The 64,036-nt window shown below is 42.9% G+C and overlaps 9 protein-coding genes and 2 long non-coding RNA genes across 12 annotated transcripts; 5 read left to right on the forward strand and 6 right to left on the reverse strand.

Moving 5' to 3' along the window:
• Window positions 1-1,100: 1,100 nt before the first annotated feature.
• On the reverse strand, window positions 1,101-2,355 carry H1-1 (H1.1 linker histone, cluster member). The gene has a single exon (XM_027948190.2). It carries the CDS (start codon window positions 2,320-2,322, stop codon window positions 1,666-1,668), a length of 657 nt encoding a protein of 218 aa, XP_027803991.2. The 5' UTR covers window positions 2,323-2,355; the 3' UTR covers window positions 1,101-1,665.
• Window positions 2,356-4,816: 2,461 nt separating this feature from the next.
• LOC139706289 (histone H3.1) lies at window positions 4,817-5,493 on the forward strand. Its single transcript, XM_071613985.1, has one exon. The coding sequence runs from the start codon at window positions 4,817-4,819 to the stop codon at window positions 5,225-5,227; it is 411 nt and encodes a 136-aa protein (XP_071470086.1). The 3' UTR covers window positions 5,228-5,493.
• Window positions 5,494-6,072: 579 nt separating this feature from the next.
• H4c1 (H4 clustered histone 1) lies at window positions 6,073-6,429 on the forward strand. Its single transcript, XM_027948175.2, has one exon. It carries the CDS (start codon window positions 6,085-6,087, stop codon window positions 6,394-6,396), a length of 312 nt encoding a protein of 103 aa, XP_027803976.2. The 5' UTR covers window positions 6,073-6,084; the 3' UTR covers window positions 6,397-6,429.
• Window positions 6,430-12,010: 5,581 nt separating this feature from the next.
• LOC114102748 (histone H4) lies at window positions 12,011-13,704 on the reverse strand. The gene has a single exon (XM_071613986.1). It carries the CDS (start codon window positions 13,635-13,637, stop codon window positions 13,326-13,328), a length of 312 nt encoding a protein of 103 aa, XP_071470087.1. The 5' UTR covers window positions 13,638-13,704; the 3' UTR covers window positions 12,011-13,325.
• A 2,906-nt stretch (window positions 13,705-16,610) lies between these two features.
• Window positions 16,611-17,085, reverse strand: LOC114102737 (histone H3). The gene has a single exon (XM_027948248.2). The coding sequence runs from the start codon at window positions 17,068-17,070 to the stop codon at window positions 16,660-16,662; it is 411 nt and encodes a 136-aa protein (XP_027804049.1). The 5' UTR covers window positions 17,071-17,085; the 3' UTR covers window positions 16,611-16,659.
• An 871-nt stretch (window positions 17,086-17,956) lies between these two features.
• H2ac4 (H2A clustered histone 4) lies at window positions 17,957-18,489 on the reverse strand. The gene has a single exon (XM_027948250.2). It carries the CDS (start codon window positions 18,458-18,460, stop codon window positions 18,068-18,070), a length of 393 nt encoding a protein of 130 aa, XP_027804051.1. The 5' UTR covers window positions 18,461-18,489; the 3' UTR covers window positions 17,957-18,067.
• Window positions 18,490-21,182: 2,693 nt separating this feature from the next.
• Window positions 21,183-25,630, reverse strand: LOC114102733 (histone H2B type 1-B). 2 transcript variants are annotated; one of them, XM_027948243.2, is made up of 2 exons: window positions 25,185-25,630; window positions 21,183-21,504 (listed from the first exon to the last, which is right to left on the reverse strand). In XM_027948243.2, exons 1-2 carry the CDS (start codon window positions 25,559-25,561, stop codon window positions 21,399-21,401), a joined length of 483 nt encoding a protein of 160 aa, XP_027804044.1. In that variant the 5' UTR covers window positions 25,562-25,630; the 3' UTR covers window positions 21,183-21,398. The 2 variants fall into 2 exon arrangements, with proteins under 2 accessions (XP_027804044.1, XP_027804045.1); XM_027948244.2 differs by lacking the exon at window positions 21,183-21,504 and adding an exon at window positions 24,015-24,083.
• A 1,322-nt stretch (window positions 25,631-26,952) lies between these two features.
• On the forward strand, window positions 26,953-27,392 carry LOC139706290 (histone H3-like). Its single transcript, XM_071613988.1, has one exon. It carries the CDS (start codon window positions 26,956-26,958, stop codon window positions 27,364-27,366), a length of 411 nt encoding a protein of 136 aa, XP_071470089.1. The 5' UTR covers window positions 26,953-26,955; the 3' UTR covers window positions 27,367-27,392.
• A 4,796-nt stretch (window positions 27,393-32,188) lies between these two features.
• On the reverse strand, window positions 32,189-33,699 carry H1-2 (H1.2 linker histone, cluster member). Its single transcript, XM_027948237.2, has one exon. The coding sequence runs from the start codon at window positions 33,667-33,669 to the stop codon at window positions 33,031-33,033; it is 639 nt and encodes a 212-aa protein (XP_027804038.1). The 5' UTR covers window positions 33,670-33,699; the 3' UTR covers window positions 32,189-33,030.
• Window positions 33,700-35,746: 2,047 nt separating this feature from the next.
• On the forward strand, window positions 35,747-37,928 carry LOC139706291 (uncharacterized). The gene is made up of 3 exons (XR_011707898.1): window positions 35,747-35,929; window positions 36,391-36,620; window positions 36,706-37,928. It is a non-coding gene; the product is annotated as an uncharacterized lncRNA (long non-coding RNA).
• A 15,300-nt stretch (window positions 37,929-53,228) lies between these two features.
• On the forward strand, window positions 53,229-60,512 carry LOC114102732 (uncharacterized). Its single transcript, XR_011707798.1, has 4 exons — window positions 53,229-55,418; window positions 55,673-55,948; window positions 58,977-59,246; window positions 59,404-60,512. It is a non-coding gene; the product is annotated as an uncharacterized lncRNA (long non-coding RNA).
• The last annotated feature ends 3,524 nt before the right edge of the window (window positions 60,513-64,036 follow it).

Below are 64,036 nucleotides of genomic sequence, written 5' to 3' on the forward strand. Positions count from 1 at the left end.
ACCAGTGCACACTTAATTTTCTCTTATAGAGAGAAAAACATCTCACTCTTCTAGTTAAGACTTTCAGCCACATCAAGTTTGAGGGCCTAGCATTTATGAAAGCATTAAACAAATTGAAATCCTACCAACCCATAAAGAAAATGTAGCAACCATTCATTATTGTTTTAAAGTAAAATAAGACTGGAAGGAAAGCAAAGATAATGCAGATACCAAAAATTGATATTAAATGTCATCTTTTTTTTTGGGGGGGGAGGTGGGTACCGGGGATGGAACTCAGGGGCATTCAACCACTGAGCCATATCCCCAGCCCTACTTTGTATTTTACTTAGAGACAGGGTTTTACTGAGTTCCTTAGCACTTTGCCATTGCTGAGGCTGTCTTGGAACTTGCAATCCTCCTGCCTCAGCCTCCCGACCAGCTGGGATTACAAGTGTGTGCCACTGTGCCTGGCATTAATAAATATCATCTTAAAGGACACTTAATATCATGTTAACTAATATTATGTTAATTAAAACCAAGAACTAAAAATTTAAAATGCCTTCAAAAATTATTATTCTGCTTTACTTTGGAGATTTGTAGCAAAGGTTGTAAAAAATAAATTTCATGATGTTCATGTTGAGGAAAACAAAATGGATAGATTTATTTTGTTATTAACTATAAGACATCCATAGGGGTTTTATTTTGAAGAGAAAAGAAAAAAAGTAGAATTTCAGAAATTGGTAAGAGCTGGATACAAGATATCAGCACACTTTTTCCCTCCCAGCAGTGAGATCTAAGAAAGCAAGAACTCTTATTCACATTAAAACAACAACAAAAAAACCTATAAATGAATTAGGAATAAAATTAAGACAAGTACACGGAGTTCAGGAGGAAAAAAACAACAACAACAAATCCTATTATATAAATAACAAATTATAAATAAGATGTTTTATTTCAGTTTATTGGGAAAATGGATGAAGTATTTAATAAATGGGTTTGGAACAGCTGCCCATCCTTCTGGGAGAATGTTACTCAGATTCTGTGTTCATAATATAAATTCTAGCTGGATTAGACAATTTATCTTTAAGATAAAACAAACAACAAAAGAAACTTTATAAAGAAAATGTAGTAGTAGTGTAGTAGTGTACAATTTCTTAACCCAAACTGGAAACTTTTAAGTCATAAGACAAATTTATTATTAAAACAATATTTAAAAAACCCCACATACCCAATACAAGCTTTTGCATACAAATGGGAAGTACATCACAGGAAATAAAAACACAGGTAATGAGTGTTTTCACTGTTGTGACCAAAACAGATGAACAAAAAAACACAACTTGGAAAGTCTCTTTGGAGCTCAGTTTGAGTCTCAGTCCATAGACGGAGGGCTCCACTCCTTGGTAAGGCTAGACTGAACGTGAGGGTGAAGACCTTCTCCCAAACATATACTCACCCACTTCCAGCCACACCCTGCCTACAGCTAATCCCTATAAGGGGCTTCACGAATCAATTATGCTAAAACCCTCATAACCCAACCAGCTTAATTCCAAAACTTCTCTTCATGTTTCCAATGTGACAAGTTAGATTGGTGTCAACTAAGGAAACTGTATCAAGCTCTTTTCCTGAATCACGTAGGTGGCTCTTAAAAGAGCCGTTGGGTCACTGGAAAGTTTCCAGCCAGGATTTTCACTTTTTCTTGGGGGCTGCCTTCTTGGGCTTGGCAGCAGTCTTTGGCTTGGTCACCTTCGCCTTGGTCGCCTTGGGCTTCACCGCCTTGGCCTTAGCAGGGCTTCTGGCTACCTTCTTTGGCTTCACGACCTTAGGCTTCTTAGGGCTCTTAGACGACTTCTTCGCCATTGCGGGCTTTTTTGCCTTCTTCGGAGTCTTGACATTCTTCTTCACCGCGGCCCCTGCGGGCTTTTTGGGCTTCTTTGAAGAGCCCGCGGACTTGGCCTTAGCTGCCAATTTTGTGGTGCTGGGCTTGGCTTCCCCGGAGGCCGCCTTCTTGTTGAGCTTGAAGGAGCCGGAGGCGCCGGTGCCCTTGGTCTGCACCAGGGTGCCCTTGCTCACCAGGCTCTTGAGGCCCAGCTTGATGCGGCTGTTGTTCTTCTCCACGTCGTAGCCGGCGGCCGCCAGCGCCTTCTTGAGCGCAGCCAGGGACACGCCGCTGCGCTCCTTGGAGGAGGACACCGCCTGGACGATAAGCTCGGACACTGAGGGGCCTGCAGGCTTCTTCTTGGCGGCGGCCGCCGTCTTGGCGGGCTTCTTTGCCTTCTTGCCAGCGGAAGGCTTCTCGGGGGCGGCCGCCGTAGCGGCTTGGGCGGCCGGCGCCGTCTCGGACATGGCGACTGCTACTAAAGAAGTGAACTGGCTAGACTTGGCGGAGCGGGAGGCCCGCCGCGGACCCGCGCGGCGTATTTATAGAGCGGGGCTGCGCCGTGATTGGTGCACGCAGGTGCCCGCCCCTCGCACCTAGCGCCGCGCGCAGCGGAGGGCCTCGCCCGTCCGGGGGCGCTGGACTTCCCTCTGCGCTCTAAAGCATCCTTAGAGCCGCCCCTGAGGCTTGGTGCGATGGACGCTGTAGGCCGAGCAGGGTGGGGCAGTACTGTCTACTAACACCAAACGGTGTAACCTCCCTCTCGAAAAGCAGCCCCTATTGTGGGAGAGGGGTGCCCTTTCTAAGTGAGACAATCAAAAAAATCCAAGGGGCGTCCCTTGAAACTGCTAGAAGGTGCTCTGTCCCTAATGCTCGCTTCTCACTTTTTAAACTATGTAAAGGATCGTGTATTGGATGGTGGGGGAGCTAGAGGAAGGCGAGGCCTTGCCTCAGGTTTAGGACCGGTTTTCATCCGTGCGGTCTGGTTTCTTAGCAACGGAGAAAAGCTGTCTGGTGCACACCTTGCACATATTTTGGTCAAAGAACAGGTCGTGGGAAACTATAGAATTCACTAAACCCAGTTACCATACTCCGTGTGTGGGGAACCGTCTGAAAACAGTTTCTTCAATCGCAACTTACTCCTGCGGTCCGGCGCGCTTCTCTGGTTCTGGGTGCCCTTTCATCCTCAAACCCGAGGTCTACAACCTCCATCCACTGGCAGCCCAGAACCGCCCATCCGCCCTAGCAACGCAGACTTGGGCTCTCGAAGGAGCCTAGGAGCCTAGGAGAGGCAATCATTAAACGCTGGAAGGACTAAGCGGTTCCCTGAAAGGCATTGTATCAAGAAGTTAGGTCCCCTTTGTGTGAAAACAAGAGGGCACGCCCCTGACGTAAGATTTCAAGGCAATTTCCCTTTAATTTGTGTTTGACAGTACATTAACTTCAAAAGCAACTGCATGATAAAACGATTTAACATTAAGAACTAATGGCTATAAACTAAAGGAAGAATGAAATATTGTTAAACTGTCATCCTTTTCTACAACACTGCCCTGGGTAATGGCCCAAGGACTCCGGGGAACAAGGCAGTGACTTCTCATTCCCGCGTGCATCCTTGCAGTTTTCAAACAAGTCCGCACTGGCCTATGACTCCTGAGATTTCCCTACTATCTTTTAGAGCACGAGATAATGTAATCGTCCCAGACTCCTATTGTGCCCATCTTCTTTACTGCCTCGAATTTTATTAAGAAGCTGTTTCCAAATACATTAAGTGATTTCTAAGAATTTGGAAGATCAACTGGAAACGGAAGTAAGTATCTTACTTTGAAAGGGATAGTAAATTACACAGTGCACGTTCACAAGAAAGACTTAATTTTTTTTTTTGTTAAGGAAACTTTGAAAAACATAAACCTTTCTTAGTGTAATAAACAAAGCATGTAATAAAATGAAGCTTTTAAAACGGAAAGACTACAAATTCTCAGAGGCATAATTGGTTTCTACACTGCTTTCTCATTCAAATAATGGTTTGTCTTTGTTTCCACTGTGTTAAAAAGTGCGGCTTCAGATTAAGTGGCACCCCTCCACACAAATGAAGGATGCTAGATGTGCTTTCTAAATGGCTACCAGAAAAAAATAGAATAAACCAATGAAAAGATAGAAGCTTCTGTTAAAACAATATCCAACATTTTAATGTTTGAGGCACAATTTGCAAGGTTAAATTATGCTCTTTGCAGTGTGGACTCCAGTTTCTCTTAGTCGAGGTCCACCGCCTGCTTCACGAGGGGCCACGACTTCAAGCTGGGTGGGCTGGCGCGCTACTGTACGTGGCGGCAGCGCTGGAGTGGCAGCCACCGCCATTTCTCACCTGGCAAAGCGCTAAGTATAGAATTCAGGAAAACATTGACCACCTGACAAAAAGGACTCCTATTACAGACTCGTTTGGGAGAAATAATATTATTTACTTTACGAGATTATGCTTTTGCAGGTTTCAACGAAGGTCGTTAGTCAACTAAAACATTACTAAAGGAGTCGCTTTTTCAGACACTAACCATGAATCGGGTACTCGGCATGATACGTCAAGAACGTTTCCGGGGAGCGGGTTAGCAATGTTCACTTAATCGTAACACTCCCCGGGAACTGAGGGTTAAACAGATTGGAGAACTACTGTAGCATGAAAATCAGGGTCTAATTTATAGATAAAAGTACGCTTTGAGATTATAAGGATCAGATATGAAAGACGAAGAAAGTTAAAAAAAGAAAAAAAAACTGAAAAGAACAGAGGGTATAACCGAGTAGCCAATGAAACTGCATTTTTTGGACAATTTCACAATAAACCAATCAGAGCCTGCTACGTAGAGCAAAACATTTTTAATCATCCAATCGCTGCACTTTACATACTATAAATATTAGTAATGCAGCTGACCGACATTTCCCTTGCTGTTGGGTAGCTTCAGTTTTACTGAAATGGCTCGTACTAAGCAAACGGCCCGTAAGTCCACTGGCGGCAAGGCCCCGCGCAAGCAGCTGGCCACCAAGGCCGCTCGCAAGAGCGCCCCGGCCACCGGCGGCGTCAAGAAGCCTCACCGCTACCGGCCCGGCACCGTGGCGCTGCGCGAGATCCGCCGCTACCAGAAGTCCACCGAGCTGCTGATCCGCAAGCTGCCGTTCCAGCGCCTGGTGCGCGAGATCGCGCAGGACTTCAAGACCGACCTGCGCTTCCAGAGCTCGGCCGTCATGGCGCTGCAGGAGGCCTGCGAGGCCTACCTGGTGGGTCTGTTCGAGGACACCAACCTGTGCGCCATCCACGCCAAGCGCGTCACCATCATGCCCAAGGACATCCAGCTGGCCCGCCGCATCCGCGGGGAAAGGGCGTAGTTAGGTTTCCAGTTTCATTTTTGCCAAAGGCTCTTTTCAGAGCCACCCACATTCTCAAATAAGGCAGCTGTGAAAACACTTAAGAAGGCCAATCACTTAATGACATTGCACTTCACCACTTGTTACATGCCATGGGGTGTTCGAGGAACATCAGTAATACACTTCAAAGGCTAGAACGACCGAGTTTAAGCACCACAGGAATCACATCCCAATCCTAAATTTAAAAAGAAATTTGTTGTTTAGCTCAAATAAATCACCATGAGGAAGACTGATAGAAACAAGGCGAATTAGTGGGTTAATTCCCTGATGGGATTAACTGCGTGGCAACTGTAGGGAGTGGCCAGAAGAGATGGGCTTTGGGATATATCATGCGAGCCACTTGCCTTCACCACACTCTTCTGCCTCATCTTAAGCCCCAAGGAATGCAGCTGGCTGTCTAAGGACTGAGACCTCTGAAACTATGAGCCATCTAAATAAACCTTTCCTCCCATAAGAAAAAAAAAAAAAAATATGGACAGACTCCAGACCCACAAGCCCCATTTTTTTCACCACATAAAGACATTTAGAATTTCTCACTTAAAATGTTTTTGCAGTAAATGAATTTACATTTAAATGCTAAATTAGTTCCGGAAAGAATAAAGAAAGCAAAGACCAGTGGTAGAGCTGCCTTGGCGCCTGCCGCTTCCCGGGGACTAGGAGGAGGGCTTAGGGGCGGGGACTGTAGACGTCACGTTTCCCGCCCGCGCGCTTTCCATTCTTTACATTTGCTAGGGGCTGAGAGGAGGGGCGAGGTAGGTATATAAGGGTCGGCTCTGCGCGGCTTCCTCACTTGGTGTTGGGTTTGATCTTCGGTAACCATGTCTGGCAGGGGCAAGGGCGGAAAGGGCCTGGGCAAAGGCGGCGCCAAGCGCCACCGCAAAGTCCTGCGGGACAACATCCAGGGCATCACCAAGCCCGCCATCCGCCGCCTGGCCCGCCGTGGCGGCGTCAAGCGCATCTCCGGGCTCATCTACGAGGAGACCCGCGGCGTGCTCAAGGTGTTCCTGGAGAACGTGATCCGCGACGCCGTCACCTACACGGAGCACGCCAAGCGCAAGACGGTCACGGCCATGGACGTGGTCTACGCGCTCAAGCGCCAGGGCCGCACCCTCTACGGCTTCGGCGGCTAAGATGCCTGGTTTTCACCGTCGCTGACATTACTCCATCAAAGGCCCTTTTCAGGGCCGCCCAACCACTCAAAGAAAGAGCTGTCGGACCGCATGGTAGCATAGCCGGAGAGACGCGAATTTAAGACTTGTATCCACTTAGTCGCGCCTGTTTGCTAGGTGAGTAGGGCCCACTTAAGGAAAGTGAACGAAAAAGAAATAAGTATTGTGTAAGGAACTTGCATCAGTTTCCTACGAACAAAGAGAATCATTACCCTATCAGGAAGCCTATCCGTGGGTATCAGCCAATCAGAACTGATGACCTAATGTATCTGAGAGCCAGAGAAGGGGGATGGGTAGGCTGCTGCTAGGTTTGTGACACTGAAAAGCCGTTTTAGAGCATTTTCTTGTGCATTGAAACTAGATGGAGAGACCACGATCTGGGTTTGGGGAGAAAAGATTCCCCTCTGTATTAACACAAACCTTTTCAATTACCCATACTTTTTCTCCATTAGAGAAGAATGAAAATTAGGGTGTCCTAAAATTTGTCATGATGGTTGAGCTGACTACACTTAAGATTCAGGAGTTGCAACAAGGTGGGAGAATTGACGGTATAGACAATGTAAACTATCAATAGAGACAGTTTCCATTTTTCAGCATGTGTATACTTATATATAGACCTAGTCTATAGATCTAGATGTATATATAGACCTAGTCTATAGATCTAGATGTATATTTGCGGTGTGTGTGTGTGTGTGTGTGTGTGTGTGTGTGTGTTTGTGTAGCAGAGGCAGGCAGCGTGGGAGGCAGCAGGTGAGGTTGGTCAGGACAGATGCTGCTGGTCTGTGAACGTATGCCAGATTGAGATGTATGGACTTTGTGGTCAGTCATTATGGCCACAGTTTTCAAGGGTGTTTCTGATGCAGCTGTGTTCATATAACATCAGGTTTCAGGATCCAGCTAGAATAGGGATGTGGACTGACTTGATATTCGCTAATAGGAAGCCTCTTATTCTCATCTGAAGAGACAATTGCTTCTCTCACTTAGTTCCTTTTGGTATCATTTTTGTAGGGGGTGACTTCAGGCAAGGCTGAATGTCTCCTTGATATTGGGGTCCCGTTTTCTACCGGATATTTTTTTTTTTGGGGGGGGGGGGGGAATGATGAAAGTACCTAGCTTGGCTTAACTAAACACAGACAATGGAGAGAATTCATAGCTACATCCCGAAGGGTTTCAGGAATTGAGTCAGGAGAAAATACCAGCCTGGTTGGGAAGGTGGTCATTTTATGTCCTTTTTTGCTGGTGTCCTTTAAGAGACACTCAATGTCCTCATGCAATGTGCCTGTGACAATTAAGATCATCAGTGAGCAAATTAAATTTTACTCTCCTAATGACTAGCCAGTGGAAAAAGACATGTAGTTAACAGGTGGCCTATATGGAAGAAGTGGTAGCTTCTCTTCTGGTCTGTCTGGCCTTTTTTGTTTGCTCGACTTGCTAATAGGGACATACTCATGTAGTCATAACCACCTCTGCTGTGAGTAGAAACCTCTGAGCCTTCCTCAGTCCTTTCATGCAATTCTTGCTGAATTTACAGTCCCTGCCTCATCCCTCAAATCCAGACAAACTGCCATGCTGACTGGAGAATCACACTGGTGGGTCTGGTGGAGGCCTGGGGACTCCTGTGGAAGATTCATGAATACGTTCACTTAAAAACCCTCAGAAACTACATGCCAGACCTTAGCCCTGTTCTAGGTGCTAGGGATACTTCAGGAACAAAACAATGTTTCACTCTCAAGACATTATAGTCTAGTTGGGGGAAGACAGACAATAAAGAAAAAAGATTATATGTATTATTACAGAGAAAATAGCATGCACACAATCTCACACATACACATGCTAGTTTACAAATGAGCAGGAATATATATACATATATATATATATATATATATATATATATATATATATATATATATTTTTTTTTTTTTTTTTTTTTTTACAAAGAGTGAGTGGTCAAGGGAGATTTCTTTTATAAGGAGGGTAATTTGAGCAGAGGCCTGAATGAAATGAGGACTCAAGACTTGCAGATATTAAGATAAAACAGCTCCAGGGAGGGGAAAAAAAAAATGAAAGTGTAAAGACTCTGACTCTGGGAACCTCTTGTCCATTTCAAATACAATGAGATCAACTGGAAAAAAAAAAAAAAAAATGTGATGCAGAATGAGGTCAGTGGATAGCCAGGATTCAGATTTGGTTGGTGTTAGGGTAGCTGGTACAAATATTCGCCAGAGACACAAGCAAATGTTTACCAGCAAAGAATATCTGTCAAGCTGCCCTTCTGCAAGGCACAGCAGCCTGCTGAAAAAAGTAGTTAATTATATAGTCATATACAATGGAGTAGTTAAAAAATAACCCATCTGGTCCTATATGATTGTTACTTGATGTCATTGTTGAGGTTTCATGCCGGGGTCCTGCCCTAGCGGGGTCCAGGGAGTCCTGAAGGATGAGTGGCCTCCGCGAAAAGATGAGACAGGAGTCGTTTCCTTGGAGCAATCTCCAGAGAGAGAGCTCTAATGCAGCTTTCTCTGGGTCATCTTTTATTACAATTTTTCTCATCATTATAGATTCAGAATACGTCATTGATTACACAATTTCAAAACTTTGCCAAGACATAACGTTTCCTTAACCATAATTAGGGGTATAGAAAAATGTAACATCAGTTTACATTTTTACAGGATGTGACTTTTTAGTTATCAATCATTAATAAAATGTGTCACTAGTTTACATTTTTTCAGATTTTCCCAAGATGTACAATTTTCTTATTAACTAATGCAAAACTATGTAACCAGACTCTAAGTCTCCTAACCTATCATTAACCTTTAAGTTTAAAGTATACCTGCACTTTTATTTCTAATCTAAAATTCCCATCTAAAAAAGTCCCCTTAAATCTTATACTTAAAATATCCTAAAGTTCATAAGCCATTCTTAAAACATATCAGAAACCCATACAGCTAAAAACTTAAGAATTCTAAACCCAAGAATCTAAATCGAATAATACTTCTAACATTATTCTAAAAATATGTCTTATAAAGCTACTTTAATTAATTCCTAAATTTATTCTCATAAAACTGGTTGAGCTGCTTTCTCAAAGAGTTTCTTTGTTTCTCAGTCAAGGTGCACTAGTTCTTATGTCTTTATAATCTTTCTCAATAAAAAGTAAGTTCTAAACATCAGTCCACTTTCTGCCAATATTAAGTATGCTCATCATAAATCCCTATGTGTAGTAAAAGAGGGTTTATACAAATGAAAAGAATGTATCCTTATATGTCTTAACTTTCGTAAGTGTATAACATAACTTTCCTTAAACAAGAATGAAACTACATATGGTGGGTTTTGTACAATAAGCATAATGATTAGGTTTTCTAAAAGGCCAAAAATATGAGCTTGGGTTCTAGTTGATATAAACAATGTGGTGCCTAAAATTCTCCTGACCTTTCAGAGAATGATTGTTGTCCATTATCAGTTTTGTCTTCAATGTGCTGAGATAGTAGAGCAGCTTTCTAGTTGTCCTTGATAAGTTGAGGGGTAGTAGAAGAGCCTTCAAGGCATGAACTACCTGTTATGTCTGGCCATCTGAAATTCAATTTGGTTTGGCATTTAACATACTCATGCCACCTGTCAGGAACATGAGCATGTGCTGGGAGCCATTAGCCAAGTAGGTATGACAATTTCCTTGCCAGCGTACCCCATGTTGCTTAGTGGAAGGACTCGTGGAAATAGGACATTTTGCAGTGACATTGCATGTAGGTGACCTTGCTCAAGGACCAGGGCGGATCCGGGTTTAGGGTGTTCCCGGTTTAGGTTCCAGGTTTAAGGTTTAAGGTTATTCCTGCTGGGAATAGGGCGTATCCTGCTGCCTGAGTTCCCCTTGAGTTCTCACGGGATTCAGACAGTATTTTTTGGGAGAGAGAAGCCCAGTGGATGTGGATTTGGGCAGAGAACGTGGATTTCCCCAGAACGTGATTGTAGACGGCTGGTGTGAGTTCAGGAATAAAGAGTTGCTGTTTGAATCTACAAGCTGTGTGGTGGCTCGTGATTGTGTGCCCAGCCAGACTGTGGCAAGCGTGAGAATGAAAAGTCCCAATTATATAAAAAGGGTCTCATGGTTTCAGTTTCCCACCAACCAACATAGCTTTGCCAGCATTCATCCTCACTGTGACCCTGTCAAGACAGTGAGAGAGAGGCTTTGCCAGCACTTATTTTCACTGTGACCTTGTCAAGTCAGTGAGAGGGGATCACCTTCACCAGTTTCAGTAAAATTAGGGACTCTTTCTGCCTAAAAGGAAGGTCATGCTGGGTGGGCAGGTGCTGATTTTCAAAATGGAGTTACTTTGGCCCAAGGATCTTACAGTAAGTCCTGTTAGGTGGGTTGACCACATCCTGGTTTGGTTAGTACTTTCCAGATTTTATCACTGAAAGTTCTATATCCTGAGTAACCCCCTCAAACTCAGGCAAACTGGCATGACTTTCACCCTACTTGAAGACTGTGTGATAAGGATACTTGCTTTTATATGAAAAGGATTAAAAGCCGCTGGAGTGTTCTAATTAGAAGATACATAGACAGAATATCTTGTAAAACAATCATCTTGCTTCTGGATAGAGAAAAACAAAAACCCAAAAACTCCAAGGGAGAGGGGTCAAGAGCCAAAGCAAAAAGCCTAGTTAGAGGTTACTGTGTAACCTCAGTAGGGGAGGCTCCCACAGTGGGATCTGTCTCTGTTTAGTCTTGTAAAGCAAAAAACAAACAAACAAAACAAAACAAACAAACAAAAAAACCAAACCAAACCAAACAAAAACAAGAAAACACCTATGTGTCCAAAGAACTGAGAAGCAGAAACCTTGCTCAGAAATCAACTTCGCAAATTATTAGGGCTTGATGGGTTATAGACACGGGCTAAGAGTAATGAGAGATGGGCTAATAGGAAGGAGGATCAGCCATGTGTTTTCTTGGAATAGACAAAGATTTCCCAGAACTGGGGCACTACTGCTATTCATTCCCTTTAACAATGTGGTGTTCTTGCCATGGCAGCAGGTAGGTGTGTCAGTTAGCATGGAGATTATACTGAAGTCTGAGTTCTATTAGAGGTCTATTCAAGCAGCTAGTTTGGTGCTTTCATCCTTGAAGGAGAAAGAGACTCAGCAAGCTGACCCTGCATATGTTTCTGGACAAGATGTTTCTCCAATGATGAGCATGTCTACATGCAGAGCTGAGTAGAAATCTGACCCAAAGGTTAAGGCAGCAAAGGAGACAGACAATCTGAAGGCAGAGATGCCAAGCCATTCACCCTGTTCCAGTCCCCCTCTGGACATTTGCAGGTCCAAGAGTCTATTGAGGAATGGCACTTATAGTGAACATGAAACTATTTCACAAAACAGAATATTCAAGAGGTGAAACTGAATTCTATTGCCAAGAACCATGAAGAGGTCCAAGGACTGAGCCAAAGTACACACTTGTAGGACAACTTCCCTCTTTAGTGGAGCTGCACTGTGATTCATTTGAGAGAGAGAGACATCATATGCTATTTATCAGGTTCCTTTTGATGAAATTTTGGCACTTATATTCATTCACTGCTGCACTAAATTGGTTTGGATTTTTATTTTAAGCCAGTCTCACCATTTAAAGTCTTGCCTCAGTCTCCAAGGGAAATTAGTTCCAGGACTCCCCCAATCCCCATACCAAAATCTGCAGATGCTGAAGTCCTTTAAGTACAATGACACTGTAGTATTTCCCTACAAACTTCATGCATCCTCCTAAACAGTTCAAATCATCTCTAAATGGTCTGTAATACTCAACACAATGCAAAAGTTTTGTAAATAGTTGTTACAGTGTATTATTTAGGGAATAATGACAAGAGAAAAAGCCCCCACATGTTCAATACTTTTTTTTTTTTTTCCCCATCCACTGTTGATTGAGTCCAGGTTTGTAACCTATGAATATGGAGGGCAAACTGTACTTTGATGATGTCTAAATTTTAATCTTCAGCCCAGACATGGCACTTAACTCCTCAATCTCACTTATTTGACACTCTATTCATGATCAGACCTATTTTCAAAGTAACCACACATTTTTTAAAATTTATTTTTGAAGTCATCATCAATACATTTCTCAAGTGTTTAATCAAACACTGCAAACCCAGTTGGATTTTCTAACTTGGGCATCTAACACAACCTTGTTGTGCTGTCTGAAATTTTCCTGAATAAAAATCAACTAGTTAAGTTTGTAATTTATAACACGAACTGGAATGAGCTAGAAAGAGCACCAGTGATCTGTGCATTCTCAGAGGGAGCTTCCTACCCTCTCAGTTGCTTCAAGGTTAGGCCCTGCCACAGGCTGGGCCCTGAAGCTGACAAAAGAATTAAATACCACGTGGAACACTCCTTAAGTTTAGCAGGAGAAAATCTGCAAACTCTGGTCAGGCGGACGGCTCAGGAATCCCAGCCGTGCCTGGAAATGAGCAGTGTCGGTGTCAAGGCATCTTCAAACCTTGGACCACAGGCCCTGGGTGATTATCAGCACAACGGAAGCCGGAAGCCAGACGGATTGCGCAGGGAGGGAGGACTTGACCAGGGGGAGGGGAGGGTGGAGGCAAGTGTCCTCTGCACTCCCAAAACAGAGCCTCCGCCATAGCACGCAGTTCAGAGAATGCGGATTCTCCATCAGCAAAGTGAGGTAGAGGGTCTGTTCTACAAAGCAGTGGGAATGTCATTGGAACTTTATCTCCCTACTTCCCAAAGACTGACTCCAACTCCAAGTAGGCAAAACAAGGACACTCCGATAGGCACTGCACACAACGACAGAGAAAGGAAGCCAATACTGCAGCTCTCTTCACGAGTTAGTGGGCGGCCCTAAAAAGGGCCTTTGGTAAAGAGGACAAGGGTCGGAGAGAGCAGAACCCTCAGCCGCCGAAGCCGTAGAGCGTGCGGCCCTGGCGCTTGAGCGCGTAGACCACGTCCATGGCCGTGACCGTCTTGCGCTTGGCGTGCTCCGTGTAGGTGACGGCGTCGCGGATCACGTTCTCCAGGAACACCTTGAGCACGCCGCGGGTCTCCTCGTAGATGAGCCCGGAGATGCGCTTGACGCCGCCACGGCGGGCCAGGCGGCGGATGGCGGGCTTGGTGATGCCCTGGATGTTGTCGCGCAGCACCTTGCGGTGGCGCTTGGCGCCGCCTTTACCTAGGCTTTTGCCCCCTTTCCCGCGGCCAGACATAGCTAAGGTTTCAAGACTAGAACCTTAGAAGAGCGAAGCTGCTCACTAAGGCACGTACTTGCACCACGGCTAATTATACTCCGCCATCGGACCTCGTTGAGAACTGTAAGCGGGAAGCGACGAGGAGGCACGGCTGAACCTTCGCTCCGCCCCTCACTGGGCAGTGACCCGAGGACCCGGAGAACTGGATACTTCCACTTTTGAATCTGTTGCCTTGTTCCCTGTGGTTGACTATGTGATCTCTGAAGCTGTCGCTTTGCCTAAGAATTTCAATAAGGGCTCATGTTTTAATAACAAAGCTCTTGAAAGACCTAAAAATATCATATTGATAATTTAGATAAAAGTTCTTTTTAAAAAAGCTAAAGAAAATCATCCTGATCTTTATTTTGTTTCAAAAATGCGGAAGTTGAAACCCCATGAAAGATGTCCTCCCTAAAATTTAACAAAAAGCACCATTCTTGGGCTGGGGTTGTGGCTCAGTGGCAGAGAGCGCTTGCCTCACACATGTGGGGCACTGGATTCGAACCTCACCACCACATAAAAATAAATAAAGATATTAAAAATAAAGAAACTACCATTCCTATCACGGATAGGAACTAAGGCTAAGGATATTCTGTACAAATAAATCCTGTTGTAACTCTTTGTCTTTTCTCTGCCCAATATAATGCCATACCTCAAACACCTTTGCTTTCTAACATTCAGTATATAAGTAATTGACTAACTGCTTTTTGTCATCATCTCCTTGTAAGGGTTCTTATACCACATGAAACTTGTGTCAAATAAATTTTTAAATAAGTCTCCTGTTAACTATGTAAATTTCCACTATGCTGGTTGAACCAGGATCCTAAGATATACAGTTTTGCGACCCTTTCAAGACATTCTTTTTCATTAATAGGGAATGTTTGTATGTGGCCCTGTAATTTTGCTCCCCCTCCTTCATTTGTAAAACAAGTAAAGATAACCGTTCATGGAAATTTTGTGAGAATTTGAATTAGCAAACATGAGTAAAATGTTAGAACAGAGACTGTTCCAAAGAAATGCTGCATAAATGTGGTTAATTCTAGCATGTTTTACTTTGAAAATGTGCTTGAATTGTGATATTGATTTATGCTCCTCAATTTCAGTGTCTTACTACCAGTACAATATCACAGCAGACATTTATGTATTAATGAAGATTTTTTTTAAAAAAATCACAGCGTGTAATAAAAGATATTGCAAATTCTTGTTTTTTAAAAATTACATATATGTGTGTGTGTGAAAAAAAAAAATATATATATATATATATTTGGGGGAGGGGGTCTAGGTGTAGTAAGAATCATACCCTTTGGACTTTCCCACAACTGAGTCTGGAATGCAATTCAAATCTCCAGATCACCATAGGCTTCTCCCAATTGTGTTAATTTTCCCTTAAAATGTGCATTAAGCAGAATAAGTTAGACACTTTCATTGTAGAAACTGAAAGGCCTGCTTCTGAATTTTCATCTGACCAATACAGCCTGAACTTCTTTTTCTTCTTGAGGATCCTGGACCTTTCACAAAAGAATCCCAAATCGGGCTGAGGTTGTGGTTCAGTGGTAGAGCACTTACCTAGCATACACTAGGCACTGGGTTGGATCCTCAACACCACATAAATGTAAAATAAAGATATTGTGTCCAGCTAAAACTTAAGAATAAACATTAAAAAAAAAAAAAAAAAAAGCCTCCCTAATCAAAACAGATACCAACAGCATTTACTGTGAACTTTGGTGTAACATCACTCTTTGGTGCTTGGAGAAGAAAAACCATGTTTAGCTGAAGACCTTGAAAGAACAAACACCTAATGTGTATTCTCTGTACAGTTAGAGGGAGAAAAGACTGGACAGGATCCCCATTGAGGTTTTCCAGCTGAACCTGAAATTTTGGCATGAAACAATTTATCAAGACAAAAGCACACAAATGTATTTCATATAAGTTTTATGAGACAGGTTAGCCTCTAAGTTGAAGAGAGATGTAATAGTGTCTGAACAATGTGATGCGGCTTATGGAAAGTGGGAATTATTTTAATTATATCTGTTTATATGGAATCATCTCAGCTATGACTCCTTACTGAAGAATATTTCTTTTCTCTTGGTACAGGCACAGCATCAGCATTTTTCACAATGAAATAATTTTGGTTTTAGGAAACAGAGGGGAAATTAGAATGCCCTTCTTCATCTTCTACTTTTAAAGACCTTGGGCTCAAAATAGTCATTATGCAAAAGTAGCCAGTCCATGGGGAAATAAATGCCATTTCTGCCAAAACTAAAAACCCCCATTTGCTCTCCAGCCCTCCCAGATCATTTCCCTAATACATAGCAGTAAGTGCTTAACCCAATATTAAATGGTGGCACTAGTCTTTATTAAAATGTTCAGTTGTTCAGTAATTTTTTCCCTTGCATATGAACTTCTTCCATTATTTAATTTGTAAATATGTGCTCTAATTTTATTTCTAAGCTGAGATCAATGCAATTTAGTAATGCCAAATAGAAAAGGATTTAAGCAAGCTAAAGCTTGCATTATTTCAAATCTTTAAAAATCAAAGGGCATAATGGAAACCAATTCACCACTTGGGGAAATTGCTATATGCCTGAAAATGCTCGTATCAGAATGATTATCAGGTTACCTCCATTTATGATAATTAGGAAACTAAGTGGTCTTAGATGACATCATAAGTTGGGAGCAAGCCCCACCCAAATGCATGTGCAAGAGGCTGGCATCAAGTCTTCCAACTATGAGATTGACATGCGCAAATTCGAAAATTATGCTAAGTTTTTCGCTGAAGACTATGTAGCACTGCAGAAGATGTCAAGTAAATTAAGACTGAAAGCAGAAGCAATTTTTCCCCCATATGGAAGTATGGGGGATAAAGGGATAATGGTTAATAGCCAAGTTAGATACAGTTAACTGCCGTTCTTAAGTGTTCACAGCTGCTTTCCGTGTAACACTTAGGTGGCTCTGAAAAGAGCCTTTGGGTCATTTACACTAGGCCGAAATTGGGTTGCTTTTATGCCCTCTCTCCCCGGATGCGGCGGGCCAGCTGGATGTCCTTGGGCATGATGGTGACGCGCTTGGCGTGGATGGCGCACAGGTTGGTGTCCTCGAACAGACCCACCAGGTAGGCCTCGCTGGCCTCCTGCAGCGCCATGACGGCCGAGCTCTGGAAGCGCAGGTCGGTCTTGAAGTCCTGGGCGATCTCGCGCACCAGGCGCTGGAACGGCAGCTTGCGGATCAGCAGCTCGGTGGACTTCTGGTAGCGGCGGATCTCGCGCAGCGCCACGGTGCCGGGCCGGTAGCGGTGAGGCTTCTTGACGCCGCCGGTGGCCGGGGCGCTCTTGCGAGCGGCCTTGGTGGCCAGCTGCTTGCGCGGGGCCTTGCCGCCGGTGGACTTACGCGCTGTCTGCTTGGTGCGAGCCATGCGGAAAGCCGAAGGAACGTCTTCACAGACTACTGTGAGTGTTAAAAGCCACCCTTCCTTTTATACAATCAGATTACTGACTATTGGGCCCAAGAAATTCAAAAGTACCCGCGCTTTTCCTGGATTGGTTCATCTCCTTGCTGAGGTCTCCGGATAAAGAGCTGCCTACAGGCTGATGCACAAATCCGACACCCTGCTCTTTCCGGTAGCTATTTTCACATTCTTTTATTTTTCTTTTTTGAGTCTGTGTCGGTTGTAAACGAAAGTATTACACCACAATGTCTGAAGAGACAACCACACAGATCTACACGGGAATACCCAATAGATGCTGGCAAAAAAAAAAAAAATAAAAAACCCTATTAAAATATCTTGGAAGCCATTTAGGGAAACTTGGTGGGTGGGTTTCATTTGAAATGAAATTTTACCTGGGCATGGCACTAGTAGGGTGGACATTGTAAAAATTATGGCTTTGTAGGATGAATTGCTCGCTAAGTTCATTTTGCTCTTCATTGCTGTATTTGGGTATTGATTTACACTGATAGAACCCAGTACCTTGAGCATGTTAGGGAAGTGTGCACTGAGCTATATCCAACTGTTTTTGTACTCAGGATTGACCCGTGGGGTGTTTTATGTAGAGCAACATTCCCATTTGTTGAGGTCTCACTTGATTAGTTATGCAACTTGCCATATACAGCGGCTTATGTGAAATAGGAGGGATTCATCGTTTCCTTCTCCCCACAGTATTCAACAACTTTCGTTTCTGCAAAAGGTTAGTAATCCCGCAGCACTACGTTTTGCTGTGTAGCCTTTCTCCCCACCTGTGATAATTATTGAGTAACTATTAGGGGCAACCAGTCTTCTTTTTAAGGCTTAACTCTAAGCATAACAGCTCATTTCACAGAAATAGTGGGTGGCTCTTAAAAGAGCCTTTTGTTTATAACCTTGATAATTTTTCCGGCTCATGGAAAACTGAAAGAGGCCAGTAGTTATCAACGCCTTATTTTCCCTTGGCCTTGTGGTGGCTCTCGGTCTTCTTGGGCAGTAGCACCGCCTGGATGTTGGGCAGGACACCACCCTGAGCGATGGTCACTCGGCCCAGCAGCTTGTTGAGCTCCTCGTCGTTGCGGATGGCCAGCTGCAGGTGGCGCGGGATGATGCGCGTCTTCTTGTTGTCGCGGGCCGCGTTGCCAGCCAGCTCCAGGATCTCGGCCGTCAGGTACTCGAGCACAGCGGCCAGGTAGACCGGCGCGCCGGCCCCGACCCGCTCCGAGTAGTTGCCTTTGCGCAGCAGCCGATGCACACGTCCCACCGGGAACTGGAGACCGGCCCGAGAGGAGCGAGTCTTGGCCTTGGCCCGAGCTTTGCCGCCCTGCTTACCGCGTCCAGACATTTTAGTTTGGTTTAAGAAGACAAAAAGGTTCTACAGAAAACGTAGGTAAAATGCCATGAAGGCCTGGAAATGAGACATATTTATACTGATTGGAGGTAGGCTGTGCGGAGCTCTCCTATTGGCTAATGGGAAATACCCAATGGGCAAACAGAATTTGAATCCTTCATTTGCATACAGCTCTTCCATCTACTGTAAGGTTTGTGTTTTATCCAATCACCAATCGTACATGATGAGCCTTACTTCAAAACCAATAATAATTGCATCAATTCAATTTTTTTTCTTTTTTTTAAACCAACTGTGGGCTGGAGTCTTTCCGCTCATTGTTGACTTTGGGCCACTCGTTCCTTTCCGGAATTGAGATTTATAATTTTCCAAAGGAATGGGTTCAGAATCTTTCCCAGAAGGCCATGAAAATGTACTTCTTAACTTCACAACGGAAAAGAGGGAGGAAGGGAACAAATGATTCTTCATCACAGCCCACCTCTAATTTCACGACTTGAACAACGAAAATAGGGCAAGGACTGCATTCTGGATGCTGGAGAACTGATAGATTTTTATTTATTTCCCTTGCCCAGGGTAATACTGACTATCACCTCCAGACTGGGAAAAAAAAAAAAAAAAAACTTTTGCATGATTCTCCACTACCATTCCTAACCTTCCTGCCCTTGAAATTTTCTCCTTTGATTACAAACAGAATTCTGCTTATTTCTGAAACCTCTCCACCAATCTCTACCCCCTTGAATTTATAAAGTTGATAATTTACCAACTAAAATTTTAGTTGAGAGGGAATACTTTCCCACCACTCTGAGGGTTTGACAATCAGTCTGTGAAATAAATAGACAAGAGCATATTAACAGGAGAAAAGGGTATGTGGATTATACAAGAAAGAAAATGAATACTCAAAAGCCCAGTGAGCTCTAGAAGCTGCTATACTCTTCAAGGGGGCATGGTACCTGGGGGAAACTGATTTTGAAGAAAGAGATAGGGGTCCTCAGGATACAAGATAGTCTGCTTGGCACTGTATTGACCTCCAGTCTCTTCTATGATATATGTCATCTTCCCTGTTTGATAAGATTCCTAAAGGAAATTTATGACATCCTCTTTAGGCAGGTAAAGTGATTCCATGGAAAAACTGGGTTTGCTCTTCAACAAGTGCCCTCAGTTGGCCATAATCAACTTGCACAAGTGGAATGCTTAAGGATATTATTTCCTGAATCCTTTCATAACGTTGAAGCTCATAAATAAATATGAGGAGTCTCTAGGTTGTTCTAAGAAATGAGAAAATACACACTATCTAGCACAGAAATACTCAAGTGAGATTATATAAAATGAAACACTATTATAAATATGACTACGATTCATTAATTGTTAGTAAGCTCTCATGTCAAGGAACATAAAAATCAAAAAGAGATAGCTAGGAGATAAAGTACTGTTTTCCATTTTATGTCACATTAGACAGGAACAGATGGCACCCAGTTGGAGGGGGATCATTACTTCTGAAGGCTCAGATCCAAAGATCTACTCATACTCAAAGAAGAACATATGAACAAGGACTTGGGTGTGAGAAATCTGCAGCCTGGGGATGTTGCTTAGTGTTAGAGAATTTCCTAGCATCATGTGTGAACCCCTGGGTTCCATCCCCAGCACCAATTTAAAAAAGAAAAAGAAAGAGAGAAAGAAAAGAAGAGAGAGAGAAACTAACTTCCATGAACACATAATCCTTGGGAGACAAGAGATGGCAGGTTCATGACCAGTCTGGGCAATTTAGAGAGACCCTATCTCAAAAAAAAAAAAAAAAAAAAAAAATAAGGGTTAGGTTTTAGTTCAAAGGTAGAATACACCCAGGTTGATTACCCAATACCTAGAAGGGGGGAAGGAAAGTACAGAAAAATAAATTCTGATCTATTCTTAAGTCACATTTGTAACTGAACAATGATTTTTGATCCAGGGAAACTGGCAGGAGAGTAAAGGTGCTCATTTTCTCTTAGCAGTTTGTCTTCTCTCAAATCTTCTGATATATGACTTTCAATTATAGTCAGAGTTCTATTATTTTTAATGACTGTCTTCACTTTCAACACCACCAAATATATATTTAAGACATTTTCCTAAAAGGTTGACAGTCTTTTGAGAAGTGAGGACACACACACACACACACACACACAGATAGATAGATATATATATATATATATATATATATACATATATATATATATATATATATATATATCTATATCAATAAGCAGTGTATCATTTGCATACAAAATGAAGATTTGAGGGACATTTAAGAATACAAGAAGAAGACTGATCACCGTAAATTATAAAAATCAATAAAGTTTATGAAAGAGGCATGTGTTCAGCATTTATTCCACATACATCTAATAGGACCTGCTAAATGCCAGTGACCGTTCTAGGTGCCTGAAACATGGTGGACAAAGCTGAGAGCAATCTGGGCCCTCTGGGTACTAATTTTCTTGTTCAGAAAGCTCACAAAAAGATAAAAGGTGTACATGGTACAATGTAGAGTTTTTTGTAATGAGTGCTGTGGAGAAAAATATTGGAAGGAAAGAAGTTGGCATGAACAAGGTGGGGAGAGCCACCATCAGCAAAAGGAGACATTTGAGTTGAGATCTTATGGGTGAAGAAGTCAGTATGGTGGGCTAATTAGATACTTCAGTATAATGTCAGGTGTATTGAAAAACAGAGGGATGTCAGAAGCCAATGGTCAGAAGTTATGCTTGTTTAATTTCCTGAACAAATAGGCTTTTAGCTGGAGCAATGGAAATGTATAGGGTTACATAAAAATAGAAGCCAACATTAAGAGCTGATTCAAAAACCCAGACTAGAAGAAGGAGTGGAGTACATGCAGCCATAGCATCAGGATTCTATATTGATGCAGTCACAGATGAAACAAACAAACGAAATCTTCCACTGATGCACGTCATCTTGAGTCAGATAAAGCAACAAGCACTTGGCATCTGGTATTCAGGAAATAACTTGATGAAATACTGTCATCAAGATTTACAATGTCAGTAAATTCTAAATACCTTTGGGAAAAAAAAAATGTGTGATTTAGGATTTAGAGAGATATTGGGTGTCACCTGTTCCATTCAAATAGGACAGAAAAAGTAGCAATAATAACTCCAACCCCATTAGCAGTGAAAGCAAGACAACTCTTGTCCCATGGTTGGCATAAACAATGAAATAAATATATATATTTTGTTTAATACAAGCAATGAAAATATGTGACTTTACATCCTTGGGGAAAAAAATTCCTTCCTTGAGGTTATTACACAGGAGGAAAATTTTTTCCTCTACTGATTCTTGGTTGTTGGTTTTGTCCTATCATAATAGATAGACAAGATAAAAGCATATCAATTTATTTAATTTTTTTATACATGGCATAGAAGCCTTAAGAACACTTTGACCTGCACACATAAGTTGGACAGAGTAGTAAACTGTGAAAACATGACAAGACCAAGCAACTTAGACTAGGGCAGAACTCACAGGAAGATGAGGGCTAGTTTAGCAAGGTTGGTTTTTACAGAGTTTTTCGCACATTGACTCCCTGATACCATCAGAGGATAGGAATATCTCCTTTTTCTAGGTACAGGTAAGAAACTTTGCACATGGGAGTTTAACATGAGATAAAATTGTGCTGTCTTCAAGAGCGTTTAACTCAATTTTCCAGGTTAACATATTTTGAGGTGATAAGTTTCAAACTCCTTCAGTCAATTAAGGGCTGCTTTGAGACAATCCAGAAGGCACAAGTCATCCAGCCACTGTGCAAATGTCACTCTTGTGGCAGTAAATCTAGCTCAACACAAGGAAACAGAGACTACAGGTGGTGATAATTTGGAAATTAACTTGAAAATAGAAGTTGGAAATATACTCTCCCATATCATGACATAGAAATAATACATAAAAATTATTTCAAAAGCGTAAAGACATTTAATTCTGAATTCAGGCAAAGTAGACCACTTTCTTTCCATTTCTTACTAAATAGTTAAATATCCTTGGCTGGCCATACTGGTGCACACCTGTAATCCCAGATACCTGGGAAGGTGAAGTAGGAGGATATCATGATCTAGGTCACCCTGAACAATTTAGGGAAGGCTTGTCTTGAAATAAAAAATAAAATAAGTTTGTGAATGTAGCTCTGTAGATGAGCATGGCCTAATAGTGGGAGACTCTGGGTTGGATACCCAGTACCCAAACTAAAAATAAAAATTTAAAAAAAGAAAAAGAAAGGAAAAAAATCAATTCCTAAACATTATCTATAAGACAAGCACAACAAGACATTGAAAGGTGGAGGAAAGGCAGGTTTGCTATTGTGACAGTATAGTTTCCATAACTGTGACAAAATACCTGAAAGAAAATGTGCGTAAAGGAGGAAAGGTTTATTTTGGCTCCAGCTTCACAGACTTCAATCCACATTCACTTCCCACCATTACTATGGGCTGGTGATGAAGAGAACATCACGAAAGGGAGAATGTGGTGGAGCAACACTGCTCACCTCAGGGCCACCAGGAAGCCAAGAGGGAGAAGCCCAGGACAAGACATGCCCTTCCCAGCGGGGCTGGGGTAATGGCTCTGTGGTAGAGCACTTGCCTAGCATGTATGAGGGTCTGGGTTGGAGTCTCAGCGCCACTTATAAATAAATAGATAAAATAAACGTCCATCAACATCAAAAAAAAAAAAAGATATGCCCTTCCAAGGTGCTCTCCAGTGACCTGCTCCCTCCACCTAGGCCCACATTCACCCAGTGCTGCTCTCAAATCATGAGCACTCTCTGGACCTGGACCTTCTGTTATCTGTGTCACTGTGGGGCCGTCCTTTTTCCAAAATCTATCAACCTTTCCTCAAATTGAAACTCTCCCACCACCTCGCTCCTCCTTTTCCTGTGTTCAGGCATCTTGGTTGGTTAAAGAGGCAAATCTTTCTATTACTAAGAAGGAGATTTGGATTGTAGTAGTTTTCTTTTCTTTTTTTTCCCTTTCATTTATTCTGTACCTGAAATACGCAACTCTTGAGAAAATGTGAGAATTTATTATGGAAGGGGTTAGATAAAACCTGGTTTCACCTAAATTTGTGGGCTTGTTCCCTGGCTCTGCCATGTCCAAAGATGAAGCTTTAACAGAATCAACAAGGAAGATTTATGATCATGCATGGCTTCTCCCTACTATCCCCAGAGCCCAAACATCTGATGAGAGAGAGAGAGAGAGAGAAAGTAGGGGGGGAAAGGCCCCCAAGCCTTTGTAAAAGACTAAGTGTCAGCACCAATAGTAAAAATGCCTACCTTTGAGTGTAAGAGGACTGAATTTTGGCTTGGGATTATCAAAGAAAGTTACAGTGTTTAGGTTTTAAAAAACAAAAAAACCGAGAATCCTTGATTTTCTATTTGAAAGAAAAAAAAAATAAGGAAAGGAAAATAAGAGAAAAGGAAGGATGAAAAAAGGCAGGCGAAACCAAGGTACAAAGAAAAGCTGGGGAGAAAATCCTACCTCCTTCTACTTGAGAGATCACTGAAAACTAGTATGAATGTTAACAGATCTCTCCCAGGTGTTCCTTAAACTGCAGGCTGAGTGGTTAATGTTTTGAGGGGAAGGATGGGCCGATTTACAGTCTAAAATGCAAAAAAAAATTTGATTTTTAAGACAAGTATCTCTTTTACAAGAGAATTTTGCACATGCTGATACAAAGTGCTTTTCCTACAGTGGTCCACTGACATCATGTGTGGGATCCAGGCATTTTAAAATCTTCTTTAAAGGGGGCTCCTATTTGAAAAACTCTCCCTTAAATTTTCTTTCATATGAAAACGTTACTGAATCTCACATGTCGCTGGGAAATATTTTTTTCCCATATTCACTCGTAAGGTAGAAGCCCACTCCCCGGGCTCCGCTCTTCCCCAAACCCCGACCTCGGACCCAGGCAGGCTCCTCTGAACTCCTCTAGACCAGCACCCTCCCAGAGTTTCTAGTCATTACTTTGGGAGTCCTGGATTCTTCGGAAAAGGCCTAGGGAAAACCACTGTGTTCAAAATGGGCCCTCCCAGCGTATTACCAAGGAGCGCCAGATAAGGGCGCGAAATTCAAACCCTTTGTTCCTCTGAGCTCCAGAAAACATCCACGCCCTTTTCTAGGCAAAAGCCGGAACCGGAAGTTTGAGATGGCACCTGCGGGTCCGAATTTACGTGAGTTCTAGTGGTTGTCAATAATCACGAAACTAAAAATCACTTTCATGGTGCAGAACTGAAGGTATGCTCCATTGAGGTCCCAGAAAGACCACGAATCTCGCTTCTTGTTGCCCCAGTGTCTACCACAAAACTTGCAGGAGCAGTTCCAGCTTCAGGAATTAACTTCTGCCTCCCGCCTGCGCGACCCCCAGCGCCTCCGCCTAAGGATCCCCAGTAATTCCGTACTTCCCCATCCCTTACCCGCTTCACGGTCCAGTAGGAAAATTACTATATCCTTCAGAAATGAGTTAGGTCAGAGAGAAATAGTTGGAAAAGCAGCCTAAGGCTTATGCAGCGACAACTAGCGGTAATTACAATAACGATGTGCTTTATTGGGAGCGACAGACCGAGGGAAACCTCAGCTATAAACTGGTCACCACCAACTTCTAAGTTTTCCTCATTTCTGTTAGAAAGTGGCAGAACTTTCTTTCAACAAAGTGGGTGGCTCTGAAAAGAGCCGTTTGATGACAAGGGGCCTGCACAGGGACTCACTTGGAACTAGTGTATTTGGTGACAGCCTTGGTGCCCTCGGACACGGCGTGCTTGGCCAGCTCCCCGGGCAGCAGCAGGCGCACCGCCGTCTGGATCTCCCGGGACGTGATGGTCGAGCGCTTGTTGTAGTGCGCCAGGCGCGAGGCCTCGCCCGCGATGCGCTCGAAGATGTCGTTGACAAAGGAGTTCATGATGCCCATGGCCTTGGACGAGATGCCGGTGTCGGGGTGCACCTGCTTGAGCACCTTGTACACATAGATGGAGTAACTTTCCTTGCGGCTGCGCTTGCGCTTCCTGCCGTCCTTCTTCTGTGCCTTAGTAATGGCTTTCTTGGAGCCCTTCTTCGGGGCGGGAGCCGACTTTGAGGGCTCAGGCATAGCCGTCCTTAACAATTGTCTAAGTGATATTTCTACTTTCCACAACAAAGTAAGCAAGAGGAACAGGCTTGAGCGGGTGTGTTTATAGCGCTGTAATTCAAATGAGGGTTTAAAAGTTTCCACTTCTGATTGGATTCTGAAAGCATGGGGCGGAGTTATGCAAATAACATTCTCTCTTTCTATTGGATAGAAACACAACATATTTTGACCAATAGGATGGCTCATTTTAACAGCCCCCACAGTCCATTGATTTTTTTCACGCTGCAATGCTTCTGCTTCCTTTATGCAGGAATTTCCTCTTTTTTTTTTTTTTTTACACATTGCTGTATCTGGATGTGGCGAAAGGTAAAACTGGTGACTAGGCCCAGACGCGCTAATCCGCGCTAAACTGCAGTTCCCCATTGGCCGAGTCCACCGCCCGCTTCGCAAAGGAAAATACGCGGAGAGTGTTGGGCCAGAACATGGGTCTACCTAGCTGTGCTATTCAGAAACTGCCAAGATCCTGGAGCTGGTGGACGACGCGCCACCTACCTTTCCTAGTGACAAGGAGTTCAACACGCTGCAGTGCAAAGTCACCATCACACTGAGCTTCGTTTGGGCCAACATTCACGCAGTGCTGCTGTCCAAGAAGACTGAGAGCCACAAATCTGAGGGAAACTGCAATCCACAGCACACTAGAGAACTAAATTCATTTTCTCCAAGTTCTATCCAGAGCGATCTGTGTCAACAAGGAGGTCTGATTACTAGGGTTATGCCACAAATGTTCTTAATCCCATCGTAATGTCTTAGCAACTAATGTATATTCCTAAAACAGTAATGCTTAAAAACAAAGTTCCAGGAAAACAGGATATGTACAAGAAATCTTATTACAAAACAACAATGTTCCTTAAAAGGCAGGCGGGAATATCACTTAGACTCAGAAAAAAGGATAAGAAAGTTTGCTCCTAGCTAATAATAAAGCAGCACGAATTTTCCCTAAATCCACTTAAGCCAAATTTTCGTTGCCAAACCGAAATTGGAACACTTGTTGTTATGCATTAGCAACGGTAACCTGCGAATACAAATTAATTAATCTCGGTTCCCAGTGAGACTGATTCAGCTTAACATGATGTTTAAATTATTCATTATACAAATAGTATTTAGAGGCTTGTTGACTTATGGCTTCTGAACCTTTATGTCCACAGATCATTGAGACCAAAAGAAAAGTCAGACAGGGGAACAATTTATCCAATCAGATTCTCTTCTAGTTAACCAATCACCTAGGTCACTCTCCAACCAATGATTATATTGCGCGGGACTATTTAAAAGTTCAAAGGCCAATCAGAATGATTTCAACTATATTTAAGGACAATTTCAAGTAGTTTTGTTACACTTTCTGACGTGTAGTCTCCCAGATGGCTCGTACCAAGCAGACAGCGCGTAAGTCCACCGGCGGCAAAGCGCCGCGCAAGCAGCTGGCCACCAAAGCCGCTCGCAAGAGCGCCCCGGCCACCGGCGGCGTCAAGAAGCCTCACCGCTACCGGCCCGGCACCGTGGCGCTGCGCGAGATCCGCCGCTACCAGAAGTCCACCGAGCTGCTGATCCGCAAGCTGCCGTTCCAGCGCCTGGTGCGCGAGATCGCGCAGGACTTCAAGACCGACCTGCGCTTCCAGAACTCGGCCGTCATGGCGCTGCAGGAGGCCAGCGAGGCCTACCTGGTGGGTCTGTTCGAGGACACCAACCTGTGCGCCATCCACGCCAAGCGCGTCACCATCATGCCCAAGGACATCCAGCTGGCCCGCCGCATCCGAGGCGAGAGAGCGTAAATCCATTCTCTTAACAAAGGCTCTTTTAAGAGCCACCTAAAAATTCACTTTAAAAGTGGTTGCAAAGGTTTTAAGGCTGCTTTTAAAATTGATTTACTTTTGGGGGGTGGGTATGTGAGTTGAACAACTTTGAAAGACTTCAGACTTGTTTCTGGCTCTTTATCAAATCTTAATTTACTCTGTAACTTTCAGTGCTGGTTACTATAAACACTGGAAAGTCACAAGATGACATTTAGTCAGTGCTCACAGTAAGGTGTAGGTATTTTCCTTACAGCCATAGGAAATGGTTTACACAGGAATCTTAGGATTGACTAGCAACCATTGAACTACATGTGAGTGAGTGACAGCAGATCACACTCATCAGTATTCCAACACAATCAGACAAATGCAGATTGTAATTGAAGGGAAGCTTTAATGCAAACGAGGTCTTAACCAGTTATGATTGAAAAAAAAAAACAAAACATTTACACCACTGTGCAACTAAACAAGAGCAAAATGAGTACATTCCTAGAGCCCAACTCAAGGCCTTTTTGAGTGTTTTTGGATTCAGGGTGAATGTCTGCACTGGTTGTTTCAAATCCTACCTGGCCTTCCTTGGCATCTTCATTATGCTAATATACACCTGTAGAAGTATTCTGGATTGGAATACTTTGGTGTATGACTCTCAGGCATCTGAGATGGAGCCCTGGCTTAGTCTGATATTTGAATGGTAGTGCCATTCTCAGTTACCAAGAGACAACTTATCCTTGCAGGATGTAATGCTGACTTTAAGCAAATCGAAAACTTTTAGTACTAAAGTGCTCTGGTTCAACTTTACAAGGTTTTATAAATCCATTCAGTACTGAATATCATCTTACTTTAAAGAGGTACTCATGGAAGAAAGTGACAATAAAACAATGGATTCACTAGAGTCAGTCTGTTTTTTCATGGGTTTAGTAATATGTGGAGCTATTGGCCTGAATTATGCACGATTCTTACTATAGCATTCCCAGGCAATATTCCATGTCTCCCATTTTATAGAAAAGGAATTTAAACCTAAGAGATTTAGCTAAATTGGCCAAATTAACATTTCTAGCAGAAATAACTTCCAGCATGTCTCACACCAAACCCATACTCTTAATATCTTTTTATCAACAAATTTGCCCCCAAATTTCAATGACCTAGCACCAAAAATATTTAACTGAATATTTTCAATTACTTATTGAAATATTATTTTATTAGTTTTCATTTGTTTTTCACTTTAATGTGGCATTAGAAAATTTTTAGTTCCATGTGGATTATATTTCTGAGGAATATTGCTAGTATGTAGAAGTTATACTGACTCACAGATAACTAACTAGTTTTAATCCTTAAATTTACCAAGTCTCCATTCTTCATCTCTAAAATGGGAGAATAATGGTACCTACCTCAAAGTGCTGAGACAAGGGCATTTCTGCAAACAAAGGTAAGCAGCAAAGTGCTTGGCATGCTGTGAGTGCACTACAAAAGCCAGTTCCCAAGACCTTGGCACTGCTTCCTTAATAACTGTTCCCTTAAGTCCTCTAAGGATCTAGTCCTTTCATGGCCATGTTCAGATTTCAACCACAAACAAACCCACTTTCTACATTTCCTCAGGGCACATAGCTCAAAAACCTAGAGCTTTACCCATTGGGAGTAATAGGAAATTTACTTTTTCAGCCATGAAATCACTATGCAAGAAAGTTTGGAGTAATGCATTGCAAGTAGCCTGTAACATCTGTTATTTATTCTTCTATTATACATAGACAATTTCTTGAATTTTCATGGTTGAGTTGGTCAGCAGATTAGTTTATGAAACATTTATTGTCATTTTGGCAAAATTATCAGTGTTTGGGAGAATTACTTGAATATATTATTGCCACTTGCCAATATTTTATAAAACTAGATGAAAAACTGAAATGATAATATTAATGACAAATATGGATTTTGAAGAGGATCAGAATGTCACCCCAAAATATGTCATAATGTCACAAGTATTATTTTGAGCTGAAAGAAATTGAAAATCAACAGATGCAGGAAGCATTCTGTTTTCTCCTTACCTAACTAAAATTAGGTCATAAGTTCCACTCTGTAACGATTGCATTAATGTTTCTTGTAAAGGTGTTCCCTGCTCCTATGCCTGGAACAGGAGAGCAACCTGTATTACTTCAAGTAAAGAGGTGGTACTGAGAGGAGTCTGGAAGAATAAATCTTCCTAAAGAAGCATTTATCTTCCTTTAGTTTTGCCCATATATTTCTTATTCATTTTCCCTAAAAGTATCCCTGCCTTGAAGACCAAGCTTCCTTTCCTTTGCTACAATGTTATATACATTCCATTGTCTGCTTTCCCTTCCTTTTTATGAACTCTGTGCAAGTAAAATACTATTAAAATTATATAGATTTTTTTTATTCTCCTGTTAATCTATCCTTTGTCAGATAAATTTGCTGGTCCTCAATTACCGACCCTAACAGGGTAGAGGAAAAGCTGTGCTCCATGACTGTTTCATAAACTAAATCAAAAGACTAGGATTTTTTTTCTTAGAATGGCCAATTTTAAGATTCAAAGAGCGGTTCATTAGAACTTATCCAGACAACAATGTGAAAAACTGCAAGGGAATGGACAAAACTAAAGAACATGGACAAATTGAGGAAATATATTACTGAAGACTGTAAAGGCAGGTTTTTATGAAATTTAGCTCACTATAGTACAAGGAATATTACGTTTGAAAGAATATCTTTGAGGTATGGAAATAATTTTGCAGGGAATAGTCAGTATTAAAATCATTTGTAAGTATATAAAATCAAATATATTGAGATCCCAAAAAACACTGAAGGAAAAATATAAAATCACTTTTTTTGCTTGGGTTGATTCCTCCCCTATTTCTTGAAGGAGGTACAAAAGTCAAGTAATTGGTAATTTCAAATAAAGAAGAAAGGGGCACAGAAATGAACACCCTAAACATCCTGAATATATGGAAATGTAGCAGGCATATTTGGAATATCTTAATTAAGTGTCCAGGTTGTTGTAACCTGATTCAAATTGAAAGTGAGGTGGCCCCAGGCAAAAGTTCAGATGGCCTAAAGAACCCAGGGCACAGCTCTCACCCATGCCTTTCTGGACAGGTTTGCTCTATTCTACTCATTTTGCCCTAAGGATACCTTGGTTTTTCCTTTGTATTGTCTAGGAAGCCACCTGCTATGCCCTGACATCAGGTCATCTCTGCTTCTATAACTCAATTCCAGTTTTTGAATAAGTTTTGATTGGCCCAAACTGGTTCAATGGCCTCTACCAACTACTGTTGTTTAAGGTCAGATAATCTATCCTCAAGTTTTTAGTAAACATAAGATATATTTAAAAAAAATATCATTTGAACCAAAGATGAGACCACAGTAGGCCAGGATGAGACCAGAGAGCATTGTAGAGTGGCACTCTTCATATGTCCACAAGGCACAGAAGGCTAACTGAGCCCTGGAAATGGGCTACTATGAACTGTGTTGTAAATGTAAAATACACATGAGATTTTAAAGAGGGGGGAGGGGTGCAATGTAGAATATCTCATATTTGTATTTTTTGTTGGATGATAATGTTTTGGATATGTTGAGGTAAATTAAGAATATAATTAAAATTGATTGTTTTTTGGGTTTTTTTTTAGTTGCTTCTAGGAGATTTAAAATTATTGTGTGGCTGACACTTATATTCACCTTATTTAGCAATGGATAGGACTGATCTACAAATTGTTAATTCACTTGTGCATCAATTTCAATAACCAAGTGGCTTCAATGTACACTTTGAGATATTCTCAAAAAAAAAAAAAAAAAAAAAAACTAAAATATTATAGGGTGCTATTTTGAACAGCAAGAAAGAAAATAAATATCAAAGGCAATAAGATAGTTGGAGAAAATTTTAAATTGAGTAGAAAACAAAAATACTTGAACAGAAAAACAAGAAATTTCTTGCATAATAAAACTCCTGCCTGGGGCCTGGGTATCTTGTAATCCCACCAAATGAAGAGGCTGAGGTGGGAGAACCTCAGTTTCCAAGCCAGCATTATTAACTGACCTAGCTAGACCCTCATCGACTTGAGGAGACCCTGTCTCAAAACAGAAAAAAAAAAAAGGATGTAGCTTAGTGGTAAAATGACCATGGGTTCAATTCGACAGTACAAAACGAACAAATTCCAAAAACCTTCATATCTATAAATTAATAATTTATAATTTTAGCACAATACCAGTAAAACTTTTTTTTTTATTTGAGTGATTGGGTGCGGGGTGATGGAGTTGGAGGGCATCTTAAAGGACATACGTAAAAACAAAATAAGCCAAAAATAAACAATTCTAAAAAAAAAAAATAAGCAATGAAAGTCCTATTAAAGTCACAGTATCTCAATATTATTTGAGTACCTATGTTTTAGGTATTGTTGGCATTGAAGATAGTGCTGAGAACACTTAAAACAATGATCCTACCTCAGAACTGACCATAGAGAACAAAGGAACTAAATGTAATCCGGAAATTTAGCCCACATATCTGTGGAGTTTAGCATTTGGTAAAGGGGACTTACTGGGTAACAGTAAGTCACTCCTGTTACTGTAAAATCGACAATACCAACTTACTGAAGAACCATGGGAGGCCTTTCTTGCATCCCTCCCTTCCTCCCTTCTAGGTGATAAGCTTCCCCCGTGAATTAACTCACAGTGGATTCATCTAGTGGAAATGGTGGGAAAACAGCAGCAGGTCTCCGGAGGCCCCATCGCTATACGAAAAAGCAGGAGCCAGCGTATCTGTACCCAAGGGAAAGGCCGCTTAGGGAAGGACCAAGACCGCTCATGAAAGTTAAAGGCTTTATTAGGTAGAAACATGCCTCCCATCGTACACACCGGACAGTTCACAAGTAGAAAACCTGGACGAAACCAAAAAGCCTTTTAAAGCAAGTTTGATTATAGTTTATCTGAAATTGCGGATCCGCTGGACAAAATGGCCAAGTTGTTTTCAAAGCCTGCGCCACCACACCCATCCGGACCAGCGCGGAAGGGACGAGGACCTCGGAGCAGCCTGGGCGGGACGGGAGGCGGCTGCGCCCTCCGAAGGCCTCCGTGCAGGGGAAGCAGGCAGAGGCGCACCCACCCTCCGCAAGGTCCGGTGCCACCAAGTCCCCAGTACACGCCGCCGGGCTCCAGGCAAGGAAAGCGCCTCCCGACCCGTGCGGTGCGCGGAGAGGGAACTCCCTACCCTACGGAAAGCCGGAAGGGCTCGGCTGCCGCCAATTACACGCAGGATGCGGGCGCGGGCGGGCCAACCCAGAGCGGCGCGGGACTTTCGAACCGCGGGGCACTCCAATCCGGGCCGACTGTAAACACGGGCTCGTCCCCTTCGCGGTCACAGGGCTGCTCCGCCCTGGGGCGGGGCTGGCGGCTGTCCCGGGTGCTTCTGCCGCGAGAAACGCCGCCCCTGGACCGCAGGCTGGGCCAGGAGCCCCGCTGACGGCCGCCGGGGACGGCTCCCGCGGCCCACCAACTGCCAAGCCCGTGGGAAGAAGGCCCGACGCGGTCCCGACACACGCGAGTCCGGTCGTCGAGGGGATAAGGACGCTACAGCATCGAGCTCTTTCTTTGAGATCAGTGGTGGCTCTGAAAAGAGCCTTTTGGGTTCGAGAGGGAGACCATGACACTCTACTTCTTCCGGGGAGCCGCCTTCTTGGGCTTGGCAACCTTGGGCTTGGCGGCCTTGGGCTTCACGGCCTTGGAAGCGCTCTTGACCTTCTTGGGCTTGGCCACCTTGGCCTTCTTAGGACTCTTGGCCACCTTCTTGGCCCCTGCAGCCGCAGCCGGCTTCTTGGCCTTCTTTGGGGTCTTCTTCGCGGCCTTCTTTGGGGTGGCTGCGCCCGTCGCCTTCTTGGGCTTTTTGGCAGCTCCGGCGGGCTTCTTAGCCTTGGCCGCCCCTGCCTTCTTGGCCTTGGGCTTGGCTTCCCCGGAGGCCGCCTTCTTGTTGAGCTTGAAGGAGCCGGAGGCGCCGGTGCCCTTGGTCTGCACCAGGGTGCCCTTGCTCACCAGGCTCTTGAGGCCCAGCTTGATGCGGCTGTTGTTCTTCTCCACGTCGTAGCCGGCGGCCGCCAGCGCCTTCTTGAGCGCAGCCAGGGACACGCCGCTGCGCTCCTTGGAGGCGGCCACAGCCTTGGTGATGAGCTCGGACACTGGGGGTCCAGAAGCCTTGCGGCGCGCCCCCGCAGGCTTCTTGGCAGCCTTCTTCTTCACGGGAGTCTTCTCCGCCGGGGGCGCGGCGGCAGGAGCGGCGGGAGCTGTCTCCGACATGCTGAGGGCCTGGGACTCGGGTGCCAGTAACAGTGCGCCGATGCAGCGCCGCGCCGCGCCGCCGTATATATAGAGCGCAGGCGCGCGCTGATTGGTGCGCCGGGCGCCCGTGGCTGGCAGGCTCGGAACAGCCGCGCTGCGCCCGAGTTGTGTTTGTTCCACCTCACAAAAAGGAAAAAATATCAAAATACCCCGCACCAAATCTCTCGAATTTGATCAGGAAAGGATCCTAGAAGCCTCAGGCTTCCTGATCTCCAGCTGTTTTTTCTACAGACCCAAAGACAACGCGTCTAAGCGCCCCCAACTCCCCCAACTCCAAAGGAAGTCCAGGGCACTCAGAGATCACTTTCTGTTTTTCTTCTAAATTACCTGGTCGCTCTTTTATCCCTGAAAGTTCTTCTTCTCAGGGATGATTGAGCACATGCTTCCCTTCTTTGGGGAACAAAAATGAAATGATTTCCACCTAGATTTTCACGATAATTTTGTTTCTTCGCAAGGGAAGTAACACAGGTCCTCTGTGAATTCTGCATACAGACCCAGGGTAACTGGGACTGGGACATGGGTTTCCTGAGCCGGTCCAGAGTAGCTCGGGCAGGGTGGGATGGGGTCCATAAACTCTGGGGGGGGGGGGGGTCCTGAGTGGTGAGAGGCTAGGGGCTTAAATCTTTGACTTAAGGACGGTGAAACTACCAAATCCCTCTTTTCATAGATGGGGGCGGGGCACCCTTTTCTCTTCTCCAAAGGCGAAAAATTGGGCTGTTTAAAAAGCTCTCCACTTCCCCTCTGAGTTGTGCAAAGCAGGGGGTCTGGCCCTCAAGAATAGAGATAATACCGAAGGAAAGGAGGTCCTTAAGGCCATAAAGAACCCCCACAGACTTAAGAGACATTGAGATGATGTTCTCAAAGAAAACAAGCATTTATTTATATATTTATTTCCTTTGCTGCATTACAGGGATTAATTTCAGCCCATGAAAAATGAGGTTACTTCCAGTATAAATATCTTATTCATGATTCAGAAGAACTCTCTATAGTCAGAAACTATAAGATACAATTAACTTTAATAAAACACACTTTTGACTTAGGTGAGTTGTTGATTTAAAGTAAAAAAAAAAGGTAGCAAAATTTTAATCAGAAAGAAAAAGTATCAGAATATATAAATTATTATACCTTCTGTTGGTGAGTTCACTATCACTCCCAACACTCCCTCTAAAACTGGCCAGTTCTATTCTAAAGTTTGCTTTGCTAGTTTAAGCAAAGCATATTTCACCTTTTGCCTCCAAGTGATAGCAATTTTTATCCTCGAGATAAGAGGCAAAATAAACTTTCTGATTATATGTTTAAAATAACTGGGAATTTACACTTGAGGACAAAAGGAAGCATTACAATTCACCAGAAATTCCTGTTTAATCAGTTGACTACGTGAAAATATGTGTTAAAGATGTCACCCTTAGATTGTGGTAAAGTCAAAGGGGTCATACAAATTGAATTCAGTGACATGTGAAAAACAAAATATGTTTTTTAAGCAAAAAATGACCAGTGGTATCATTGAATTATATTTGCTTAACATTGGCAGTGTCTGCTACTTCTACTACTGCTCATGTCCTGTGGGAATTAACAGTCTAATGAGATTAGGGATGGATGAAGGGCGGCAGTAGAAAACCACTTTAGCCTGAAAGTCTTGAAAGTGTACAAACAATTGAAGTACCTTTATCATACTCATATGTTTCAGTAAAATGAATGAAATAAGAAAGTGTCACTTTTCTCTGATTCTATGGGCACTGGGTCTCTTCCTCATCTTAAACTCAGCAAAATGTTACTACCATTAGAGTAGCCGACCACCTAAAATCTTGTCCTGATTTCAAGGCTGAGTGGTAGAAGTGAGAAGGCAGAGAAATATAGAACCCTTCTCCAGATCCCTTGTAATTTGTGTTGAGAAAAGTTATACAGAAACTTAATAATAAGGGGAAAATATATTGTATTCTTCTAGTTATATTAAACAACTATCAAAAAGCCAGCTTGTGGGTCATCTGATGCGCTAAGGCAGTGTTAGAAAATAAAGCAGAATGTGAGTTACTTACATTTTTTTTTTTTATTTTTGTAATAGTCATAGTGAAAAAAATTTTTAAAAGCTGGATGTACTGGTGAAGATTTCTAATCTTGGCTACTAAGGCAGCTGAAGCAGAAGGATCACAAGTTCAAGGCCAGCTTAGGTAACCTAGCAAGACCCCATTTCAAGAAAAGAAAAAAAGAAACAGAAAAGGTAACGTTGACTTAAATAATAGATTTTATTAACTCACCATATCAAAATATCACCACTTCAACATAATCATGCATTTTAAAATTATAAATCTTCAAAATCTGATGTATATCTTATACTTGGAGAATATTTCACTTCCAAATGGCCATATCCCAAGTGTCCAGTGACCACGTGTGGCTAGTGATTACCATGTTGGACAATAAGTACAGCTGGAGGTGAAGCTAGCCTTGATTTTAAGATCTAGTTTTGATTGGGCTCACAATATGTAAAATTTGATGTTTACTTTTAGACAATTACTAAATTAATAATGTTTTGTCCAGTAGAGTTACAAATGCCAAAAGGCTGTAAAGGAGCTGGGGAGAGAAAACCAACAGCAAGATACACTCAAAGGATAGTGAGAGTGGTTGGGACAGGTGGAAGGAACAGGGCTGATGCTGGCTTTTCTTTCACTTTCTTCTTTCCAGCATGCCAGAGCAGGATCCTGTCGGCCTTTGAAGGTAGTTAACTGACATTAATAGATTCTGCGAGAGCCTCAACTTTGAGTGATTAAAACCTGCTTTTCCTAACTCATCATGGGAGGAGGCTAATAACAGCTACCTCCCTTGGGATGGTGCTGCAATCTGCCATGAGACCGAGAATATGGGTGGCTCAAGAAAAAATACTCAGGGAGGACTATTAGGAGCCCAAATAAATTGTAAGTCTGCTGGTCTATTCCCTTGCTTTAGTTTTACAAAGCATGGTTATAGATAATAGCAAAACTTTCTGGGTTTTATTTTCAGTCTTTGCAGGCAGGTGGGCAACAATTAGGATTAAACTTGACCGGAAGTGTTTTCACCACCAGCCTATGAGCACCTGAAGGGCAGAGAAGAAAACTACTTCATTTTAACTCCATGGCCCACCCTCCAAATGCACTGGGGAAGATGACAGATAACACAGTGGTAAAGCACTTAATAAATACATAGAAAGTATTACAAAAGGAGCAATACATTGCAAAGTATAGTTACCTAACATTTTGAAATTGCCATTGGAACTGTGTGACATGGGAAACAAAATCATCACTAGCCACCTTATGCTTCAATTTTTTTCCAAGTCAAATCTACCCTCAAAAGATAAGGATTTGTCAATCATGAGAATATACATTTTTATACCCTCTCAATCTAGGCCTAAAATGAGGTCAATTATATGGCACAAGATGCAAATATAACACATATAATATATAACATTTATATAAGATATACACATATAATATATAAACAATAACCTTAATCAAAGTGCATACTTTCATATAATGATTATCTTGCAGAAAACATGGACATATATATATATTGCAAGACTTGTTAGGACAATATTATTTTAACCGTGTCCATTGGTCTGCTGTGCATTAGCATTTCACATACTTAGTGAACTCTTGTTCAAGCACAGCATACCAAGAGTGAATAGAAGTCAAGATCAACCAAGGACTTCTCTCCTTTCAAGGATGCATGCCTGAAGGGACTGGCACAGACAAGCATTAACCATCCTACAGTGTGATGGGGAAAACACAGCCACTGAGAACAGAAGAGTAAGAAAGCAAAAATGTTAATGTACTGGTTAAACATTTTCTTTCTAGTATTTTCCAATCCAGTTGGGAAAATAAGATACAGAAGCATAGTTTAGACCAGTGATTCTCAGTGGAGCTCTGGGGTACATGTCCATGATCCTGGCAACTATAGAGGCTGAGGCAGAAGGATTGCAAGTTCAAGGATAACCTCAGAAACTTAGTGAGTGCCTGTCTCAAAATTTAGAAAAATGTTAAAAAGGGCTGGGGATGCAGTTCAGTGGTAAAACACCCCTTCATTTAATCCTCAGTACAAAATTTTTTAAAAAATCGTGATTCTCAAACTTTTAAATGTCAAATCCCCTTACATGACTAAAAATTGGCAAGGCCTCTGAAAATCTTTATTTACATATGTTATATGTATGATATCCACTACTTCATGTGTTGAAAGTCTACATAAGTAAAATGGCAATAATACTGCTACCTGTTTCACAGGTTGTAATGAAAATTAGTGAGCTAATAATTACATAGTTCCTAGAACAGTTAGTACCTAGCATATTTTAAGTATAAGTACATACATAGAAAATAAATCAAAATTATTTTAAAATATTGTACACAGACTCTTGTATACAACTAATGGTACATTTCTGTATGTAATACTAATAAAGATAAGTTCTTTTAACACTTTCTGTTGGACCAGGCATTATACGCAATGTTTTCATTTCAGTTACCTACATCCTACATGACAGCTACCATTTACAGTCACCACCACGGTCACCAATAAAGAAATGGGGATTGAGAGACTTCTCTGAGACATCGCTGCAGACTGATTGGTTGAGATACCCTACACACACACCCATACACACCCATACACACAAATGTGTTAAAATACTAAGTGAACCAAAGACTTACTGGATAAGACTTGTTGTTAGAGTCTGTAAACAAGTCAAAATAACACCTGGCATTTTGCCAGGGGAATGTTAGAGTTCGTAAACAAGTCTGGATGGTGCCTGGCAAAATGCCAGAGGGAGTGGTTTGAGAAGTAACAAAAGTGAGCCATTAAGTGTGGAGATTCCTGATTGGTTGACTGATGTATCTAGTTTATGCTAATTAGATAAGCTGTGTGGAATGTATAAATACTGCTCCTGTCCTGTAATAAATGGCTCCCATTCCTGCTGTATCAATCTACACAAGTTGTTCGTCACCCCCCAGTTATTTTGCCCAGCCAGCCGGGCTGCGGCAACTTGTATTTCTATTTATGCAGTGAATAAAATTAAAATACACCACTTATTTTGTTAGACTATTAACTTCTTGCTAATCTATTTAGTACATTTTCAATGGAGGTATTTTCACCCCTGCAGATATAACCTGGGTGGACTTCACATCTTCCCTCTCACAATCCCAGGCATTTACAATATGAACGCTGTTTCTTCTGGTGGACACTAGATGGCGGTGCAGAGCAGGAGTGTGTGTTTAGTTGGATTTCTCCTGACCTTAGATAATTATTCCTCTCCAGCTATAGCTATGCACTTAGTTTTCCATTCCTTTCAGTGCACAGACATTATCCCCAGTTGACAGTAATTCTGAGTCACTGGGAAGTCTTGAAGCCGCAGTGATTCCACAAGCAGGAAAGAACCTGGGAGGAACAAAATAAGTGCCTTGGGCTCTTGTCTGAGTGGCCTAGAGAAGTCATGCTGATTCACTTTACAAAGGCTCCATCAGCACCTTCACTAAACCCAGCACTGTGCTGGGCTCAGAGGACAGAGACTAAAACAGCTTCCCTCATGTTAGGGGACAGAGAGGAGGCAACTAGCAAAAGACAGGTAACAATGGCTATGAAAAAGGTCCAAGTGGACATGGAGAAAGAAATAGTTAATTTTACCCAAGGTAGATGTTAAAAATAGTCTTAAAGGAAAATGTTTAAAACATTAAATCAGTTTTTATTTTTAAAGTTAAATGACTGTGATGGAGAGGGAGACAGAAGAAAACACTTCCCTGCAAGGAAGGCAACTCGAAAACTGGCTCTTGCCCAATGGGGAGAAAGTTATGAAATTCAGGATTGAGTTATATCAAGAATGATGGTGACCATGAGGAATAACAATTTAAAAACAGATGTGCCCTGGCTTCCATCTTTCCCTGCCCAAAGGCATTGGCAGAGCTGGATGTTGTTGGGGCTAGTAGACCCTAGGTGGAGCGCCACATTGAACTTCAGATGGGGAGCTGAGGATCAGGCCACCTGGCTAATCTTTAACTTTGGGTTGGCATTGTTATTACTCAGCAGATCCTAAAACTCACACACAGAGCATTTTGATGGTCGGAAATCATTTTTGCACTCAATTAGCCATGAGAGTATTGAGAAGCTAGGAGACCAAAGAGCCCTTGGAGAATCCAGCACGGGCTCCTCCCAAGGTCTCCAGAGTGAGCTGGTGCCTTAAGAGGAAGAAATTGTCGAATGACCTGCATCGATTCCTTCCCTTTCTCAAACAACTATTATGCAAGGGAAATACCTACTCTTGCAGAGTATACAGTTCTCAGAAAACAGGAAAGTCAGGGGGAAGAATGAGCAGTAATGTTTTGCTTGTCACTATAGGTAGAGTCAGAAGAAAGGAGGAAATGGCCAGTTTTACCAAACTCTGGGAGCAGAAACAGTCCCACAAAGAAGCCAAGAAGCGCTTCAATTGCACCTTAAATGGGAGTAACAAATAAAACCAAAGAACTGCAAAGACTGAATGTGTTTGTTTGCTATTTCTTTATTTTAACAATGAGATAACTAACCTCCCAGTGGGCAGTTTGTCTCCTAGAGGACAGTGTCCTCAGATGAGAGTTGCCTTCCACATTAGGAAATAAACACTAGCTTAGCCTTCATTCAATGCCACACACTGCGCTGAAAGATTCAGTTTAATTTTAAATGTCACTATTTGGAAACGGAGAAGGAAAAACTACATCTCCTGGTGCTCCACCAAGGCTCAGCAGGCAGGTTGGCAAGAGAAAATGGGAAGATAGAGAACTTTTTGTCTCAAAGCTCACAGGTGTAGAAGCTTTAAAAGGGGAGAGGGACACAGAGGGACACAGGGCAGGAAGCATACTTTTGCAGATTTAGCTAGGCTTTGTTATGTGAAACACACCAGACTCAGTTTCCCCCATGGCCCTCAGGACCAGGGGCAGCCCTATGTCTCCAGGAGCTATGGGCAATGCAGAGCGTGTCATTTCACAAGGGCTCTGTGACCAGTCCCTGCTGTGTGGCTCATCCCTCAGTCTGGGAACTGGGGCGCCTGCCCTAGCCCTGGCGTTTATTGCTGCCTTGGTGTGTAGATTCCACCTAGTAACTCCGGCACAGGAGCCAGAAGCTCAATTCTGAAGGAGGCGAGGTCTGAAATATTTAATAGGTCTGCCTAGGGGAAGGACGTCAGTGATCTTCACGCAAGAACTCTCTTTTCATAACCTTCTGCTGTTCATTTTGGAGGGTTTGACAAGTGACCTCAAGTAATCCCCCCCACCTCCCCACACACCCCCATCTCTGAACCATTTCCTCTGAAGATATTACTGATTATTTGACAAACATTTTCACCATGGGAGCTTCATTCTGTTCTTTAGCACTCAGTCTCAGAAGACCCCTTTTTAGACAATTTTAAGCAACAGAAGTTTTAGAAAAATTGGTTCTTAGGCAAGCTTACCTATAAGTTCACTGTCAAGATTCTTTTTTTTTTTTTTTAAGACTATGTCAGGTGCTTTTTCCTTTCCTCCTCCTCCTCCTTTTTCTTCTTTTTTAGTGCATTATAATTAATTATATATAGTAGTGCAATTCATAGTCACATATTTGCACATGCACACAGCGTAACAACACACTTTGGTCAATTTTATTCCAGAGCACTTCCCCTCTCCCTCCCCTCTCCCCCCTCCTCCTTCCTCCCCTGGTTCTCCCTCCTGTTTTCTGCTGGTCTTCTTTCTATTTTCATGAGATCCACCACTGCCTTTTTTTTTTTTTTTCTTTTCTTTTTTCCTTTTTCCTTTCTGGCTTGTACACAGTAGAGAAAACATTTGAACCTGGACTTTCTGAGTTTGACTTTTTTCGCTGAACATAATAGCCTCTGGTTCCATCCATTTTCCTGAAAATGACATAACTTCAGTTTTCTTATTGGCTGAATAAAACGCCATTGTGTATATACACTGTGATGGTTTGGATGTGAGGTGTCCCCCAAAAGCTCACATGTGAGACAACACAGGAAGTTTCTGAGGAGAATTGAGGGGTTGTTTAGAGATTAAATCTCCAAACAGAGATTTAATCTCCTGAGAGGGATTAACTGAGAGGTGACTGAAGTGGTGGGTGTGGCTGGAGGAAGTGGGGATGGGTGGTGGCTTTGGGTGTATATTTGTATCTGGGAGTGGAGTCTCTCTGCTTCCTCATCGCCACCATGTGAGCTGCTTCCCTCTGCCACACACAATGCCATGGTGTTCAGCCTCACCTGCAGCTCTGAGAAATGGAGCCGGCATTCTATGGACTAAAGACCTCTGAAACTGGGAGTCCTCAAATAAACTTTTATCCTCTACAATTGTGTTGGTTGAGTCCTTTAGTCACAGCAACAAAAAAGCTGACTTAAACATATACCACATTTTCTTTACCCATTCATCCACTGGGCTGGTTCCATAACATGGCTATTGTGAATTGTGCTGCTATAAACATGGTGTGTAGGTATCACTGCAGTAAGATAACTAATTCTTCAGGATAAATACCGAGCAGTGGTACACCTGGGTTATGTGGTGGTTCCATTTTTTACACTCCAAGCACCTCACAGAAAAGGAGGAAAAAACAAAACCAAAAAAAATCACAGCAGGAAACAACACACAGCATTTAAATAAGACATCCATAATGATCATCACCACACAACAGGAGTGGAGGGTCAGCCACTGACAATAGCAACAAGGACAGCTGTGAACTAGATCCAGCACTAAATGCAGGAATCAAGTATGCACTCAGCCACAGCAAAGTGAAGGGGGGGGCGGGGGGTGAATGGGTAGAATAGCATAAACTGAATAGTCAGATGACAAAATGATAGTTCATTAAAAGATAGGAGGTGGGAAGGCAAAAGAAAATTTAGAATATTCTAAATGTGAACAGAGAAAAAGTAGAAGAGAGGAAGCAACTGTAGCCATAAGGAAGGAGGAGAAAAAACTAAAAGGAAAGAAAAAGAGGGAAAAAAAATAAGAAAGGAGACAGAGAAAGACGAAAACAAAAACGCACAGAAACCCTGACCCTCAAAAGACGAAACAAAGCGATATAGCAAATGAGAAGAAAAATGAAAATGAAAAAAAGAAGTGTGTGTGTATGTGTGTGTTTCCATGAACTAATAAGCACACACACACACACACACACACACACACACACGATAAGTGGGATGAGAGGAGAAGAATTAAAACAATTTTAATTTAAAAAATAATGATTTTCTCCACTGAGGCGGTGCAAACTGTGGACACGGAGCAATGGTGTCTGTGTGGGCCCAGCTGCCTTGCTGCCTCCTCCTTCCTGGGCTGTGGCCCCTCAGAGGAAGCCAGGGCTGGGGATGTCACACCTTCCTCTTTGCTTTTCTCTCCAGCCACCAGTTGGAGAGCCTGGAACTGAGCTGGGTGAGACGGCACTGGGCTTCCCTTCCCACCAGGTTAAGGTAGCACAGAATGGGAAGGAGTGTCCACTTACACTACTAGTTAGGTGACAGACTAGTTAGATGACAGACTAGTTAGATGCACTCCCAGGGTGGGGCTGCTGCTTCTGAATGGGGAGTTCTGCCCCAGAGTTTAGCTCTAATCTGGCGTTAGGAGTCGGTTGCATGGTGTCTGACCTGGACAGATGACACCAATACACCCCTAGGGACAGGCAGATGCTGATTTCTGCTGGGCGCCTGGATCTTAGGAGCCTCCTCAGAATTCTATATGTAAGGAAGGGTGGTCGGCCCTCCCCCAGTCTCAAACATGCCACCTGCCACAACTACAGAGAAATGGCTCATGTTATCTAAAATAACCACCAACAATATATGAGCTGTCATTATTACAGAGAGAACTTAGTAGCTTTGCAAAATAATTTAATTACGGCTAAAATATGTTAAGATAATAATGATTCATAGCATTACCTCAAGACTAACAGATTTCTAAATCTTTAGAATATTGGTATTAAAAAAATCACATTATTGTAAAAATAGAAACTCATTAAAACAGAAGGAGATTTTAGAACAAATAAAGAATGGAGGGTGAAAATTATGATGATTATTGTAGAACAAATAAAGTTTGAATTAACTCTAACTCTTTTAGGACTTTTTTTTGCGGGGGGGATACTGGAGATTGAACTCAGGGTCACTCGATCACTGAGCCACATCTCCAGCCCTATTTTGTATTTCATTTAGAGACAGGGTCTCACTGAGTTTCTTAGGGTCTCACTTTTGCTGAGACTGGCATCTTCCTGTCTCAGCCTTCTGAGCCACTGGGATTACAGGTGTGCACCACTGTGCCCAGGAGGATATAATTTTTTAAGTAATAAAACCCAATAAAATTAGCAGAAATCACAGGCAATTATCATTATAATTAATTAATTAATAATTACAATATAGATATATTATAATTTATTAATTAATAAAACAAAAAATCTTTTTTAATGCTAGTTCTTCATAAATTTTGCTAAGAACAGAGCAATACTTTAAGAAATCCTTGTGTTTTTAAATATCAAGTACTAGTTTCTGGTTTCACATATGTGTATTATTCTTGATTTAGAAAGCTCTGTAATAACTTTTTTATTTATAGCCAACTTAGTTACGTATAAATATCATATAGAATCCTTTTTACCTAAAATATTTTCCCTTAAGTAGACTGTCTTTAGCCAGAACATATTCAAATTTTGTTATGAGAGATAAATATGGGACTGTCACATTGTTTTGGCCATTTAAGCTCCCCTTATTAGCAGTTATGATCAATCATAACTGTGGGCATTGGCAAATTTCTAAATCCTACCTACAAATGCATTTAAAAACTTATTTTAAAGGCCTGAGGTTGTGGCTCAGCGGTAGAGCACTTGCCTAGCATGTGTTGGGTGCTGGGTTTGATCCTCAGCACCACATAAAAATAAAATAAAGATATTGTGTCCAACTACAACTACAAAACAAAAAGTTATTTTAAGCCAGGAGCCTAGCAGCTTAGAAGACTGAAGCAGGAAGATTACGAGTTCAGAGTCAGCATCAGCAAATGTGAGGTACTAAACAACTCAGTGAGACTCTGTCTCTAAATAAAATTCAAAATATGGCTGGGGATATGGCTCAGAGGTCAAGTGACTCTGAGTTCAATCCCTGGTCCCTCCCCCCCAAAAAAAAGTTATTTTAAGTTCCTCTAGAATTTAAGCATTAATGAAGCAAAACAGAAAGGTGATTTTTTTGTTTACCTTTTTAGCTCAATGAATGTCTATTCCTTATTTCCATATTCTCGCAAAATTCTTATATCAAATATGCTCTAAATTTGTGGTTGTCAAAAATAAAATTGTTGGGGGGGCCTGCATATCAACCTAAACCTTTTCTAATATGGAGATTGTGAAAATAGTTAAAGAGGCAAACTAGTTTTAAAAGCTACAGACTAAAAACTCAGCAAATGTCAAATATGTGTGCTCTGACCTCAGATGCTTTCAAATGGCATAAAATAAGCTCTGTTTTGAAAAAAAAATAGCAGTCATTTAAATCCAATTCTCATTATTTTTTAAGTCTTATTATTGATAGGAGAGACATATATCAAAACTTAAATATCTCTGAAGATAAAAATTTAACTCAAAACTCTAAACCTCTTTATTATCTAAGGTCTTTGAGTAAACAAAATAAGAGAAAACAAAAAGACATTTAAAGTAATACAAATGTGAGGAAAAAAGCAGATATACTGATATACTAGAAAAGTAGATCTGCATTTTCTGTCAGAAGAAATAATTCTTGTTCTACATTTAACTCAAGAAAGCTAGACTATTGACATCAGACATACATAAACTCCATTTAACAGCACCAAGGGACACTTTCAGAAGGCAGTGAAGCATCTGATTGAAAAAATAAAACTCAGGAACTATGTACAAAAAATATAAAACTGTACATGCAAAGCTTCTGAGTTGCAGTTTCTGAGTTGCTCTATAAGCAACATCATATAAACTAATTTTTAATTCTAAGTTAGTAAAGGGACCAATGTTAGTTTACAGAGAATTAAAACAGGCTTTGAATCTGCTTAATAAAGGCTAATGAACAACAATTTTTTATTATATAAAAAATTATTTTATTATATATTTAAATTTATATATATTTAAATTAAATACATATTTAAATTAAATTAAGTATATATATAACTATATATAGATGGACACAATGCCTGTATTTTGTTTATTTTTATTGATGCCAGGATCGAACCCAGTATCTTACTCAAGTTTGGCAAGTGCTCTACCACTGAGCCACAACCCCACCTCCAACAATTTTATTTTTGACAACCACAAATTTAGAGTCTGCATATCAACATGAACCTTTTCTAATATGGAGATTGTGAAAATAGTTAAAGAGGCAAACTAGTTTTAAAAGCTACAGACTAAAACTCAGCAAATGTCAATTTTCTCTTATATCAAATATAAAGAATGTAACAATCAATATTCTGGAAATGCATTTAACATTTAGGTTACTGAATGAAGGTTACAGATACACTGATAGCTAATTTAAAGTACTAACAGGATTTATGCTCAATTTAAAATAAGAGCAGCAACTACAAAAAAATCTTCACAATGTTTAGGTCATTTAAAAACGATGCCAGTATAGAAATCCGAAAAAGAGAATCCATAAATAGGTTAATAGCCATTTTTATATAATCTTCTATTTCTCTTGGCTGGTCTCAGGCCTGCAAAAAGGAAAGAAATAACAAATAAAATTAAATTTCTTGAGTTTAAGAATTCTGGCAATACATTTAAAATAGAATTTATTATAAACCTTAAGAGGTTTTGCTAAGGCACTCGGCTAAAATGCAGTCTAGACATTTTGTGCATAGGCTCACTTTCCAAATCTATTGAATTTCATAATTTATCAAACAACTAATATTTTGGACAAACCAGAAATATCATATACAATGTCTTAGTTAATTCTACATTGCTGTGACCAAAATACCTAACAAGAGCAAAGTAGAGGAGAGAAGTGTTATTTGGTGCTCACAATTTCAAAGGGTTCAGTCCATAGACAGCCAACCGCATTGCTCTGCACCAGGTGATGCAACACATCCTGGGGTGGGGGCCAGTTAAGGGAAAAGGCTCAAGAAGCAGAGGGGCAGGGTGAGGGGACAGGCAGAAGAAAAAGGCCACAGATCAGATGTACCCTTCCAGGGCACACAACCATCAACCCACCTCCCCCAGCCATGCCTCACCTCCTAAAGCTGCCACCCAGTCAGTCCATTCAACCTAAAATGGACTGATTAGGTTACAGTTCTAGTAATCTACTCATTTAACCTCTGAATATTTATTTTCTCATTAACAGGAGATTTGGGGGGACACACCCTATCCAAACCATAACATTTCATTCCAGTTCCCCAAAGATCATGTCCATTTCACAGTGCACAATGCATTTTGGTCTGTCTGGAAGAGCGCCATGGATCTTCGTTTCAGCATTGCCCAAAGTACAGTTTCAGCTGAGACTCAAGACAAAATTTTGCTTGTGAGCTCCCATAAAACTCTAAAGCAAGTCACGTCTATGCAATAGACACTGACCTAAAATAAGTATTCTCATTCCAAAAGGAATGAATAGAGGCCTAAGAGAAAGGAATGGGCCAAAATAGACTGCCACCCAGGTGAGAAACCCGGTCTCATAATTTCACCTCTAACTCCTTCTACAGTTTTGAGACGTTAGCTCCCAAGGGCTTGGGCAGCCCAGCCCTTTGGCCTTTCAGGGTCAAGGCTTATGGATTTGCTTTAGCCTGGATTTCTCCTCAACCAGAAGCTTTTCTCAGGAGACAGGTCACATTATTCGTGTCTCTCATTTTCTGGGGTTTTCATTCGGCGTCCCCTCCACAGCTTCACGCAGCACCCTCTTAGGGGCACACCGCAGGGACTTCAACCCTGTACACCGTGCCTGGCCTCCCAGGCGTTCCTTTGAAATGTGCGTGGAAGGCTTCAGGACCTCCCAACTCCAGCATCCTCGATTCCTGCAGAACCAGCAACACAGGGATGGTGCCAAGGTGACTCACGGGAGAGGTGAGGGTTTACCAGTGGGAGAGGTGAGTAGAGCAGCAGGAGCTGTGTCCGCAGGAGAAGGGGGAGGAGGCTCCGCGGGATCCCCAGACCCCGCTCTGGCACCACCGGCCTGACTCTTCCCACCTGCTCGCAGCCAGGTGGGACCTTCTGCCCGCCCGACGGAACCCCAGCGGCAGACTGAGGTGAGTGCGAGGCGCGGGGGAGCCAGTGATGGGGGGCACGCGTGAGGGTCGGTGGCCGCGCAGACCGGAAACGTGCCGGGAGGGGCAGACGAGGAGGGGCAGACGGGGACGTGCGGGCGGGGAGGGGCAGACGGGGCGGCGGCGGCGGCTGCAGCGGGGGAGACGCGGTCCGCGGGAGGGGAGGGCAGGAAGGTGAGGCTGGGAGAAGGCCATATCCGAGAATGAGGAAGAAACAGTAGGACAATGGGAAAGTGGGTCCCCAGCGAGGAGAACGTTGGCCGTGGGACGGGCAGAACCGAGGGGAGGGCGGGAGCGAATCTCAAAAAGCCTGGACGTTTTGCCCGCTTCCGGCGACAGAAATTGTCGGGTTCAGTGGGGGTTTAAAATCAGAAGTTCCTTCTGGGGCCGCTGTGACCCGTGTACTTTGGGGTCTAAGGAGAGGACTCCGTGTTTCCCACGACCTTCGGGCACCCTCGCGAGTGAGTCCCCAGTTCCGCCCGCCCCCACCTGAGGAACAAGGGCCAGGGCGGGTCAGGCGTCCCTGCGGCCTCCGCGGGCCCAGAGAGGGAATGGCTCCCCCAGGAAGACTGGGTCCTCGCCACAGTCCCCCCCGGGGCCTTGAACGGGCAGGGTCCAGGGCACTCGTGCGGCTTAGGATCGACCCCACCGTCGGAAAGGGGCTGGAAGGTCGGGAAACGCGAACTCACCCCACTCCTGGCGGCTGGATGAAGGCAGAGGGAAAGAGCGGCTTAGGCATTTCCCCGTTTCAAGGGGGAAGGGATGGACTTCAGTCCCCTGCAGGAGAAGCCCCCCAAATCCATCCCGGGTCTTGGCACCAGATGTGAGGTCAGGCAACGGGCATCAACCAAGAGGAGGCCGATTTAAAAAGAGACTCCCTCCCAGGGAGGAACTGGATCAGACAGAGTGGACAGGACTAGGGTCTCAGGAGAAACCGGTGGGAGCTTGACTGGACTGGAATTTATGGGGCTTACAGCAGGAAGGGAAGGGCTTGGGACAGCAAAAGGTGTTTTTAGAGTCCCTTGTCTCGCTGGAGTTGGGGTGTGTGTGTTGGGGGGGTGGGATCTGGCTGAAATCCAAGATTGGCCAGGAGATCCCACTGATTGACAGGCATTTCCATCACAGCCTGATTTATGTTCTCATGAGTTGTCTGGTGCTTTGTTCCTAAGTCACTGCCACCCACCTGACACAACCGATGGCCCCATTCAAGTGGCCTCAAGTGGCCTGGGATGTGATCAAACTCCCCTTCTGTCCTAGAGACAGGACTGACCAAGGTCCCAGATCCCAGGATTTTACCTGTATCCTGATGATTGTGCAGCTGTTGGTCCAACTCTCCAGGGAGTCGGTGGCAATGGCTGCTGGGAAGGTACAGGTCCCCCAGGTAAAGGAAATCCCAAACTATCAGGTGTCACCATCTCCTTCAACTTGAGGGGCACAAAGGGCCAGCATGATTGTCACTTCCCAGTCAGGGAACCAAATATTGCGAGAAACAGAGTATCAACAAGCAGCCAGCAGCACTGGGAGAGGAGGAGAACTTCAAACTTTATTTACACCAACAGACCTCCCCCAAAAAACAAAAACTACAAATCCTGAGCCCTGACCCACAGTTTCTCACAATATTTATAAGTTGTTTGATGTCATCTTAGACCCATCCTATCACTGGGGCTTTTTCCTCTTAAAAAAAAAAAAAAATCCTAATCTGTGTGGCTGAAGGCCTTGTGCAGGGTCTCTAAATAAAGCATGCCGACAGAAACAGGTAAGAAGAAAGGGCTCTTTTCACAGGCATCTGTTATATTTCAAGGGGAAGTAGTCAGAATCTCAGGGCAGATATTTACAACCCAAAAGGTAGGGACCCAAGGTTAATTAGGCTTCCTGGAGGAAGGCTGAGAGAGGGGAGTGGAACTGACTCCTTCCCCAGGCCTTGGTTTCTTACCATAAGGTTTTTATAATTTCATTTCAAAAGCGGATCTGGTTTTGCCATCACACCTGGGCTTGGCCCTGACTGTCTTCCCCCATATTTTACATCTTCTTCCCTTTGTGTGTGTTCGTCACCATGTTCAAATCTCACCTTTTTATAAAGACACCAGTTATATTGGATTAAGACCCACTATAATGACTTCATTTTTAACTTTATTCAGCAAAGTCCCTATTTACAAATAAGTTTATACCCAGAAAGATGAAGAATTAGGACTCCAGTTTATCTTTTCTGGGGGGATGAAACTAACCTGTATGACTCACAAAAACTTGCATTCCAGGAATTATGTCATCTTCTGGGGCACCAGAGCATTATAGTTCTGTGTGAGTGATCAGGTATGATTTAGACACCTCGTAAAAAGAGAAGGAATAGTTATTTTATCCACATTTCTGTTCTTGCTATTTTTCATTCCTTCTTGCTGATGTGCCAAGATGCTTTCTCTTACCATTCTTTCTCTTTCCACTGCTGCTGTCAATCATCTCTAAGGGTCAACCTCTAGCAAAACATTTCTTTTTCTTTACCTGAGAATGTCTTTATTTCCCTTCATTCCTGAAAGTAGCTTTACCTACAGGATAAAGAGCACAGTTTGTTTGTTTGTTTGTTCTTCCTTTCACCCCCTCCAGAAACAGGGAGTATCAACAGTATTAACAAGAGTATCAACAAAAGCATGCCTTCTGTCATTTCCTTCCAGTTTCCGGTCTTTCAGAGGAGCCACCACTCTCATCAAACTTGGGGTTCCCGACTAGACACTTTCTTTCTGGCTGCTGTCAGGATTTCTTTTTCTTTGTCTTTAGTTTTCTGAAATTTATGAAGTGTTTGGTGTGACTGTTTTATTTGGGTTTAACTCAGCTCCTTGAATCGGGAGGTTTATGTCTTTTTGCCAGATTTTGAAATTTCCAGATATTATTTTTCAAATGCTCTTTCAGCCCCCCTGCCTTTCTCTTTCCCCGTGATTCCGATAATATGAATATCAGGTCTTTGGTTCCAAGCTTCTCAAATTGGCAAAAATGCACACACTCATTAATAGACCCTAAGACATAGTCTCTCAGAGCAGATAAAACTAAGGAGCAACAGCACGTGGATAAGATCTTTCAGTGTCATAGCCCACTAAGAAATCATCTCTGCGTCTGTACTGTGACCACACATCAACTAAATCCATTCACCTCCCTTCAAGGTTCTAAGGAAACTCAAGACCTACTCTGAGTGCCAATGAGTGAGGCCACATGGTTTTGAGCTTTCCACCCTATTCCTATTTTCTCATGATTCCTGTGGATTTTAGTGTTCTGTTTTGTTTGTAAGTAACTTGTTGATCAGGAATGTGTCCATCATGCTATGGCAACTGTGTACCCTGTGCTGGGCATTCTGCAAAGCATTAGGATTATGAAAAAGGAAATGGTTGCAGACACTGAGGACTCTAGTGGGAGAGTTGATATATTGACACATATTTGTAAGTCTGTAGGATGCATTTTCTAATGTAGACAAGTATGAAATGCTCTGGAAGAGCCAGGAAATCTTCCATGCTGGGTTGCATTTGCCTTCACAGAGGGTCCGGCATGGTTTGAGCATTCATTCATTTGATCCTTCATTTAATACACACACACACACACACACACACACACACACACACTGAATGGCTCAGTAATAGTGCCAGAGGAGTTGGAACAAAGTCTCTGAGCTCAGGATTCAGGCAGGAGCTTCAAGAAAAGAGAAGAGGGAGAAAGGCCTTCCAGCAGAGGCAAGAACATACAAAAGACATAGAAACTAGACATCTTAGTATGTCTTAGTATGACTCTGTGGAAAAACTCCTGGAAGGAAACACGTGAATATGTCCGTGGGGTTTTATCTTGGAGAGTGAGATTACAGATGCTTTTCACTTTCTTCTTCCTTTTTCTCTGGTTTTAATTTTTCTCCAATTAACATGCAGTGAGGTTGTAAATCAATTTCTATTAGCAGTAAGTGCGATGTTCACTGGAAAACACAAAAATGATGTGTTTTTCAAAAACTGTTGAAAGTTGTTGCTGAGATGTATTTTTGAGCTGCCCATAGGGGAGTAAAAGCTCTGTCAAGTTTTATTCTGGAAATGAAACTGGGAGAAGGAAATAGAACTTGGCTGCCTGGAGTCTAACCTTGATCTGGTCAGGCCATTAATTCTCCCCAGGTCAAGGATGCTACAGAGCTGTGGTGTTCTAGCTCAGTGGTGCATCACAAGGAAGCATCTTTACCCACCAACTTGCTTAAACTCTCCTACTCTCTGTATTTCAGTAGGTTTAGGATGCATCCTGGGTACCTGAATGTATGACAGACTCCCAGATGCTGATGCTTCTAGGTCTGTGTTAGGGTAGCTGGTGCAAATATCCAGGCGAGACACATCTCTGAGTTCAAGCAAAGGTTTATTAGCAGAGAGTATCCGCTAGGCTGTCCTTCTGCCAGACACAGTCACTTCAATAGAGATTTTATATCTTTTTAAAACAAGGAACAGGAGCAAGCTGGAAATGACCTTGGGTGCAGGTGGCTGGGTAAGGATAGATTTTTGTATTTAGAGACCCTGTAGGGAAGGGGTTATGGAAACAGGGTATCTTAAGTTTCTTTTTCTTGGTTGTTTTGTAAGTTTTGGTTCTGAGTCCCAGAACCAAAATGGAGTTACTAATGTCTAGGGACCTAACAGTCTGTGGGCACCATTTTGATTTCTCCTGCTTCACAGTTTGTACAAGAGCACAGCAGCCTGGACACCAGCAGCAGACCTGCAGGTCCCTGTCTGTCAAAAATTTTGCTTGACTTACCCAGCTCCCAGCAGGGAATTCTCAACTGCACTATGACATGGCTTCCACTGCTTCTCCTCTTCTCCTTTCTTGGCCCTTCACAGAGCTATGCTTGTCTGGAGGACCCAGAAGGTGAGTTGCCATCTAGGATGCCCAGGGTTCTTTCCACGCCTTCTCAGATGCCCTGGACGCCACCCACTTCAAACAGCTCCTGTGGTGTGGAAATTTTCCAGGCAGTTGTTTCTCAGCAAGGACCCTGCTCTTTCCCTTAGAGGATAAAGTAAATAACATAATTTTTTAAAGTTCCGAGGTCCTTTAGCTCCAGTTGTGGGAATTTGTGCAGAATGTCTCCTGTGCCTAAACTGAACGTAAGGGCAGCGGTAAGCCAACAAGGCACAGCTGGAGCCACAGAGCCAGCCTGGACCAGAGTCAGGATCATATTTGGAAGGAGTTGGGAAAGGCTCAGGAAGAGGTAGAGCCAAAGGAGGGGTCCCCACAGTGTAGTAGAATGCAGAAAATGAAGGATGGGTTGGGGCAAGAGGAGAATTTCAGTATGATCATGAATTATGTGGAGGGAGGGAACTGGGCCAGGTTAAGGTGGCACCCTGTGAAGGGATCTGGGGACTGAGAGGAGACCTAAAGTGCACAGCAATCTGTTATCTATTTTAAATGGGTAGATGAAAAAGAAAGAAGAATTTCCTAGCAAAGTTTCAAAGCTGTTTGTTGCTAAAAATTCACGCTTGGTTTCTACCACTTGTCGCATAGCATGGCAAAGTCAGGAATGAAGTCCATTGAAAAGCAGCCTTAGTTGAAATTGGGATTATTCCTCCCTGAGGATGCTACTGAAATCTTCATGACATGACCTGATTAATTTCTGTGGGTTCAGAGTTATCCACCTTTGTGAACTCCCATAATATACTCAATACCCATTTGCAGATAGAATAATAAGTTCTTCAGAAGATGTTGAGAATCTTAAATCTCTCTTCTGTGCAAATTGTCCAGCATGATTCTTGGTCCAGAACTGCAAAATGTATTTCATTTCCCATTTATCCCCTTAATGAAGAGTCAGACTTGAACAATTTGAGACTACCTTTGAGGAACAAAGATAGAATCTGGGAGCTGGAAAGCCCTTTACCTGCAGGAAGAGGTCAACCTAAGGTATCTGCAACACTTCAGTAGAGAGGAGATGCCTAATGAAGAACTGCGGGCCAGACGGCCTCAGCTGGAGTGTTGTTGGATCAGAGCTTCGATTTGGAAACCTTTATCTAGAGCCAGTATGTAGGGTATATTAGATGGGGGAGGGGGAAAAAGAAAATGCCTGCAGTGGAGAAGTTGCTGCGTGTAGGAACATAAGAGGTGAAAGGAGTAAGGCAGCATGGAGTTCTCATTTCAGAGGCCAAAAGACCCTCCTGGACTCATTGTATGGAAATGCAAAATCTTATTTAGAGAAAGAAACAAACAAAAAAACAGGAATCTAGAGTTTCTTTCCTTTTAAAAATATTAATATTTGATTCTAATCTCCTACTGTTAGGGCAAATCAGATACACTTTCAGGTCCCATCTGGCCCATGGATGTCCAGTTTCTTACCTTAAGCTGGAGAGTATGCACCTCTGAACCTGTTGATTAAAAATACTGGAGAGGGATGGGGATGTGGCTCAGTGATAGAGCACTTGCCTACCATGTGCAAAGCCCTGTTCAGTCCCCAGAATTGCAAAACGATTTTTTTTTTAAATGAAGCACTGAAAATGCAGTAGGTAAGTCTGTGTAGAAGATAAATAGGGCATTTAAATTACATGTCTAGAAAGAGGGTACAGGTCAAGGTTGGAAATACCCCATAGAACGGTTCTCTACACAGGATGAGTCTCTCTCTTATCCCCTCAGGGCCATTTAGCAAGTTCTGAAGACATTTTGTGTTGTTAGAGCTGAGAAGTGCTACTAGAACTTAATGCCTAGGGTCCAAAGATGCAGCCAAACATTGCACAGAAATCCATTCACAACCATAACCTGGCCCCAGATACTAGCAGTGCTGAGACTGAGAGGCCCTGGGTTAGAAAACTGTTTGCAGGGGGTTATCAGTTCAAGTGTGGGAGATGAATTAGGCATAGAAAGAGGAAAACAGAAGAGAAAGAAAGCAGCTATACATGGGATGAAGTGGTGTTTGGGGAACAGCTCTGTGAAAGCACGGGAAGAAGAGCCAGGCACAGACAGGCTCCTGAGAGGGAGTAAATCACCAAGAGGAGCTGCCTGGTCTCAGTGTTCTGATCCTGTTACTCAGGTAACTCTCTTTCTGTTTTGTTTGTGGACTAATTAGCACCAAAACTCCATTTGGCTCTGTGTCTTTTGAGTAAGGATTTATTTTACCATGATTTATAGCCTTGAAGAAAATGTGTCCTAGCCAGAGGATCATAGGAGACCTGTGGGCCCTGGTAAATAGCCAGGCTTCCCAGGAGTCATAAGTTCCTTGAGTGGCTCTGGGTGGGGCTTGTGCTCTCAGAGATGACCCCTCTGTGGTGCTACTACCCACGTCTTGATTTCAGAGTCATCTTCCCTCCACATTCTCTACACTACCATAGCTCCATTGGTCAAATACAATACCGAGACGAAGGCCCTTGCATATGTGAACAATCAGCTCTTTCTGAAATTCGACAGTAGGAACCAGAGCATTCAACACTGGGGTCTGTGGGAGACACTGGAAGGTTCCGTGGAGTGGAGAGAGTTGGTACAGAATGTGAAGCTCTTTTGGGAGGGAATCCTTGGTGTTGCTGTGGGACATGAAGCAGCACAGCCAGCAGCCTGGTGAGTAGGAAAATGAGCCCTGAAAGTCAGTGGGGACAAGACTCCAGGAGGGTGAGGTGCTCCATCCTCCCCTAGCCCCCTGTTTCTCAGGAGCATATTAAAGTCTCAGGACACCATCAGAGTCAGCTCTGCTGCCACAGGGTAGGGAGGGGAGTAGTCCTCTCTGCCCTAGAGTCCTCTTTCTATGCTTAATGCATCTCCATTTTGCAGAAGACAGAGGAAGTTATGCTCCTTTTTGGGCTTTGGGGCACCAGGGCCTCATATTTTGCAGATGGCTCTGGGCTGTGACCTCAAGGAGAATGGCAACTTCAAGAGCTTCTAGAAATACAGCTACGAGGGACAGGACTACCTCACATTCCAGCCAGCAACACTCTGCTGGAAGGCTGATGCTCCTGAGGCCCAAAGCATGGCACAGAGTTTGAAGAAGGATAGAGACTTGGCCCAGCACCATGGTGCCTTTATCAATGGTGACTGTCAGCACTATCTTCAGAAGTACCCAGGACCTGGGAGGAAAGCTTTGGTGCAATCAGGTAACTGTCCCTCTAATGGAATCGGTTAGACTAGCTTTGGCCTGAGGCTCTCCATGCCTTGCCCCATTTTTAGGTGAGGAAGCCAGTGCCCATCAGAAATTCACTGAGGCTCAGTGTCTTGCCCTGTGGTCCATTATGGCTGGGTCTCGATTCTGTCAGAGCAGGGATTGGCCTGAGGGCATGGGGGAGGCAGACAAGAAAGGGAGGAGCAATCCCTGACCAAACTCACAAGAAACTGAACAGGGACCTCAATGACATTGACTTCATGGTCTCAACACCAACTCCCTGGAATGGAATTCATGTTTCAGCTTGAATGAGGCATCTGCTTCCTGACTGGAAATTCAACATGAAAAACCAAAGTACCCTGTTTTCCTTGGATGAGGTAGAGAGTCAAAACCTGGTAAATTGTATAATTTTAAAAAGTACCCCTTCACCTCAGGCAACTGTTCCTCTCTGCACCAGCTTCAGTAAATTCCAAGTTAAGTTATTTTGGGGACCAGGGCACGGGATGTCACTCATGGTGGTTTTGTCTCTCCTAACTCCTTTCTGAGTATTCGTGAAGCTCCCTTCTCCTGTCGTGTTTAAGCAACCGTGGATTGGCCTGCAGGCTGTGCTTAGATTGTTACTAGAACGACCTCATGCCAGGTGACAGGCCACAGGAATGCAGAATCTGGATGGAGGTCACACAGCTACACCTGGCACTGAGCTAGCTGTGAGGAATGTGACCACTCGGCAGAGTTCAGTTGCTTCCAGGGACCTGACCTTGGAGAGGCTCCTGCTCTGGACTGAGTGGGCACTTAGGGGACTCAGGACTCACAATTATACATACCATCAGTTGGACTGTAGGAGAATTAGTACTAAGTATTTTAGCTTCAGAAATTATTTCCCGACCTAAAAATCTCTGGTCATTATGCACAGTCAAGCAAGAGAGGTGACCCAAAGTTATTCTGGGGAGGCTGACGGCCTCACAGCTATTTAGGATACATACTTAGGTAAGTGTCTCCTAACCTTATGATGTCTAGATTTAAGCTAATAAGTTATAAAGTAAATCAAACCCATTATGTCAATATTTTATGTTAAGAAAGAACATATGCATATTTCATATTTTAAGTATTTCAGATAATTAAAAGTCTGTGACTGATATAAGGTTATAGTTGAGATAGCAATTATCCTTGTGATTTTTATTTTGATATCTTACTGAGTTTAGAAGCACTTTTAGAATATTTGAGAATATTTAAGACTCATCCTATGAAGGATGAGCTTAGACTTTTAAAAGGTACTGAGGCACTTGGGGTGGTTATGTTAATTGAGCATTTAAACACTTTAGAAATCTAATATATCAATTTATAGTCACAATTGAAAAGTTTAAAAAATGTTATTAAATTGCAAATCCCTATCAAAAATGATTTAATTATTTAAATTAATAAATGCAGTAATGAACTTTGCAGATTGAGAGTTTAAAGAAGAACTGTTAATTTAGTTTTGTCAAATAATCAGTAGAATCTTACATTTTTAAAGTACCAAAGGAGTTCTTGAAAGATCCTTCTGTATGGAAAAGAACATAAAATGCACATTAATTACATCGACTCCACATTAGTGGAGAGGGGGGGTGAGCAGCCTGACTTCTGGGCCTGGGGACCTGCTGAAGCATCTGGAATGTCTGTCACCTGCTGCTGCAATACCAGCACCCACCCCTTGAGTCCAGCCAGAGTCCAGCTTAGACTCGTGCTGTCCCACAGCTGCTAACATAATGAGTTAAAATTAAGTAAAACTTAGCATGTTGTTCCTCTGACACACTAGCCACTTTTCACATGGTTCTGAACAGTGTTAGAAGATGCCTATTATCTCAGAGTTTTATCAGACAGCAGTGTTTGGGGACATTCCCCAGCTCTTGCCACCTTATTATATTCCTTAAAAGGTCTCAAAAATAATTTACATGTTTGAATTTTGCTCACAGAATTTCAGCAAATCTGTTCCCTGGAAGCACAGATGCTGTGCTGTTCAAGACTCCAGGATGCATCCTCTTTGACATTTCACTCACCTGGAGCTAACTTAGCAAAGCACCATAGACTTGGGGGCTTCAAAAAGAACTTTTATTTCCTCTCAGTTCTGGAAGTTGGGAAGCCTGAGGTCAGGTTCTACTGGCTCAACTCCTACTAAGGGCTATCTTCTGGCTTTGTAGGCAGTGGCCTCTTCCTGTGTGCTCACATGAGGCTCCTTGGTGCACATGGGGGTGCAAGGAAGGAAAAAAAAATAGACGGCTCTCTCTCCTGCCTCTTTTTATATCAGCACGAATCCCATCACTCAGGAACTCTTTGAGTCCTAATCACTTTGCAAAGGCCTTATCTCCAAATACCATTACATTGAGGACAGGGTTTTAGTTTATAAGTTTGTGGGGGACATGATTCAGTCCATAGCATTTCCTGTGTTAATGTTCTGGAGCTGCAGTTTCAAAGTACCTCCAACTGGGAGATTAAATAAGAGATGGTTATTATCTCACAATTCTGGAGACTGGAAGACTGAAATGGAGATGTCCTCAGGCTTGGTTCCTTCTGAGGTCTGGGAGGGAAGATCTATTCCAGGGCCCTCTCCTACCTTCTGGAAGCCTTGACCTGAATAGGCCTCCTCCCTGTGTCTTTTCATGTTTTCCTTCTGTACCAATTTCTATGTTGAAAATCTCCCTTTTCATAAGGATGCTAGTCAGTTTGGATTAGAAGCTATCCTAATTAACTCATCCTAACATGATCATCTGCAAAGAGCCTATTTCCCAATGAGGTCACATTCACAGGTGCAGCAAGTTAGGACTTCCACAACTTTGGAGGGGTATACTTCAACCTACACCACCTACTTTTCCACGAGGGTTTCCAGAATCATGAAGGACTGAGACTGAATTGCTAGATGAGGGCCCAAGGCCAGCCTACAAGTGTTTTCTGGGTCTCTTGAGCTGAACTAACATCTCCAAGTGGGAGGAGGGTGGCCCAGGGAACAGGAGAGCTCAGAATTCATCCTGCTTTCACTCTGCTCTCAGAGTCTCCTTCAGTGTCTGTGACCAGCCGTCAGAGCTCTTCCTGGGAAACGGTGCTGCAGTGCCAAGACCTGTGCTTCTTCCCTTGTGCTAACATGCTGAGCTTGTGGAGGCGCCAGGAAGCCCTGCCCTTGGTCCACAGTGGGTGTCGGCTGAATGGAAATGGAATCTGTCAGTGCTGGGTGAATGTGACTGTCCCTAGAGGAGAAGAAGCCATGTACTCCTGCCATGCTGAGCATGGAGGCCTGAAGGAGCCCCTCATCATCAAGTGGGGTAAGAATATGGGCTGCTGAGGTTGGTGGCCCAGGGTGGGTCTGGAATATTCACCAGAGCAGAGGTTAGGATGAAGACCTGGGATCTAACATGCTGGTGAGGTGGGGAAAGGATTCCAAGTGCTGCTGGTGAACCCAAACATTGTATCTCATTTCAGACTTCTCATCTGACTCTACACGCCCACAACCCTCTGCTTGGGTGTTCATTTTGGCAGGTGTTTCGACCATACTTGGCATTGCAGGTCTCTGGGAAAAGCTAATCTAATCAGGTAAAGAAAGATGGGGTTTATTGTCTACTACCGAGTCAGCGGCTGCAGTCCTTGGTTCCGGTCTCCCATTGTGGAGTAAGCACTCAGCCCTGGCCATTTACTTGTTCAGGAATAGGGTATTGAAGGTCTTTAATTCTCCAGGAACAACATCTACAAAAAGGAAGGAAAGAAAAAGAGAGAAGAAGAGGGGGGGAAGTATTTTACGTACTCCTCCTGTTCCCATCTTTCACTTTTCATCCACTCTTGCAGGAAACCTTCTTGATGAGCCAAATGGGTGTTTGGGGTTAAAAGTGTTATTCTCAAAGTATATTCTACACATGCATTTTTCATTCACTAACTTAATGTTCTGTGGACTCTTCTAAGTGACTGGATGGATATTGACTCTACTGCTTACCACTCCATGCAGTGCAATTGATCCATTTTACCTCTCCATTCTCCATGAAGGATGCCAATCTTCCCACTTCTTGTCATAGCAGGTGGGGAGAGGGTAGCAAATGCAGAGGGTGTACCTCCTTTGTTATTATTTGTCCTGTTATGATTTAGATATGAAGCGTCCCCCAAAAACTCATTTGCTGGAAACATGACCCATAACATAGCAATGGTCAGAGATGAAAAGAATGGAATAAGAGAGCTGTAACCGCATGAGTGGATTTTTCCATTTGATGACTTGAATCTTTGAATGGACTACTAGGTGGTTACTGTAGGCAGGTTGGTCATGGTAGGAGGAAGTAGGTCACTCAGGGCATGTGACTGGGGATTGATTCTATCTTGAGGAGCAGGGCCCTCCTCATGTTCCCTCTCTGCTTCCCTGCTCCCATGAGCTGACAGCTTTCCTCCACCACACCCTTCTACCATGACGCTCTGCCTCACCTCATGCCCAGAACAATGGACTGAACCTCTGAAATCATCAGCTCCCCCAAAACTGTTTCTCCTCTAAGTTGTTCTTATCATGTATTTTGATCACAGCAATAAAAAGCTGACTAACAAGTCACTGGTTACTTCATGATCCCTGGTAATTATTTCTCACAGAATTTCAACACATAATTGAAGAACATATTTATCCCCCACAGGATACATGGTATATGATCATTATTATTGTTTATAGCATAACTTTACACACACCTATTAATTTACTTGAAGTAGGAATTTAAATATGTTGTTTAAACAAGTGTTGAACATGAGCTGTATCCCCCCCCCATAGGGTAGGAAAAAAGATTAAGCCAAAGGTGCCCCAAGGACTTAACACCAACATAATACACAAATATTTACACTAATTAGACAGATAGCTATTACAGTATTACCAGGGAAACAAGTCATTAACTGAGACAGCCAGAATTCAGATCCCTTAACAATAAGTGTTGGCGAGGGTGTGGAGAAAAAGGCACACTCATACACTGCTGATAAATTGAAAATTGGTGCAGCCACTCCAGAAAGCAGCATGGAGATTCCTCAGAAAACTTGGAATGGAACTACCATTTGACTCAGTTATTCCTCTCCTTGGCATAAACCCAAAGAACTGGAGCATACTATAGTAACACAGCCACATCATTGTTGATAGTAGATCAATTCACAATAGCTGAACTTGGCACCAGCTTAAGTGCCCTTCAGCAGATAAAAGGATAAAGAAAACGTGATACATATACACAGTGGCATATTACTCAGCCATAGAGAAGAATGAAATTATGGTTACTGGTAAAGTAAATGGATGGAACTGCAGACCATAATGCTAAGTAAAATAAGCTAATCCCAAAATACTGAAGGCCGAATGTTCTCTCTGATGTGTGGGTGCTGACTCACAATAAGCAGGGATTGGGGGGATAGCATTTCACTGAATTAGACAAAGGGGAATAGAAGGAAGGGAGAGGAGGCGGGAAAAGGAAAGTAGAATGAATCAGATATCACTTTTCTATGTTCATGTATGAATGTACAACCAATGTAACTCCACAGCATGGACAGCCATAAGAATGGAAAGTTATACTCCATGAGAAGTTATGATATCTCAAAATGCATTCTACTGTCATGTGTAACTATAAAGAACAAATTAAAAAGTTTTAAAAAAGAATTCAGACCCTTTAGGAAAGTATTGCTGTAGGATATAATGAGAGTTGCTGAGTTGAGCCATGGTGCCAGAGTCCTTTGTGAAAAACAACATCTGCAAAGGCCATTTGATGATTCAGAAAACTGGTGTGCTTTTGTGCAGTTTGAGGGATAGAAGGAACACTGTAACATGCTGGTGTTTCCTTTGTAAGCTGTTTAAAGGAGTTCCACTGGTGAGTTCCGAGAGTTGACACTGAGAGCGGCCAGGGAAAGCAGCACTGTATGAAAGGCTCCACATTTCTATGAAAAGAAAGGGAGTGTCTACTGTGATGGTGAATCTGGATTGTCAGCTTAATAGACAGCGATGCCTAAGATTAAGAGGCTTCTGGGTATGTCAATGAGGGTGTTTCCAGAGATGATTGGCAAGGTTGGGGAGGAACCTGCCCTGAATATGGGCAGCACAGTCCCACAGGCTGGAGGTCTGAATGGGACAAATGGTGGAAAAAGGACATCAAGGCAGAGGCAAGCCCAATTCTTCTTGAACTGGTGCTTCAGTTGCTGTTGTGATCACCTGATGACTTTGGACTCTAGCTCCTTCACTCTTCCAAAGTGGACTCTGACCAGTGATTTTCCAGGCCTTCAGCCTTGGGCTGGGCCTGCTTTATTGGTTCCTCTGGTTTTTGAGGCTCCAGATTCTTAGACTGAGCAGCTCCTGGTTCTTCCAGCTGTCCAGCCTGCAGAAGGCCATTGTGGGACTGTCCCGCCTCTGATCATGTCAGCCACTCTAATAAATCCCCCTCTATAATCATATATATGGATATATATAAAGATATATTACACACACACACACACACACACACACATACAGCTGGGGACTTCTGATTAGACGGGATCTTATTTCTCTGCATCTTTTGGCACTAGTAAGCATTCCATGGCTTCCAGAGCACGACTGATAGCTCCTTTTTTGTTTGTATGTTAACTTTTGAATTCCCTTCCTGAAAGTTCAATGTTGGCATTGGCCAGTGTTTTAGTTCTATTTCCCATTGTCAGAGAAGAAGAGGAAGAAGAGAGAGGGAGAGAGAGCAAGAGGGAGGAAGATAAGGAGGAAGAGAAAGGAGAAGAAGAAGAGGAGAAAGAGAAAGGGGGAGGGAGAAATGCATTTGTTTCTTATAGTCTTGAAACATACACAAAACATAGACAGTGACAAGCAGATCCTAAGATTCATGTGGAATTCAACAGACCCTAAATAGCTAAAACAATCTTGAAAAAGAACAAATTTAGAAAGATCACACTTTTGGATTTCAATTTAGTTTAAAGGTACAGTAATCTGGACAGTGTAGTCCTGACATAAAGATAGGCATATAGATCACAGGAATAAAATTGATGTTCCAGAAGTAAATCCTCACACTTACAGTCAGTTGATCTTGTTCTCTCTTTTTTTTTTTGGGGGGGGGGGGACTGGGGATTGAACCTAGGGGTACTTTACCACTGAGCCACATCCCCAGCCCTTTTTACAATTTTTATTTTAAGAGAGGTCTTACTAAATTGCTGAGACTGGCTTTGAATTTGTAATCCTCTTGCCTCAGCCTCCCCAGTGACCGGGATTACAGTAAAGTCCACTGGTTTTTGACAAGGATGCCAAAATAATTAGATGAAGAAAAAACCATCTTCTCAACAAGGGTGGCAGGACAATAGACTCCCCCTACTCTCCCCACCCCCAAGAAGAATGCAGATGTACTCCCACCCACGCTGTCAATCAGAGGTAGAGAACCAGGAAAGCCAGGTGGGCTGGAGTCCCATCTGAAGCCTGAGAAGCCGGTAGGGAGTCGGCTGGTAAAAGTCTTTGCAATGGGTTGGAGGAGGTTTGTGCCCACCAAGACTCATGGCTTCAACATTTAGTGCAGCAATACCAGGAGGTGAGTCTTGTGAGGTCATTAGATAACAGGGTCTCCACTCTCATGAATGGACTCATGTTTGCCTACAGAGGCTGGTTTAGGTTTCTTTCACAGCTGATGAATGGAAAAATAAAATGTGGCGTGTGGTACATGTGGTACACTTACCATAAAATATGAAAACATTATCTTAAATGAAAGCAGTCACACAGGGGCACACACACACAGGGGCACATACACTCGGGGGCACATACACACAACAAAAACAAAAACTGTATGTTGTATGATTCTCTGTGTGTGAAATGTTCTGTACAGAAAGAAAATACATTAGTGATTGCCCAGGGCTGTTGGTGAGGGAGGGAGAAAGGAGGGACTTGGGAGATTATGACTATAGATTAGTTTCTTTTGGAGGAGGTGGAAAATGTTCTAAAATTGATTGTGGTGATGGTTGTACACTAAAACCCACTGACTTACATCTTAAATAGATGAATTTGTGGTATATGAATTCTATCTCAATTAAGCTGAAAAACAACCCCAGTGTACATATAATTTTCTGAATCCTGTTTTATTTATGTGCCTACAATTTAGAGACT

Source organism: Marmota flaviventris, chromosome 6, assembly GCF_047511675.1.
Source record: "Marmota flaviventris isolate mMarFla1 chromosome 6, mMarFla1.hap1, whole genome shotgun sequence".
NCBI lineage: Eukaryota > Metazoa > Chordata > Mammalia > Rodentia > Sciuridae > Marmota > Marmota flaviventris.

Coding starts and splice junctions, on each gene's coding strand:
- H1-1 (XM_027948190.2), bottom strand. CDS start 2,322: ATGTCCGAGACGGCGCCGGCCGCCCAAGCCGCTACGGCGGCCGCCCCC.
- LOC139706289 (XM_071613985.1), top strand. CDS start 4,817: ATGGCTCGTACTAAGCAAACGGCCCGTAAGTCCACTGGCGGCAAGGCC.
- H4c1 (XM_027948175.2), top strand. CDS start 6,085: ATGTCTGGCAGGGGCAAGGGCGGAAAGGGCCTGGGCAAAGGCGGCGCC.
- LOC114102748 (XM_071613986.1), bottom strand. CDS start 13,637: ATGTCTGGCCGCGGGAAAGGGGGCAAAAGCCTAGGTAAAGGCGGCGCC.
- LOC114102737 (XM_027948248.2), bottom strand. CDS start 17,070: ATGGCTCGCACCAAGCAGACAGCGCGTAAGTCCACCGGCGGCAAGGCC.
- H2ac4 (XM_027948250.2), bottom strand. CDS start 18,460: ATGTCTGGACGCGGTAAGCAGGGCGGCAAAGCTCGGGCCAAGGCCAAG.
- LOC114102733 (XM_027948243.2), bottom strand. CDS start 25,561: ATGCCTGAGCCCTCAAAGTCGGCTCCCGCCCCGAAGAAGGGCTCCAAG. Junction 21,505..25,184: donor ACCAAATACACTAGTTCCAA/GTGAGTCCCTGT, acceptor TTTTTCCCAAAG/GTATTTAGAATTTACTGACA.
- LOC139706290 (XM_071613988.1), top strand. CDS start 26,956: ATGGCTCGTACCAAGCAGACAGCGCGTAAGTCCACCGGCGGCAAAGCG.
- H1-2 (XM_027948237.2), bottom strand. CDS start 33,669: ATGTCGGAGACAGCTCCCGCCGCTCCTGCCGCCGCGCCCCCGGCGGAG.